Raw genomic sequence first — 72,089 nt, forward strand, 5'->3', positions numbered from 1 at the left:
CTCCCTCTCCCGTTGTGCTGGCTTGATCACACCCTTTGGGACAGGGGCTATAAGGGCTCTCTAGAGCTCTCATCCTGTGGCCTTCAGGTGTTGGTAACATGGCATATCAAACAAACACGTCAACCAACCCCTTTTGCTTGCAGTCATTAGTAAGAACGGCTATGTTTTGTCCTTGGAGTGGTGCATGTTCTTCCTCTTTTTAAAAATAATAATAAAAAAATTGATATATTTTCACCAATTTAGATATTCCAATGCCTTAAAAATAATGTTAATCCTAAAATGTGTTACCTCCAGCATTTTTCGGTCTTCTTCCATTTGAATATATATGATCTTATGAAAAAAAACATTTCTGCAATATGCTGCCTTAGTTGATTTTCTCCTCCTAATTATTGAAAGACTGAAGAAGAAACTTTTCTTGACAGATACATAAAGCCCTGTCTTGAAGTTTGATTTTCACTTTTTAAAGTGGTGCTTCTTAAAGCTTTTGTTTATGATGTTTTCAATAAAAGAAATTTCCTGTGTATTCTTATGCAAGGAAAGCATCTAGATTCATAATGCTTGAAGAAAGCTGGAATATTTTCGGGCTTGAAAGTTCCTGTGAAACAGTCTTTTCAGGTAAGAGGACTGGAAAATAGTCAGTGTTTCCAGATGTACTGAAAATGTCTAATCAGTAGCATGTCATACTACTTACATCTTGATTACTGCACAGCAGGTAGATTTTTGGCAGCCAGCTGGTCTGAGAGTTAAAAAAAAATACTATGGCAAATTATAATGTTAGGATTAAGCAAAAATTATGTTAAAACTAAAAACTACCTATTTCTGTAATCTGTGAAGAAATAACATTGTATAATATCTGTGATTTTAGCTAAAAAGATGTGTGAAAAGATGCAATCATTGGTTGTAGCTTATTTCACAGATATTTTAAAAACTACAATAATTTGCTAAAAAAGATATTATTAAGGAAGGTTGTGGAATGGCACTTCATGTTCTTCCAGAGCACAGAGCTGAACTGAATGCAAACAGCTGTAAATGAAGAAATGTGTAATTTCAAATTCAGACTTCTAAATCCAAGAAGTACTGAAATACAGAACACACTCATGCAATCTTAACTCTGCCTTCATTAACACCAGTCCAATCCAGTTGTAACCTGTGCGCTTACTTTTTCATGGGCAGAACAAATAGGAGATATTTAGCCCTATATTAGAATGAAGTAATACAATATCAAGGCCTCCTTGTAGTAATCAATGAGTTGTTCTTTCTCTCTGTTGTATTCTTTCGTACAAGGTTAGTGTTAAAAGCTTTAAGTTGTAAACATCATCCTCATCCACAAATCTGGGCTTTATTTTTTACTGCAGTTGCACTAATTTCAAACACACAAAAAGGGGATCAGTGTCTCCACTTTGTTTTTCTCTCCCCAGAGACTCAAACACCTCCCCTACATTCTCCCTTATCCTCTTGTTACTTAATCATTTGTGCTCTCCTGAGAAACTTTTCCATGCATAATTCACACCCCTGCCCCTCTTGATTCATTCTTAAAATTCTGTCTAAATTTTTTGTAGACTGGATTTCTTGAGAGTAGAAATGAGACACCTTCCCTTTTCCTCTTTTAGCAGGGCAGGTTTGAGCTGCAAGTGTGCAGATCTACTGAATGGACGCTCACATGATTTTGCATTGCTGCTGATGCTCAGCCTTACACTGCCACGAGCTGGGAGAAGGCAACTCCACTTTCCGCTATGTTCCAACTCATGTGAGCACTGCTTGGCTATGCTCCCCAGGTACTTGGATTGTATAGGTGAACATGAGGAACATTTTGGTGCATTTGCTCTGCAGACACTTAACTGACCAGTGTTGGAGAATAAATCTCATGAATTATTTATTGGTTTTGACACTAGTGAAGTAGTTGTGGCTGTGTATAATAAATAAAAAAAACCCACAACTAAAACCCATTGATGCCAATAACAAATATGATTACATTTTTTGTTCAAATATGTGCAAAGATGTTGATACTTCTGACCTGTAGACCACACCGGGAAAGGTGAAAGAGGAGTGAGAAGATTATATGCTGGGAACATTTTACTCTGATAATTTACATTTGAATCTATAAGTTATGCAACATGTAGGAACCCAGAGTGCCGAGAATATTTCTCTGGCTGTTTTTGTGTTCTTACCCCCCTGAACAACACTGTTTTAGCCTCAAACCTTGGAAAAAATTACCAATGGTCAGACAAGAACTAGAAAATACTGTGGTGTGAATTAGGTGATGGACTACTATGTAAGATTGTCACAGAGTGAAAAATTTAGAGGTTTTGGCCTTCTCTTTATAGTAAATAGATAAGAGTAAAAAATATCAAAATGGAGGATTGTTGTTGTTCTCTAAACCTTCTTCTCCTTCTTCTACTACTCCATGTTCTGCAATAAAAGTAGTTTGGAATGATTGGATAGAGAATTCCGCAGTTCCTAGTCATGTTACTGAATAATTGGTAGGAAAGTGAAAATAATGTATCTTTTTAGTAACTATTGGTTAAAAAATCTTTAAAAGGCTGTGTAAATTTTGATAGAGAGGCCTCACTCCTGCTTTTCTGTGCTCTGTGCTGTACCTGGATCACGCTAGTGGCTCTGTTCCTCTGATAAGACTTAATGGGTGACTATCTGGAAGCATTGAAACTCAAGGAAAAGTCTCGGTTATTCTTTGAAACTCCTTGCAAGGACTTTCAGCAAATTCTCTCCCATCAGGAGGGACTTGATTTACGGCATGGTACAGTGTCACAACAAAGCCAAGGAAGTGAACTTAGGCTCTAGAACTTCAGAGCACATATAGAAATATCAACCTTTGAACAGCAGAGTTCTCAACATTAAATACAAGAAAGCTGGGATTTCTCTACAGTGCTTCTCACACTTGCAATTTTCTTCTTTATCTTTGAAGGGAAAATTCTTCAGTCCTTGTTCTATCAAAACTGCCAGTATTAATTATTAATAGGAATTTTGTTCAATGAATAATGACAGAGATGGCGCCCTTTGTTCTCAACAATTATTTATTTTCAGTCTGTGAAACTCTTCAGTTACATCTTCTTGTAGTTTTGGATCACGTATGCCTTAAATTTCCTCATGTCATTTATCTCTCAACTTTGGTTGTCACACAAAAAATATAACTTTTACCTGCAGTTTTGTCTTCATCTCAGTTTCCTTTTTCTCAGTATTAACTCTCATTAGTCCTTAACTGTCAATTTTAGTTTCTATTATTGCTTTGAGGAAAAGTACCATAATTATCTAGAGCACTGAATATGTATTGACTAGGTTAACATTTGGATTCAGTATTACAGATATGAATATTAAAAAAGACCTCTTCAATTCAAAAAGTTTAAATCACTTCCTAAATATTCTGATCTTATGTTTGAACTTTTTTAAAAGATTCTGGGGAAAGGATTCATAGTTTAACTTATGTTTTTTTCATTGGAGATATAAAATAATCTTATCAGAGTCAAAATTTCTCAACAGAAAAAAAGGACTAGCTGTTTGTCAACAGAAGCATGAAGATAGCATTCAATAATAATTAGTATACAGAAATGATTAATCCTTTATGCATGCTGAAATTGATTTGGCAATTCAAGTTATTAACAAGGAGATAAAGGTTCATCCTTGCACAGTCATGCTCTTTCCTCTCCTCTTACTGCCTTTGCAGAAAAGTCACAGTTCTATTTGTCCCCAGTAGAAAATGGACTGGAGAAATAAGCATTGTAGCTGAAAAATCCTTTTTAAGTTAGCATCAAAAATATCCTTAAGACTGAAGCTTGGTCTGGTAAAAATTTTCAATTCACCACTGGAGAGGTTCTCATTTATCAGCCAGCACCCGCAGAAGCCATTCCCAGGAAGCACTATGGAAGTGGGTATGACTCACTTGTTACAGGTACTTTCCATATAGCAGACTCTTTCTGGGGGTTAAAAGAGGAGAGCGTAGCATAAGCATAGACTATTCTGTGCCTTTTGGCCTGAGAATCTGGGAATACCGCCCAGCACTGTTTAGTTTGCTAACACAGATGTAGAAATATAATCTGGGATCTGATGGTGCTAAATACTATCTGATCTGAACTGTTGATTGCTGCCACAGGAGGTGTCTAACTCCACCCTGGGCACTGTGGTAGGCTGCCTGAATATGACTCAGTGTTCAGAAAAATGTCTGCCTTCTTCATAATTTACCTTTTCTTATTGATTTGATAATTGAATTATGCAGCATTGACTGTAACATTGCAAGGGTAGAATTGCGAGGATGGCAGACCACAGAGTGAGTGGAATTAGAAAAAGTGCCTTTTCAGACGTACAACAGTATGCCTGAGGAAGCTTCCTGAAAAAGGAGGGGTTGGGTGTAGTGTAAGAAGTCTTTTATCTTTTTAATGTTTATGACTCTCTGAAAATAATATTCAAGGAAGTAGCTCTTATGAAAGACATTCTCAGATGCAGCAAATAATGATATTGATGAGAACAAATTAGTTTCATGGTGGAAGTGTTTAAAAATAAAAGTTTCTTTGAACTCAGTAAGAACCAGATTTAATGAAATTTAAATTAAAGTGAATGGAATAGATATGTAAGAGTTAATCATCTGGAATGGCAATAATATGGAATAGAGGCTCTTTTCTTCGAAAGAAACTGGTTGAATGAAATCATCTGTCTTGATGTTTATTGTTCTTTGACTGAGGCATGCAAATGTATATTTGGAAAGCCAAATTCTGATCCAATTAAAGTAAATATCAAGGATTAGGATTTTTTCTGTGTTTTTGATTGTCTCTTCTATAGGAAAGTGAATTGTCTGCCTGCACTTTTGGGGAAATGCATTTTGGGAGCTCAGCAAGGTCCTTTTTTGTTGTTCTAATGCAGCTGTTAATACATTGCTATGATATAATTTTTGTCTTTCTTAATATAATTTCATATTTAGCATGAAAATAGTAATCTAAAGTTAATACCGCTACTTTCTAATTTTGCTAGAGTTTTGCAGGTTGCAACAGAATATAGGTACAATTTCATTTTTTTGTGATTACATATTCTTTATTTGACTCTTGACCAGCCGGAGGTTTGCCTTAAAATCATTAACAATCTGTCCAGACTATGGAAACAAAATTAGGGCAAGTCAGGTCTTGCATTCACTTCAGTGATATATATGCAATACTTGGTTTTGATTTTTCTTTCCTTTTTCTCCTGTAATATTTGTAAATAGCAACCCCTCTCCTACTACAAGCATATTATTGAGGATATCTTCCCTCTAAAAAATTACCTTACTCCATTCCTGGATTAAAGGTTTTCATATTTATTTTAAATTCATTGTTACTGCTGTGGTTAGCTAATTGATGTTGGTAAAACCATGATTTTATCTCATCAATGAACCAAATACACATAAATTATTATTATAGCAATATGGAAAAACTCAAAATCACAGATGATTCTGTTGACGAACCTGGTTTTTGAGTGACATGACTACAAGGCTAGGCTACAGGTTTATCCAGAGCAGTGTCCTGTCCCTGCTCAGTGGACTGTTATCAGCTACAGGATGCAGTTGTGTTTCACCTAGTATAATTCCTTAGCAACTTCTACCAATTCTTCTGAAACAGAAATTTACAATGTCTCAGAATTTAATAGTTTTGATAGGTTTTCATTTCATGCAAACAATTAATTTGATTTTGAAAGAATAGCCTATTCTGTATGACAGCTGGCAGTGAGCACAGAACTCTGCTACCTATATGAAATTCTAGCAGCAGATGCCTGTACTCAAAAGAGGTGGCTGCCACCACGGATTTTCTTTACTTCTGACTCCATTTTTCAGTGCTAACTGGCTTGGGGTGGACAAGTTCACTGAGGGCAGTCAGTCACAGGCTCTCTAAGGCTTCAGCAGTTCACTATTCAGCACTGCTTCAGCAGTTCAAGTGAGAGATCTTGATAAGATCATCCAGGACTTTTTCCTTCATTGATTCCTTAACTGTCTAGGCAGTGTCAACAAGATGCACATTTCAATTTAGTGCCTGTCCCAGGGTATTAGCCACAAGGCACAGACAAATCAGAAGATGCCACAGAAAGGAATACACAATCCCCTTTTTTTCTGTATCTCTAACCACATCCAGTACAGAGGATCTTAAAAGTTGCTCTGCATAGCACCATTACCACAACTTCAGCTCTTGTGTTTGGAGAGGAAAGAGGTAGCACAAAAGCCAGGGGGGACTGCATTAATGTGTACTCACATGCAGCGGTGGAATTAGGCAGTTACACAGGATTGAACAGGTAGTCTCTAAAACAGCTATGTGGAATATTTCACAGCTCAGGATCTCAGCTTTCAATAGCACAACAGCCTTTATGATCAGACTGGCAGCAGTCATGTATTCTGTAGACCTGACACCTAACTTCTACTCACACCAGAAGTCCCTCCCTCCAACTCCTTTTCTCATCCCATAATAAAATCATGCAAATAGAAGAAGTAATTATGATTTACCTGTTTTAACCATAAGGGTTGGTGTTGACCATAGTGAGGAATGAATAAAAAGGTGTCCCCTTAAAACTGTTGAGCCTTACAGTGCTTTTATGCTGGGTCCACAAAAAGACACCCTCTGGACTCTTCTAAACTTGCAGGATCCAAATCAATCTGTTTGTCTTAAGACATCCCTGACAGAAGACCTCCTCAATATTTCCATAATAGGAGCATATCTGCCATGCCACATGCCAGGTGCAATTGTCATTCTTCATTGTTAAGATGACCAAGTTAATCTCCTTGAACTATGTGCAACATTCTCTCATCAAGGGGAAGTCATGAGTTTAACAGATTTTTTCTGCTGCTGGATTACCCTGTTTCTGAAGAGACAGAGGGACAGCTTTCTAAAGGCACAGCTGACACCACCTAAGGTTTTCTGGAAGACTAAGACTGGTGTAATCAGGACAGAGCAGAATGAAACAGGATAACATAAGAGGATTTCAGAAGAGGATTCAGTAATGAGGAACATCAAAAGAAAATAAGGTACGCAAAGAAGAATGGGGTTATTGATGTAAAGAGGTTGAGAAGAGAGGTTGGATAGAAGAGGGACAGCTACATCTTCGAGATTTGATATCTTGTAGTTGATGTTAAAATCAGAACCATGGATTGGTATAATGAAGAGCAAGAAACAGCTTGAGATATCACAGGGACTCTTAACAATTAAAGACCCTTTTATTGGCTCATGTGTTGGAAGACTTCATAGAATCAAACAGAATCACAGCATCATTTAGCTTGGAAGGCACCTCTTGAGATTGTCTAATACCACCCCCTTGCTCAAGTAATGTCAGGTAGAACAGATTGCCCAGGATCACCTCAGTCAGGTTTTGAATATCTCCACAGATGGAGAGCCTACAACCTCTCTATCAACCTATTCCAGCATTTGATCATGGTCACAATAAAAGAATTTTCTGTGTTGAATTTCATGGGATGCATTTTGTGCCACCTCTCTATCAACCTGTTCCAGCATTTGATCACAGTCACAATAAAAGAATTTTCTGTGTTGAATTTCATGGGATGCTAATTGCCTCCTGTTGTATTACTGGGCATCACTGAGAAGAGTCTGGCTCCCTCTTCTCCATTCCCGTCAACCAGATATTTATACATATCGATAACAAATCCCTTCTTCATGATAAACAGTCCAAGCTCTTTCAGTCTCTCCTCATACAAATGATGCTTCAGTCCTTTGATGACATTCGTGGCCCTGTGTTGGACTCCCTCCAGTAAGTCCATGTTTTGCTTGTTCTGGAGAGTCCAGAACTGGACACAGTACTCAGATGTCTTACTAATGGTGAGTAGAGATGAAGGATCATCTCTTGACCTGCTGGCAACTCTTCCTAATTCACTAGCTTTCTTTGCAATGGAGACATGTTGCTGGTTCACGTTCAGCTTGCTGACCATCACTAACCCATGGTCCTTCTCTGCAGAGCTGCCTTCCAGTCAATTACAGCAGTGTACTAGTGCCTGGAATCATTCCTCCCAAGATGCAAGTGCTTACATTTCCCTTTGCTGCATTTCATGAGACTCCTTTCTGCCCAATTACTCACTCTATCTAGGTCCCCTGGAATGGCATGTGGTCTGCTGGTCCCTCCTTCCAGTTTTGTATCACTGCAAATTTCCTGACCTGTATCCTTCCCCATCATCCAAGTCAGTAATGAAGAGTTTAAACAATAGTACCCAGTACTGACTTGCCTCCAAACTTTGTGTCAGTGAAGCCTATTTGAAGCAGATTTTGAGTGGAGCTTTAGTTCCCTCTAAAAGTTGTCTGTGATCCAAATTATAATCAGTAGTTGAGAAACAGCATGGCATGTGTTTCAACAGTGTAATATTGTTGCAAACAAATATAAATTTTACTTCTCTCTCCATGTGATTAAGCATAAGGATATTGAATGTAATTTCATTTTTGTCTCATTCTTCATTGTTTGATTAATATCTATATTTATATTGTGATCAGACTACTTCATTTAAACTAGAAGTTGCTGTTTCTCCTTCTTTCCTTACACTGTGATGTAACTTTCTAAATTATATAAAAAATATTAATTGCCCAAGATCCTTTCAGGATTTATTATGGCAAGTCTGAAATAATCCTGGCAAATGTCATACATAAACAAAAAGATCTATTGAAGAATAAAATAACCAAGACTGTACAATTCCAAAACAGTGAAATCCTATTCTAATAGATTTAAGGGAACCACAAAAGTCATGTTGCCATGACCACCTTGATGAATTATTTTCTCTCCAGCCTAGTGGTAGTGACAGTTCCTGCACTGTAATTCTTAGAAGTTTCTCATGCTTCCACCATTCCTTAGGTTCCTTAACCTCAACCTTCCCTTGCATAACTCCCCAGTTTTTCAGCATACTTCAGAAAATATCCACAGGAGAGAATATATGATGTGAGATTTTCAGGACAAGAGTGTAAGGACAGAGCGAATATCTCATGACCTCTGGTCTGCATGGACATCAGCCAGATGCACAATGATGCGTGACCCCCTCTGCCCCATCCCTGCTCGCATTGGGGGTACCCCTGCACAGGGCAGTATAAGCAGTGAAAAATTTTAAAACAAGCTGAAAACCAGTTATGTGGGGGAACATAAGATCATCAGATTCCCATAGGAAATACAATTGAGATGAAAATACTTGGTTGTTAATTTTTGTATTTAATTACCATGTAATTTTTGCGTGAAATTTTGTCAGAACTGATGTTTACAAGACTGACTCCTGTACTAAAGCAAAATTTGGCGCCTTTACAACTTGTTTTGGAAGACACAGGATGACAGGGTCCAGTGTTCATGCTGCAGGCATTATTGCTGTGACTGCTAAACGTTATATGGTTACTTTTGTAGTAGGGATGGGAATGAGGCCTCCAGTTTCACAATAGACTATTTAATACCCGTCAGCTGAAGAAAATTTCAGTCAGTAGCAACCCTAAATGCAATTGAACTTAATGACCTAGAGGTGAAAGACTCTGTATCTCATTACCTCTTCCCTAAACCTTCCAGTCCCGGAGTGTTTTCTTCAGTCTTTTGAAAAGAAACATCTATTGTACAGACATAACTGCTACTGAGTATCTTAGTCATTTAACTTTAGATTGTTGAGTTTCATTATTGTTTATTCCTTTGTCTCAATCTGAATCATTTTCTATGAATCAGATAAAGCACTATCATTATGATATCATTTATGAAGGCTACATAATTGTAGCTTTTCTCACTAAATCTTTGAAATAGTGCATTTCTTTCCTCACTAAATACTAATTTATTTTCAGATGTGGCTATTACATTATTCTTTTTATTTCTCAAGGAAATCCTTTTTAAGTAGACATCCTCTGTATTTTTCTACAAGTGTCTGAATTGTTCATTAGCTTTAACTGTAAAATGAATTTTCTGGGAGACACTTTACAAAAGTATTTTTGGTATTCAGGCAATTTTTAAAATAAGTTTCTGGTTTTAAAAATTTGAGGAAGATATGTATTTATTTTATACATGACCTGAGCAAAACCCAGAGTTTCCTATAGAAGTTATATTTTCAAAGCATTTATCTAACCTGTCAGTCTCTATCAGTTAGAAATATTTTAGGCACCATTAAACTAAAGCATCAAAGACATGGGAAGCTTGTTTCCCTCCAAGTAATAAGTTTACATCCTGAGAAGTGAAATACAAATCCTTACTACTTCTGAACAAAAATATTTAGGCTCACCCCTTCAAGATTTCAGGTATATTATTTGAGGTGAATTCTTGCAACAGTGAGTGAAAGACATTATTTATTGACTAAACATCCTACTTAGAAGAAACATTTAGGGTAAATGTTTGTGTTTATCCCTCTTCAGGAAAAAAAAAAATCTGTGGTTCTGTATGTTCTTAGCTTCCACAAGATTCACAAACTTCTAAACAAGAAACATGCTCTTTAAAAGACTATTAGCAGTGGGAGGTCACATAGAATAAGATGCCTGGCAGCTGGAGAGCACTCCTACCAATGAACACTGGCACTAGTGGCTCCTTTGAACCAGGAACCATTCTAATGGAATTGTGATATTTCATCAGCATTTCCCTTTTTCTTTTTAAAAGTAAAGGAAAAAAGCAACCAGCCCAGCTGCATTTCAGAAAAAGATAGACATACCCATTTGCATATATGGTCAAGTGAAATTATCTTAAAATCTCTGTATATGTATTTTCTAGATAATCAGGCAAGTAAAAGTCTCCCTTAGAAGTGGAACAAACAGGAAAGAAATAAGCATTTCTAACTTGTACTTTTCCTTTGCTTAATGTATGGATTTTTAATTATGTTAACATCATCATCAACATCATCATTATCATGTCTCTCAAAAGGATTTCATTGACTTGAAACCTCATATCTGTATAAAATCCTGTAGGTACAATTTTTAATAGATATTTAGAATGATCATGTATATAGGATGCAAATGAAAATTCCTTGTCTTTCCCAAAATTTTTTAATGGTTTTGAATATGAATATAGTGGTTCCCCAGGACCTTCTTGCCTCTATATTCAGCAACACCTTCATCCAGGAGATCATTTAATGAACAATAAGAGGTTCAAAGTAGTATTTTCATTTTTCTCCAAAATGAAGTCAGGTAAGAGCATATATTGATAAACTATCTGCAGATAGTTGAATTATGCAAAAGAATTTTATTCCTACTAAGCCACAGGAATGTAATATAGAATTCTTCACAAAATATCTGTAATGCTGAACAACAGTCCCACTAAAATAACTGTACTTTTGTTTGCAATTCTAGCAGAGATGTCAAGAATTTAATGTGCCTTTACCTTAAACTGCCCTCTCATCCATGAAAGTGGGCCCTTGTGAACAGAGCTGAGATTTTTAGCATAGGGAAACTTGTACAGCCATCATCTGTATTGTAGCTACTTTGTTGATTGGTAGAAAACTTTAGTTTCACAAAGGTGTTCATCTGGGCTGTTCCTCAAACATTGCACTACCTTACTTTTTTTCTTAAGCTATTTATATTAGCCTTTAGGTTTATAAAAGTGCTCAACCATTTTTTAAGTTGCAATAAGAATAGCAGGCACCACAAGATGGAAAACAGAAAAGGAAAATATATCCCACACAAAAATATAATTTCTTATAAGTCAATCAATGCAATAAAAATTATAGGAATTTTAGTCCAAGGGTGTTCAATTTGCCATATATTTTAAACATGGAGGCTTGTTAGAGAGTATGGTTGTGGGGAAAAGAGTGAAGGACTATGATTCATAACGTATTCGGAGAATTAAAGTGGTTTCAGACCCTCAGGCATGGGAAGTTCTGATATGGTATTTTTTCCCCTACTCCATGAACATTATTTATTTGATGTTAAAGTACCACGTATAGAAAATTGAAGCAGAATGCAAAATTTCTGTTGTAGACAGCCCAATTTCTACAGAGTTTAGTTCTTTGTAGGTGAATTTGTCTCTCTGTGTACAGACCATGCTTATCTGACAGTCCCATCTTTTTATATTCCCTTGCCCTTTTTTTTTCTCCAAGGAATACAGACAAACCTTCCAAATTTTTATTTGCTTTTTAAAAATTCTTTGAGGATCTGCTTTGCCTTAATTTATACCAGCCAACCTCTAAGTCCTGTGTTGCAGTTAGTAGCATCCAGCTCAAGAGGTAATTGGCTGGACTCTTGCTGGAGCTCAGAAAAATAGTCATGATTTTTCTGAAGGCTCACTGTAGATTGTATAAAAATATATGAAAATCTTGGATAAATCCTCTGTTTGTGATGAAAAGGTGCTTCTTTTGTCAGGATTGATTTGTCAAAGAGTGGGGTTTAGGGTTGGGGTTTTTTTTAGACTGTATTACCTGAATCAAGGAGATAATTCAATATTCAAAATATTTTTAATACAAAATAACTTGCACATATGAACACTTGCAGGGAGTATTAAGAGGAAAGTGGATGAAGACTGGCAATGCTGGGGTTTCAGGCAATAACAGGGATCTGATAAAAGGGGATGGAGTTTAAGGGAAGATTTGAGCATGTAGGTAAAAAAAGAAAGAAAAGTAGTAAGATGAGAGGAAGAGAAAGAAGGAAAAGGGAAAGAGGTGAGAATTTTGTGGGTGATAATTCTTTTTAGCTCTAGCTCCCTTTTCATGAGCATTTTCTTGGGGGAGCAGGGCAGGAATGGTATGGGAACAGGGGAGAATGATGTGTTGTCCCTTTAGACTTTCCTGGTCTCACCTGATATGAGATAAGCCCTCTTTCTCTTCTACCAAGTAAGTTGAATCTCTTTTTCCAAACAAGCATGTACATACTGTTTTCCTCATCTGCAGTGTATTAAGAAATTTCTGGTCTAGATGTTTTGAATGTCCCCTTTTACTCGTGGTTTACTCGTTTATCCTAACACACGTTAGAATACCAGGAGCTGCTGAATAGTGTTAGTACAAATCTTTGTGACATTCCCAGAAGAGAAGTCATTGCTGTTCGTCTATGTAGTCAAAAGACAGAACAAGTGTAGAAACTGATATGTAGTTAAAGCACAGAAAAACATAAGTTCTACAGGTTCTCCATCACTGTGATTAGGCAGATAAATAGCAACATCTAATGAAAGAACCGGAATATCTCTACTCTTCCAGAGCTTTGGTTTTGTATGTGTTCTTTCTGTGTTATTTGTTGAAGAGAAGTAACTCTCTTAAATTTTCTTTCTTTGAAAATATCAATCTTTCATATGAAATACCCATTATTTATTGAATTTTTCATGAACTTTGAGGTGATTGAACATAGAAAATTCACAAAATATTTAGAAAGTCATCTGATTCAAAGGCTCCTGAGATGTCACTCTCAGCTTCCTTCAAGCATCTCTTATGGTTGCCATTTCCATTCTACTTGTTTTTCAATTCTCATATGTGCACACACTTTCAGAATCAAACTAAAACTATTTAAAGTGTTCAACTTTAGAAGTGATTTCTCATCATGTAGATAGCCTGGTGTCCAAGGTGCAAACTCATGTCATCTGAGGAAATGTCTTATTTCTATGATTTAGTCGATTTTTCTGTTAATAACCCTTTCATACGTATTACCTTTGCCATGTGAATAACTTTTGCAGTCTAAAAAGTACACAAAAAATAAATAATGTCTTTTCATTTTACAATGCCGGTATATATATTCATTGCAGTATTTTGGTGTGTCCTGTGCTGCTTTTCTCATATTTGTCTATCATGCCCAGCTGAAGAAGGTAGTTAAATGTAACCATGTTTATAAAAGGAAAAACAACAAACAAGGAGAGGAGGTGGAGGAGGAGGGTAAAAAGAAAGTGAGAAGTAGCAGATATCCCTACTGCAGCCCATGAAGCAGTTAGCTATTTAGTGAAGGAACTGGAGCCTGTGGAGAGCCCATTCTGGAGCAGGTTTATCCTGAAGAACTGAACCCCATGGAGAAAACCTGCAATGAAGCAGGGAAAAAGCATACTGAGGAAGGAGGGATAGAGGGAACTCTCATCTTCCTGGGCTGCTCAGGGGGTGAGAGTAGATGAAACCAGAGTGAAGTAACTGAGCTGAGCCTGGAAGACTAGGGGAGCAAAGATGTTGCTTTAATGTTTGTTTCTCAGTATTCATATACATTTTTATTGGAAATAATTTAATTTTCCCCCAACCACGTCTGTTTTGTCCATGATGCTAATTGGTAAGTGATCTTCCTGTCTTTCACCCTGGTCTATGAGTTCTTGCTCTATTTTTTTCCCCTGTCCTGCTGAGGGGTAGAAGTGAGCAAGTACCTCTTGGAAGTTTGGCTTTTAGTTTAACCCACCAAAATTATGAAAGTTACTTGCAAGTCTGTCTATTGCCAGGGATGAATAGGACATTCCTTGGTTCTGCTGGCCATTTTTCATTTCTCAGTGGTGTTGGTAGGAGCTGGACATACTGTACACTTCTGCATAGTAAATTAAGGGAACCTCAAAAGTGTTGACATTGTGTATGAAGTGCTCATATTATTTTGTAAATTATTTAATTAAAAGTAATTGCTCAGCACTCAGAGAGTATCCCCAGATTGAACTATTCCCGTTTATCTATAAGCCATGTTTTCGAGTTCTTGATGAAGTCTTCTCAGTGATCTACAGCTTCTAAAACAGAAACTAATTTCCAAACTGCTTCTCTGAAGACAATATATTTCATTTAGCTCACTATCTTCCATTGCCTTCCATAAGATGCCATTGCCCCACTTAGTTTTCTCAGTTGTGTTTAGCAGTCTAATAGTCAAAGCTTCTGTAGTATTCTGGTAGTACGGCACACAACTCATGCTTACTTTCCTCTGAGAGTAGAGAAAAATAAAAATATTACTGTAAGAGTTAAAATACCTTGCAAACAGGAAAAAGAAGTGATTTTGGATGCTTTCAGGCTGGTTTCACTATATAAGGAAAAAATATCTCGAAAGTACTTTTTCATTAAATTGTTCACAGAATGTCCATAGCATTCAAAGGACAACTTTAAAACTTTTGACCTTACTCTTTATTGTTACAATATACTGTATAATTATTTTATTGGCATTATTTGATTGGATTTTAGGATACTATTATGCTGCTTTGTTGGCTGTTTCATTGCCTCAAGTAGAATAAACCACAATGCTTGCAGTGGATTTCTGCAGTTTAATTAGTATGCTGCTGTGCTGTTTTTAGTTGCATGCTGCTATGGTACCTTTAATTGAAATCTTTCTCTTATGACTGTGATAATTATATCACCCTGATGCCTTTAATCTGGCACCATTATATAGCATGTGGCTGTGCTGCATTAACTTCTTGATATTAATCATTTGGATTAGCACCAAGGGATAACCCAGAAGTAAGAAACACACTGGCTCCCCAGCTGGAGTATTTTCTGTAAGGCCATGAATACATGCCTATGGCACACTCAAAGATATCAGGATAAGCACCTTTTATGTTACAACTATGTTTTTAAAAACCTTGTAATAATTTATCTACTTAGGTTTTTTTCTAAACTTTCTGTATCCCATGAAAGAAATTTTTTATTAATTCTAAGAAACTTCAGTTTTTCTCCTGAAAGAAAAAATGTTTCCATCTCATGGGCTAGTAGATGAATGCAAATTCCTCTTTAGCAGTCCTTTTGGATATATCACAAAATACCAAATACTTTGTACAAAAGTTGACAGATTCTTTTCATGTTTTCTTCCTATTTATTTTAATGCATTGTCACAATGCTATAGAGAGCATTTCAAAAACAAAAGGAATAAAAAAAAGCACAGACAAACAAAACCCATCAAAAATCATGCTTTTTACGGACCCAGTAGCTGGAGACAGGAATTAATGACATTTGATACAGTATATAATACAATATACAGTTGAGGAAGACCATCTTACTTCTGAAAATTGATGATTCTTTTTATAACTCTATCTTCCTTGATCTATTTAGTGCTAAGCGTTGCAAAAGTTAGCATCTGTGGGAGGTCTGGTAATGAACGAAATCCAGTCATTTAAGGTATATCCTGATAAATCTGAAGGTGATGTTGCTATATTGGAGGATGCAACAGGAAGAAACAGCAGCATTCATATATTTTTGTATCATAGAATGCCTGGAGTTGGAAGAGACCTTGAAGTCCACCTAGTTCCAACTCTCCTGCCATGGGCAGGGAACCTGCCACTAGACCAGGCTGCTCCAAGCCCTGTCCAGCCTGGCCTTGAATAGCCCCAGGAATGAGACATCCATAACTTCTCTGGTCAACCAGTTCCTGTGCCTCACCACCATCACAGTAAGGAATTTCTGTCTAACTTAAACCTGACCTCCTTCAGCTTAGAGCCATCCTCCTTTGTCCTATTACTACATGCCCTTGAAAAATGTTCCTCTCCAGTTTTCTTGCAAAATCTCTTTAGGTACTGGAAGGCTCATATAAAGTCTCCCTGGAGCCTTTTCTACTCCATGCTGAACAGCCCCTACTCTCTCAACCTGCCTTCTAAGGAGAGGTGCTCTAGCTGTCTGACCATCTTCATGGTCCTGCTCTGGACTCACTCTACAGGTCTGTGTCCTTCTTGTGTTGGGGGCCCCAACATGTGGCACTCCAGGTGGGCCCTCACAGTGGCAGAATAGAGGGGAAGAACAACCTCCCCTGACCTGCTGTCACATTAGTTTTGATGTATCCCAGGATGTTTCTGCTGGCAGGCTTTCTGGGCTGCCAGCATGCATTGCCAAGTCATGTTGGTCTTCTCATCTGTGAACACCCCCAAGTCCTTCCCCCCAGGGCTAGCCTCGATCTGTTTTCTGCCCAGACTGTATTTGTGTTTGGGATTGCCCAGACCCAGGTGCAGCACCTTGCACTTGTCCTTGTTGAACTTCATGAGGTTCACACAGGACTACCTCTCAAGCCTGTCAAGGTCTCTCTCCGGATGGCATCCCTTTCCTCCAGCATGTTGGTGACATCAGCAGACTTGCTGAAGATGAACTCGGTCCTAATAAACACGTTAAAAGGTGCCAGTTCCAATACTGACCTCTGAGGAACACCAAGTGCCACTGCTTTCGGCTTGGACATTGAGTTGTTGACTGCAACTCTTTGAGCGTGACCTTCCAGACAATTCTTTATCCACTGAATGGTCCATCTGTCAAATCCATGTCTCTCCAGTTTAGAGACAAGGATGTTGTGCATTTGACTAAGGGATATCTGATTCTTTTTTGCTACTATTGCAAAACTGCAGTGTCTTGACTCTCCAGCTTAAGTTGAATGGTCACACAATTACAGATCAGGAATTCTTTCTTCTGAGAAACACTGTATTTCTGTTTCAGATAGGTAGTTGCACATCATAGTATATATGTCTTACCTACAGGATGGATTGCTTATACTCATAGTGGATATTTAAATTGGGATATTATGCTAAGTGATCTGCTAAGTGGCATTGGTTTTTTATAACACCTGTTTGCATTCGTATTAGTTGCACTAGTTTTCTATTGGTTTCTATAAAGATTTTGGTGTAGTCAAAGTGCCTGAACTAATGCTCCAAACAATCTCTTTTTGCACCTATGAGACGTATCTGTTCACTATTAAATAAATTCAGAACTTGTATGGAATAACACAGCCTTGGAACAATTTTTCAGTTATCTGGACAGAAATTTCCAGTAGTACAAATTGATCCACATCTTGCACTGCAATCCCAGGTCTTTTAGCAGTCACTTGAGAAGCAGGACTTCTCTCTGGAAGTAGCTGTGATTTTAAGATACATATTGTTAAATGAATTGCTAGTCTGTGCCAGCCATGAAATAAGTCATTTAGTAAGTTTTTCAAGAGTTGAAGGAATCAGAACTGTTGAGGTTTTTAAGTACCTCTGCAGAGAAAGACCTGGGGGTCCTGGTGGACAACAAGCTGTCCATGAGCCAGCAGTGTGTACTTGTGGTCAAAAAGGTCAGAGGTTTCCTGAGGAGCATTAGGAAGGGTGTTGCCAGCAGGTCGAGGACAGTGATCCTGCCTGTCTACTCAGTCCTGGTGAGGCCACATCTGGAGTGCTGTGTTCAATCTTGGGCTCTCCAGTTCAAGAGATACATGGAGCTCCTGAAGTGAGTCCTGCAGAGGACTACAAAAATGATGAGGAGCACCTCCCTTATGAAGAAAGAAGACCGAGAGGCGATCATATCAATGTTTACAAGCAACTAAAGGGAAGGTGCCAAGAGGACGGAGCCAGGCTCATTTCAGTGGTGCCAAGCAATAGGATGAGAGGAAGTGGGCAGAAACTGAAACACATGAAGTTCCACTTGAACATGAGGAAGAACTTCTTTACAGTGTGGGTGACTGAGGTTTCCCACGGAGGCTGTAGAGTCTCCTTCTCTGGAAATGTTCAAAAACTGTCTGGACACAATCCTGACATAAAGTGTCATGAGAAAAATAATGCACTTTTAGTTCCTTGCATTGGGTTTTATCAGGTTGCACAATAGAAGCTCCCCTGCACACCTACAAAGGAGCACATAGACTATGGCAGGTTGGGGTAACCCAAATAATAATCTGCTGGGACACCAGGCCATCAAAGGCCCGTTTCCACAAGCCCAGAGGAGCACAGGAGTACATGGCTGGGCAGGGTAGTCCAAATAGCTGGGTCAAAGAGACAAAATCTCTGCCTGATCTCTCCAAGGGCTTCCACAGGGGACTCTCAGCGGCATACATCCTTGGAACACACAGCACCAGCAGTCAGACAGAAGGGTCTATGGGCCACCTCACAGATCAAGGGGTTCACTACCTAGGGGCATTGTACATATTATGGGATGCATGATGGGAAGATCATTTGGGATTTTGGGAGGCCTTATTTTAGGTTGCTTAAAGAAATATCCAAGGCCAGGGAAAGAGACTGATTAAGGTTTGGGGAAGAAAAAAGCAGGAAAATAGGGGGCTAAATGAATAATTAGGGCCAGTCCTGTATGAACAGTTACCTGGTCAAAACACTTGCTTCTCTGTGGCCTCATCACTGCAGTCTGTCCTGTCTTCTCATTTAACTCCATTTCTCTTTTCATGGGTGAAGGGCTGACTGTTCTCTGTGTGAGCGTATGGGGTAAGTGCCAGCAGTTGGAGAGGTGGGTCAGGGGGGTCCATGTGTTTAAGGTTCCAGAGACTGGAGCAGGTGAGTCTCCATTTATCAGTGTGTGATTGTTAGTGAAACCAGAACTGATGAGCAGGATAATTGCCCTGGGAGCTATGTCTGTCTCTGAAAGTAAGGCACCTGGAAGAGTTAGCTCAGTATTAGAGATGTCTTTTGAAATTCCTATTAGTAGGAAAGCTGACATAAGAGAAAAATATGTTTTAGAATATGGCTTCATTATGCCAGCTAAAGACAATCAGTGTAAAAAATGTTTATATTTTTATAAAAAGTCTGATTTAGGTTAACAAATTCTCTCAGCAGTATTGTTCATTCTCACATATTTTCCAAACAAGTTTTCAGTTAAGATTTTTTGACTGCTTAGTTTTACTGTTAAAAGAAGTTAAGAAGTGGCACAACTGAATTTAGACAAATATGACCCTGAGTCTTACACATCAAATCAACAAATGTGAGGGTGTCACCAGTTTATGCTTAGCTGTCTCTTTCCTTATTTCCATCCACTCTATTCAGCACTTTTCTCTAAATTCAGCAGCAACGATATAGTTCATTTCACTTGTTTAAGAGCTAATTATGTAGCTTAGATGTAGGTCTGTATTTTTATAGGTTTTCTAATTTTTTTTTTCTAATTATTTTTTAATTGCTTTCATGTGCTTTGAATAGGGACCTGGTATTAAGACAGTCTGGCTGTTTTAGTGCTAAGTTATATCTGGTCTATGTTTCTGCTAGAAACATTTTATCCTTACAATAGGATCTACTTACAAGGAACTCAGATACTCAGTGAAAAATCCATTACTGTACATTTGAGTTTAAGAAAAGCTAAAATCATTTCATTTATTTTTAAGAAAAAAGAGAGAAGGCCCATTTCTACCAGAGTATAATTCTCACTGACACATTCTTTTTTCCACATGGAGGTGTTCCCCCTGTCCTTTACTTTTAATGACATCAGGTGAGGGTGAAAAGATCTTCAACTGAAAACTCACTGTCAGCTTTTGCTAAAATGTGTAATAGACTTTTAGCCAAACTACTTAAAAGGATCAAAGGTATTTTAATATACTTTAGAAGAAGAAAGGACACATAACATGCACAATAAATTACTTCTATTTTGATGGAAAATATACACTCATATTCATATGTTTGTATGGGTGTACTTATGGCTATAAGGAAAAGTAAATTCATATAAACACAATTTTGTAACATGGGTTTATTTATAAGCATTTTATATTTCACTGTTTGCATGTGTGTATGTCTGTACACATATGTATACATAACATGCTCTGTATTTGATCTAAAGATGATGGTAAGACAACATTTTGTACACTTGCCTAAGTGCTAAAAAGAGGAAATGATTTACATTTGCACTCCAAGCTGCTGCCAGAAAAGCCTTTCTACATCACATATTTCAATCTGCTGTATGCATGTGCCTGCATACACATCTCAAATACACCATATCACTATCACAACACCACTGCTTTTAGAAATTATGATTCCTTTTTCAGAACATATTCCTGACTGAAAAACTCAATTTTTTCATGTATTGCTATCAGATGCACTCTGGAAAACTGGGGAATAAGTACAAAGGCCTACAACCTAAATGCTACTTGTGCAGATTTCTTTAAGATATTGACCAGCTAGGAAAAAAAATATAGATGTGACTAGGAATAAATTTTGTTGTGTGTTGAATTTTTTAAAGATAAAAATACATAGTTAAAAATTTGAACATACTAACAGTTTATATCTTTGCGTGAGATTTACAAAATTTGGAATCAGCTACAGAGAATAAGTCAACAGTAGTTCTGTTTATCTCAATTACAATTAATCTAAATTTACAACAGGTATATTTCTACTCTGAGGTCCTATTTAGCTTGAAAAGACTGTTCAGTCTCTTTCAGAACAATTGCAGTAGAAATCCAATTGTTCTTTCAACTGCCTGTTGTAAAATTCCAGCTACCTAAGCTAAACAAATGCAGCTGAGAGCTGTTAGATGTGTTTACCCAGAGCTTTTCAGAGATCAAAGGGGGGGAAAAAAGCACATCTGTATATTGAATTAAACTTTTTACTTTACTTGAAAATAAATTTTTTTAAAAAGCATTATTCCTTCCTCATGAAGTTTTCCCCAGAGACCCCCACTTTTGAACTGTGCATGTACAATTTAAGGCACTTAGCCTTAGGAGGGGCCACCTCCTGCTGTAGATGAAGAGCTCGACACTAGGACTAACGTTAAATAGAGGCATGTACCTCCTCTTCCTTCGGGTCCTGCTTTTTGTCCTGTAACAGGCATTGGAATCATTGGTCTCCATTCAGATGCACTTTTCTTAAAATGTTACCACCTGTAGGCTACTGTTACATTATTTCTTTGAAGATCCTGAAAACATGAGGGTAGGGTAGTTTTGTTCAATTTAGCTTTACTGGGGGTATGTGGTTTTACAGACAAAAAGAAAGTGCTGGTTTTTTCCCCCTTGAGATGCTGTTATGGCCATGGGCATCGTGATGTCTGATTTTAAAAAGTGAACTTCACAAGAATGCAAAATGCCCCTTCCAGAATAATATGTTTTATGCTTAGTGTGCCATGAGGAAAATGGTGAGCTTAAGGTGGTATTCTGTTTGTGCATGCATTTTTTTCCATCTGTGCTCTACAGGAGAAGGTAACGTGTCACTATGTCCTGATTTGGGAACAACTTTTCTCTCCTCACTGTTTAGGGCATAGACAGAAAGGGTTCAGGTTCCTTAATGACAGTGTCTTCTAGAGTGAAAGCAGTTGAATACAGGCACAAAATAGCAATGTCTCTTGGTTTTAGGATATTGTAATAAACTGTTTGATGCCCAAGCAATGGATGTATGCTTGGTGTTTGTTAACGCCTTATCAAAGCAAGGGCTATAAGAAATGTAGGCTATCTGTGAGCTTGTGATGTACTGATTTGAAAAATTAGGCCGAACATTAAATAATTTACTGTAACTTTGTTGTAGTAAGCTATTTCCAAGTGTAAAAAGAGTAATATGTTACCTAAACAGATTATTGTTATGTGTTTGGGTTAGCAAAAGAAAAACTGGGAAGATCAGAGTGCAAAACCAAGTCATCATTGGTCTTACTGCAAAACAATGGTAAGTACTACTTTATTTTTTAAGGTTAATTTTTTTTTTTTTTTTGTATTTATGTCATATTCTATATTAGTTTTCCTGTGAAATTAGCATTTATTTGTTAAATACACTTAATTCTTGATTGCAGGGGTAATCTTTGCTCACTTTTAGTCTGTTTAGTTGTATCAGTGAAAATCATCATACCAGAAGAAGTACCACAAATGTAAACAAAAATGAATTTCAGAAATCGGGAAATTTTACAGATCTTAATCTGGTTCTGCTCTTTTATGCTATGTGACCAGCTTTTGACAATGCCTTTTATATGCACATTCCGTGGAACCACATTTATGGCTTTGTAATTTAGCCTTTCTAATAGCTAAATTGCAATAACATTCCAAAAGATAGCCTTTTTTTTTTTTTTTTTTTTTTTCCCTGTATGAAGAAACTGTGTAATTTATTATACCTAATTCTGGTGAAGTAAATTGTCTTTTAGGATGAACCCAAAAAGCTCTTGCTGAATGAAACTTAACTGGACTAATCAAAGACCAAGCGATCTAGCATGAATAATGGGTGGGATATATGTTTTCAAACCTATGCCAGAGCTTATTCCTCCTTGAAGCCTCTCTGGGTCTCAGAGCATGCTGGCCTCCATGAACACAATGGGACCCATGACCCTTATTCATCCATAGCCCCCACTGGCACTCAGCAGCAATCTCAGCATTCTGATTGACAATGAAGAGAGACATTGCTTCCCTCTTCCTTCTCAATCTTATGTGCATGTTTCTAAGATGCTATGTTTCTGTCAGAATACCCAGTTTAAGGATCAGAAGGGATTTTCTACCCTGTTGCGATCACAGTGGTGTCCCGGATTAGGGAGTATTTTACCTTTTCAGGAGAACTTCACTGTTTAAAAAAGTTTTACCAAACAATAGTAACTTATGTGGGGAAATGTTCTTTTGCCAGTGCTCTGAAGGGGCAAGGCAATAAATTTAAAGCCATTAGGTCAAACAATTCCTTCAAGTTTAGACATAACACTGAACTAGCTATGTGATTTTTAAGTTAAAGCAGATTTCCTGTGAAACAGCTAGAAATATCAGAAGAGGAGTTTAGGCATGTCTGTACTCATCCATTCCCTTTAAGACCCTGAGTAAGGCTGGAGAACCTATTAGTTTGGTAAATTAAAGTATTCCTCATTCCTTAAAGTTTTCCTGCTGAAATCTTGTGAAAAAATTATTCTTCTGGCTTAGTACTACTACTGAGTAGTACTAAGTATTAAGGTACAGTAAGGAAGAATATATTATTTTCTTGTACAGTCTGTGGAGGAAGTACAAAATTGAAGAAGCAGTGAATAAGAACATGTTTCTTAGAATATGAAACATTTTGTGTGCTTAGGAAAAAACACAACCCTCAGAAGCCCTGTCATGGTCCCTCATAAGCTGTGGCTTGAGAGCAGTAGAAAATGGGTTGAAGTGAACAAACTTCATCTTAGGTGGTTCCCTACATTTCTTCTTTACATTTTCCATTGTACCTGATAAAATAGATGAGCTCCACGAAGTAGTCATCCCCTACTTCAATTAAAATGAATAAATCTGGCAAGTGATGCTTTGAAACCTGTCCCTTTTCATATATATCATTCACTTGAGTATCTTATTGTAAATTTCTAAATCTTATTTGCTTTCAGCAATTAACTTTCCTTTAAATCTTCCTTCCATTTACCTTGACGTTTAATTTACCAAATCTCTCTGTCTTTCTCTTGGTGTCTCTCTCTCTCTCCCCCTTTCTCTCTCTCATATTACTCTTGCTGTTGTTCTGGGGTTTTTTTGTTTATGTTATAAACATATTGCCTGATAAATTTCTATTTGATCATTTCAGGAATGGAGCAGTCTTTCGTGTTTGATTCTAAGGACATTGTGCCTTTGAATCTAGTATATTTTAAAATTCAGTTAAGTTATTGGAAAACAGTCAGACAGGAGATTTCCCCTTGAGTTATTCTGCAAGCTTTTGTGGTTTTCATGTAATTTCTTTTATATGTTCATATTTTTGGGAGGGGTGAGAGTAAAGTTCAGTCTCTTATTCCCCTGGCAAACATTCATAAAACAAAAGAAATACCACCTGATTGCTTGTGTGAAAGAAATTACGAAACACCATATGCCAAATGTTGTTAATAGCAAAAAGTGAAAAGATAGAAAAAATACAAATGCCCACAATATCTCCATTCTGTAATCTTCTTTAGGTATAATAAGTATGTGTTATTTTTAACAATGATGGATATGGAGTTTCTTCTGATAAAATGTGAATTATAAATTGAGTTTGTCTTTAAGAAAGAAAAAACAAAACAAACCTCTTCCTGAAAATATCTTGGCTATTTATAAGTTATACTTTTGGTATGTCTGAAGAGAATTTTGATCCAGAAGTAATTGCTATAAATATTGAAACATATCACATAATATGTGGGTGATATATTACCTTTTTTGCAATAATTAAAAGATTGGCAAAAAATCCACATTTTCTATTCTAATTTCTCACATTATATACTTAATTCTTTCATAAAATGTATATTAATTTCCATATTTCTCTCATTCTATCTTGCATGTAAATACTTTGACCCTACAAATTTCTAATGGTCAAAGATGCCAAGAGTGTGTAGGGAAACACTCCTTTTTAAACAATTCTTTTGTTTTAGGGGCTAGTGACTCACAGGACCTTGATCACCTTACTAAGTTGAGCACTTTTTCAATATCTGACTCTACAAGGTTGAATATTACCTTCATTGTTTCCTTGTCTAAGGGACCAGGTCCACCATAGTCACCAGACTGTGCTGGCAGATCAGGCTTAGCCAGTTACATATCATTGCTAATTAAGAGAATTACTATGTCTCTTAGTGCTGGAGTGAGATTGGTGTTGATGTGTGAACCAGGCTAAGGGTTTAGATGAATTCATGGTGAATTTTGTAATTGGTGTCATAACTGTCTGCTTTATATTCTTTGTGGTTCTGTGCACGTGTCTGTAGCTCACAGGAGTTCCAAAAGGAGTGCCAGTCTATAGGGAGTAAAGCCAAGCCTGAAGATGTCCTTCTTTTCTTTCTTTTTTTTAATTATGTGGAGATGAATATGAAAGAAAGCAAGGTTTGAAAGATATATATATATATGGAATGATATAAGCCTTTCTGCCTCACTGTTTGTAAATATACAAGGAGATTAAAAAAAAGTATATATAAAAGATATATTGAATAAAAATTTCAATGTTGGCTTGCCAAAAACCAAAATATTTTCAATTTTCTATGTTTGTCAAGTATTCTTTACAAATATATTAATGTTGACACTGCCTCCTACCCCTAATTTTAAGTGAAATGTGCAACAAAAGAGAAGCACTTGAAGTCTGGAAATGACAAAGTTGAAGTTACACGTGCAGCATGAACTTGGCTTCCTTGTGTGTACATGTTTTGATAAGGTCCTTTATTATTTGATCACATAGGTATTTGACTTTTGTTCTCCATTTAATTTCAGGTCAAAATCAAACTGTACAAATTCAGATCAATATGAGTTAGGTCTTCACTGAGCAACAATAAGGCAAGTTTTGATGAACCTGAGTGACCTAGAATCCTCTGGAAAAGTGAGAGCCGTCTTGTGAAAGACGTCATGGGTTAAAATTGAGCAGTCTGGGCTTCTGCTTTGCTTGAAATGTTATTACACCTCTCAGTGCCTCTCTCTATTCTATCATTGTAAATATTCATACAAGTATTTCCAGATCTCACAAGAGTGTTCTGAGAATAAATTCATTACTCCTTATGAAGCACACTGATATTACAGTGATGACATAGATAGAAGCCTATAAAGAAAAATAAAAGCTTATTTGCTTCAGGGCTTAGAGGATATGTCGTAAATACAATGTGGAACCACATGTTGAACATAAGGATAAAAAGAAATATCCAGGTGTTGCTTAGCACTTTGTCCCCTGTATTAACCAAAGGCTCAGGGGAGGGAAAGGGTGGGAGAAAAAGCCTGTTTTTCCTACAAGAGTTTTGACAGCAAACTAGTATGTGACGTGCAAAAAGCACAGGAGAAAGGTAACATTGGGATTTTATTAACAGCTCTTCAGTTGTAGTTGTCATGAAACTTATACAAAACTGAATTAAAATTCTTCTTTACCCATATTCCCTTTGAACGGACCTCTTTAGAATACAAGGGATTTTGTGGTGCATAGAGAGGTCTATTTATAGTACCTTATGCCACCAATAATTGATCTGTTCTCATATATATATCTCATATAAACATAAATATCTCAGAAGATAGTTCTGCATTTATTATGAACATTTCTCCTTAGACAGTAAATATTTTCAAGCATCACAAATCCTCACAAAGGCTTTAAGGCTTTGTGATGCTTTATGCTATTTTCTCCCTTTTTGAAAGTAGCTGAAATAAAGAAAATGGCTTACAGATTTAGCTGTGTATATAGTTTGAAAGTAACAACTGAAAAATGATGTTCATAATCTGAATTGCAATGAAACCAATTATCTGTACCATGGTGTTTCACTTGGGAATACTCTGAAAGGTTTAGTATTTCTTAAAAGAAATTAAAAACAGCTGTAAAAATACCATAAAACAAAAATAGCAGCTGCAAAAGAGATTAACATTCCTAAATTTCATTTGAACCTGAGATGTTATTTTTCCAACAGAAACATACATATATACTGATTTTTAAAATCTATTCTTTATGAAACTATATCCTTTTAAGAAAAAGATATGGTTTTTTTTTTTCTTTTCCATTTCACCACTTCTTGATACTACCTATGAATTTCATGAACATTCTTCCCCTCTGCCTAGGAATTTTGTAGTACATTTTCTTCTGTAATTGTCAAAGAAAAGCTACAATTGTTGAATCTTGAAGAATGATTTGAATATAACCTATTAAGAATTAAAGATCTGCCTAATAAACAATTTATAGCAATCCTTGCACTTTTGTTACTTACAGCTGTCAAACAGCTTTCAAATTGAGCCCAAATCACCCTGTGCCTGTTTTAAAATTTTATGTAGCGTCTGTTTTCCAATTAAGCAGCCAGTCATAGATGAAACCTTTCCTAATCTTTTTCATATATATAATAAAACCAAATGTAATTTATAAAACAGAACTGGAGGTGCTGACAGTATAAAACAGTTTATTTTGCAGTCTTGGTCAAAACATATGGCAGCAACTTTTCTAGACTTCTGCCAGATGGCGGGCCTTAATCGATTTTGTCTGTTGTGCCGCATGTTAATTCTCTGTGAAAAGTGTTTCTTCAAACTCAATTAAAAAAATAATGACTTTCATTTTCTTACTGAGCAACTAATGCTAAAACTGTCATTTAGATATGTCTGTTTAAGTTTGAAAAGTTTTTGAAAGCCCCAAGATATTTACACAACAGGTAAAATTGATTCTAATGGCTTTGAAAGCTGTGATTGTTATTTGTCAGCTTATGTATCATTTCATGTGGATCTGAATAAATTTACCTTTTTGATAATATTCCTTATCTTGCATTTCTGTTTTTCTTGTGGCTTTTTTAACTAATGATAGTGTTTCATTCTGAAAATTAGAGTAATTTTGAGCACCAAAAGACCCCAGAGTAAAATCTCAAATCATCAACACTAAACTCATTACTCCAAACTATAAACACATGAAACTAGAAAAAGAGAATAACATCTATCTCTACATCTCAATAAAGATACTGTTTTATGCAACAAACAGCTGTTATAAACTTTAACTACTGGTCTACCCAACACGTTTTGATGTACTTTCTACATCTCCCATATTAAATTATTATAATTTATGTGACCATACTACATTTAATAAATGTTCACAAAGGCCAGTCTCCAAGGTTATTTTAACAGGCAATTTTTGCTATGCTAGAGTATGAAATTTCCTCTCTACCCAATAAACAATGAGGTATTAATTTTTGATAAAGGTGCTTCCTGATGGGCAAACATATTGGACACAAAATCTTTAAATTCTACTAAAATTCTAGCAGTTATAGTTTCTATGTATTTTGGTGAATGTGTTAGTAGTATGGATGCCTTAATAAATACATTTTTTAAAAATTCTGTGAGTTAATGGAAAATATAGTAAATGTTTATACATTTTGGTCTTTTTTTACTGCCATTGTTCTTTTGTTATACATATTATTTGTGACACGGGCTTAGATTTTGAACTAAAATAAGATGTGTGCATAACAGAAATCAAATGAAATGAACTAGTCCCCAGAGAAATATGCAATCCTTTTGTAGAACCTAGCTTTAATGTAGACCAGTACTTAACATATTCACAACTTATAACGTATGAAATGGGTGTATGTTGAAACAAAATATCAACCAGATCTATTCTCTTTACCATGTTTATTTTATGACTACTTTCTTTTGAAATAGAGCAGGGTTATGGTAATATGTGTGTAGACTAAATAGGTTGTGTTTTCTCCAGCAATAATCCCACACAAGTACAAGGCAGAAACACTGTGTTTTTCCAATACAATCCAGCAAGGGCAAATGACAGCCTTAGCTGATGGCTGATATCTTTTATAGTACAGCTGTGACATATTTTATGCATCACAAAGAATGATCAAACAATTCTCTGGAACCTTTCTGTCAAGGAATGTGGCCCCATGTCCCTTATATGCCTTTACTTTAGCCTATAATACAACTAAACACTAAATTAGATATTTGTTACCAACTGGTAATTATTTTTTAATCAGGATGCATTTAGGAATAGAATAAAATCTTTATTTTGTGTAATATTTACAATTTATTGGGTTTTAGTATATGATAATGATTGCTTAGAATATATTTAAGATAAATAGTGCACATACTTAGTAATAAGAATACCACTGTAGGCAATTAAATAATTTTAAATGCACCATATGCTTATATTTTGGAAAATAAAATGGAGTACAGCCTACTAAAAGTTGGATGTCTGGGGATTTTGGAATGTAGTACTTAACAATATCTTAAAAATTCTTACTTATAAAATTATGTTGATATATTTGACTCAAAATCTCTTAGCAATTTAACTGTCCTGCGTTCTTCACTATGTTAAGTATTTTCAAAGCAAGGTTCAAACATAGATTTAACATCTAATGCAATATATATTCTAGAGTGAGGATAGTGCTCTTTGCTGGTGTTCCGGTTTGGCCAAATTTAGAAATATGTCCTCTGAGAGAAGGCACTACCACGCCTCCCTCCCACCAGGTTCGGGGAAAAAAAAAATTTTCATCGAAGGAAAGTGAAGAAGATAAAACTATTTATTTAACAAACACACGGGAAAGGAAAATAATGTTAAATGGTAAAATCTTTCGCTGTAGAGGAAAAACCTGGGAAAGTGTTAGAGTCCTCCCTTTGGTCTCCTCGGAGCTGGGGCTTGGGCCGGGGCCAGGCCCTCTGTGCCCGGTGGAAAGTCCTCCCGATGTGCTCTGATGTTACAGCAATCAAGCAGTCCAGTAGAAAAGGGAGAAAATCCCAGATTCCAGAGAAGGAAAAGTTCAACTCTCAGCCTCTCTCCGGTGAACAAGGAACTGGAAAAACTGGCCAAAAGCTGACTGGAAAAGCTGCAAGCCGGGTGCTTCCTCGCTCCCCCTGCCCCAGCTGGGGAAAAAAAACCTGCTATCTTTTTGTGACCTTGAACAAGCTGCAAACTGCTTTGAGAAAGTTTTGCTCAGGTTTTTCCTTCCCCCTCTCAGGCTCAGTTTAGAGGCATAGAAAGGCCCAAAAATTAATTTCTGGGCATAGGCAGCGATATGGGATACACGTCATAAGGTCACCCCAAGACATTCCACCCCTTATCCCATATTGTTGGCTCGATGCCCAAACTGAGATATTCTAATTCTACATACACATTAATACATATATATATATATACACAGCTATATACGAACAGTGACAGTGACAATCAGCAAGCAGGGGTATACTGGCATTTCACACTACAGGTGGTTTTCACACAACAATCAGATCTCCCTGTGGTACACAACATGTTGTTCCATCTTTCTGCATTACCCACCATGTGCAACCAGGTCCCTGAGCAAAGACAACCCCACGGATGGGTTTGTCTGTACTCGAGGCAGAATTTATCCACACAGTCTTTCCTAACAGACCTCTGACATGCACTACTGGGACCTTATCTCCATCTGTTGTATGCAGGGATTCAGCTTGGGCTGGGCCAGCTCTATTGGTGGAACCTCGGGTGTTAACTAACCAGGTGGCCTTTGCTAGATTCTGTTCCCAATTTCTGAAGGTTCCCCCACCCAGTGCGTTCAAAGTGGTTTTCAACAATCCATTACGCCATTCCACTTTGCCTGCAGCTGGTGCATGGTAAGGAATATGGTACACCCACTCAATGCCATGTTCTCTAGCCCAGGTGTTAATAAGGGTATTCTTAAAATGAGTCCCTTTGTCAGATTCAATTCTCTCAGGGGTGCCATGCCTCCAAAGGACTTGCTTTTCCAGGCCCAGGATGGTGTTCCGGGCAGTAGCGTGAGGCACAGAGTAGGTCTCCAGCCATCCAGTGGTGGCTTCTACCATTGTGAGCACACAGCGCTTGCCTTGGCGGGTTTGAGGCAGTGTGATGTAATCAACCTGCCAGGCCTCCCCATACTTGTATTTGGACCATCGCCCGCCGTACCACAGGGGCTTCACCCGCTTGGCCTGCTTGATCGCAGCACATGTCTCACAGTCATGGATCACCTGGGAGATACTGTCCTTGGTCAGATCCACCCCTCGATCTCGTGCCCACTTACAGGTGGCATCTCTGCCCTGATGGCCTGAGGCATCATGGGCCCATCGAGCTAGAAACAACTCTCCCTTGTGTTTCCAGTCCAAGTCTACCTGTGACACTTCTATCTTTGCAGCCTGACCTACCTGCTTGTTGTTTTGGTGTTCTTCATTAGCCCTACTCTTGGGGTCATGGGCATCTGCACGGCGGACTTTCACAACCAGCTTTCTTACTCGGGCAGCGATGTTTTTCCACTCTTCAGCAGCCCAGATTGGCTTTCCCCTACGCTGCCAATTTGCTTTTTCCCACTTTCCCAGGGGGAAAAAAACCTGCTATCTTTTTGTGACCTTGAACAAGCTGCAAACTGCTTTGAGAAAGTTTTGCTCAGGTTTTTCCTTCCCCCTCTCAGGCTCAGTTTAGATGCATAGAAAGGCCCAAAAATTAATTTCTGGGCATAGGCAGCGATATGGGATACACATCATAAGGTCACCCCAAGACAGCTGGTCACTGAGTTGGTTCCCCACACACAGACTTCTAGTGTCGTTTGAGAGATCTAAGGTATCCAGCAGGATGGATTGTAAAAGTGACAGCTGCCTTGCCTCTTTGGAAGGGAAGGGGGAAGCTGGGGGCATACAATAAGGCATATTAGCAATGACGGCTATTTAGCAACTAATTCAAAACCTGGATGGAAGGCAAGCCATAACACCACATGGCTTTTTTGACAAGGGAAAGAAGTCTGTTGTTCATATTAACTGTGTTTTAAAGTAAACTTCTCTCATGCAATTTGGGTTTAGTCATAATTGGAAAGGGGCAGAAAACAATATTTATAGCCATTAAGCATCAGTTATGAGAGGAATATATCACGATTTACAGTAATAGAGGAATTTGATCCAGGCAGAACTCAGGAGGAGACCTCTCATCGAGGATTTGCTTTTCCATGTTGAGATTTTTGGTTCCAGCACTCAAATGCTTTTGACTTTGCATCTCATTGACATGCTTTGAGCACTACAAGAGATCTGCTAGTAAGACCTTTGCTGTTGAAAGAATAGAAAGCAATAGGAATTGACTCAGCTCAGGAGTATTCCATTAGAAACCAAGATATAACTTTGTAAAGCACTATAATAAACAATAGAATAATAACAGTAAACAGAAAATATGACCAAACTGTGCTCTTATGAGCATCATTCTTTCAACAGGGAGAAAGTAGATAAGATTTAGTCATAGTTTCACATCTATGCAGGATAATCGAGAACGGGTTTTTTTATCAGTTAATGCCTTACACACTCTTCAGCAGGTGACAAGTATATTTTTGTCTCTTATATATTTCAGTGTCTATATACCTTTTTCTGCTTCTCCAAAAGGTGGGGACTGAGTGTCCTTTTCTAACAATACCTTTTATACCTTGCACAGGTAAGTAGCTGCCAGTCAAGCAACATATTCATCTGCAAATTTCTATTTCTTTCTTCATTTTAGAGTGATTTTTCTGTTCATCTTCACATATCTTATTTTGGCCAACAATCTGTAGACAAAACTCTCTTTTTTTCTCAGCAGTAACACTGGGAAAACATAGTTTTTAAGTGGCATGAATAATGAGCTTCATTTTTCTTTGAAACACCTAAAGAAAAGAAAAGGTGCTTTGATTAGTGAGGTTTAGAAAATGGAAGCAGTATTACAAGGGAAAAAATAAAAAGTGGACAAAGAAAAGATAAAAAGAGGAGGAAAGAAATTGTATCTTCTGATTTTTCTTTTCATAATCTCCTTTTAAAATATTGCTCGATGATAATGCTTTTCCTATTGCAGTAATGAAGTGCACTATTTGCCAAAATGACCAAAAAATTCTATTTATGGATAGAGGAAAAAGCCAAACTGAGAACTTTCTTGGGAAATTTCCTGAGTGGAAAGTTATAATTAAATTCTAAGTTCCATTTTTCTACATCTCACAATCTAACATATAAGAGCATAAGAATTGGGAACTACCCTGTCCTACTTAATAGAACCATTCAAGTCCAATAAGAAGAAAGCAGACAGTATCCCAAGAAAGAAAAATGCTCTTCCTATACCATTGTCGGGGTTAGATTCAAACCACTGAGATGTCAACAGTAAGATTGTTATTGACTTCTAAGAATTTCCTTTCTTCTTTGTGGTAAAGGAGATCAGAGAATCCTTACAACACTTGAGGTCCTTTCAGAATTCAGTGAAGGCCATCTAATCTTAGAAGCACACTGTACAGCACAGTAGCTTTGGCAAGAAGACCTTAGCTAATACAAAACATTCAAATTTTACCAAAACCATAAATTATTTTCAATTTAGATCTTTCTGTAACAAGCTTTGATTAGTTCATTTTTTTTTTTTTTAATAGGTGCTGGTTTGGATTTTACAGAATTAGCAACTTAGCGGCCATTCTCACAATCAGCAAGGATAAATTCTTTAAAGAGAAGGTATGGAGAATTTCAGAGTAGGGACCTGTTTTCATTTATTTCCAAACTGTTGGTCTACACCTGTCAAACCTTTTATAGATTACACGGTGCATTAGAAAGAAAAAAATCATGCTGAGGTAATTTTTAAAAACTGAACTAAATTTTCCTCTCCTCTCTTCTCCCTTTAATCATATTTACTTAAGTTTTTCAAGTGCCAATAGCCCTGAAAGCATTTCTAGTGCATCACAGTTCTGAATTGCCATATATTTATTTATGACCTTTATCAACAACAGATGAGAAACTGTACATAAATTGCATGGTGATCATGTGGCATGGGTAATTATCCACTAGAGATTGGGAAGGGAATATCAGACAACTTCTCATCTAAAACAGAATTAGAAAACAGGTTTATAGTGATATACCAAGACGAAGTTGTAAATGTACTTTGGCTAAAATATATACCTGCAGTACTATCTTAATTAATGGAGAATCCTAGGGTTCAGTTAATTTAACAATCAAATACATAGAGGGTTTTTTACACAGAAAATATGTACGAATATTTCTATATTTCATTAATATAGGATTCATAATTCAGCTGGAAAATCTCTCACAGAAGCTGAGCAATCAGCTTCTCTGGGTATGGTATAGTAATGTACTAGCTTGTGTGTATGAGGTCTTATTATAGAGATGTCAGTTTTAGTTTGAAACATAAACATATTTTTATTTATACATTAGTGCTTATAGTGATCAATGACCATCTGTGCAGTATATTAGAATTTAGTTTTGATCAGTAGAAAGCAATTATTCATAAAACTCAAAACAGAAGGCAAAGTTGTGAAAGAAAGGAGAAGAGTTATGTCTTTCTTACAGGGAAGGTAATTTTAATATAGACGAGATTGGCCCAAGTCCTGCAGTTTGGATTGATAGATTATCTAGCAGAACTATCATTTCAATAATCTCAATGACAGTGTAGCAGTGGATACTTGGTACAATATTATAAATTAAATTTACTGCAAATGTCATTGAAGAGAATACGGAAAGAGATCTGTCATTTGTATTTGTAGAAGCTAAGATAGGGAAAAATTTAAGATTCTTTGACAAAACATAAGAAAAATTATCTACGTGATATAGTTATGCTACCAGTTATGTAAAAGATTTCTTTGATCACTACTTTGCTCATTAGGATACTTAAATTGCCCTAATTTTATTTGATCAGAGAGGGATGACGTTCTTTTAAACAGAGATATATTCTTCATTAAATTTCTGGATTTAAGAATATCCAACGTCCATGTTTCAAAACCACTTTTTTTTTCAGAAAGTATGAGCTGCCTCTGTCTAATTACAGTCTACTTATGCAACTGTAAAACTAAACTGTGAATTGGAAAATTAATATTAACCTCCATATACAGTTGTATGTTGGCCTGACAGTGATGTTTGCAACATAGATACCAGGTTGGTGGTATAAAAGTTCTGGAATACAGGGGGCCAAGGAACAATAATAAAAGTATTGTTTCTGATTACAGTTTTTTGTAGCCTCAGTTTATCCCTTTCTTTGCTATTACAAGGTCATAAATAATGTAATCTAAAAGCTTTAAGCAAAATTACAGAAGACTTGAATTTGCAGGCACACTGGAGCTAAATTCTCTCGAAGTTAGAATTTATAAGCTGAGATGAAATTTCTCACCTAGGGGAGTTTATAGTGAATTATATTTTAAACCAGAAGTCTGCCATTAATGTAAAGTGCAATTAATACAAAGAAGCTTAGTTGTTGGGTTTTGTAGTGTTGTTATTTGTTTGGTTTGGGGTATTTTTTTTTTAATGCATGCTGAAATCAAACAAATGGACATAAAAATAGACTATATTGCAATTTAACCCTCATTATGTCATATCTTTATCTGCAAAAAGGTATATACATATTTTTTGATTAAGCAACAAGTGGGAAAATATAAGAGATCCAATTAATATTAATTATGCTAGTTTTAACTTATAATTGAAATGAAAAACGGAGTTGTTCTAACCAACGTCCAATACAAAATTTGCTCCTACAGAGAGGATTTCAAGTGGGTCCCTAGAGACCTCAGTTCTATTTTAAGCCTGCTACTGGCTTACTTTGAGACTCTTGGCAAATCATGTTAAATCATTTTACATAATTTTCTCCACCTAAATAATGACAACTTTCATAAAGTACTTTATGGAAACATACTTCTATGGAGTGTAGATGAATACTGTTGAATTCATGGTCATTATTTGTAATATAAATAATTTATAAAATTATGAAACAATGCTCAACCTCTAGGTTACTACGAGATTGTACTGATCTGCTTAATATCTATATTTTTTGTACCTTCATAATAAACACTTGCATGGATGAACATATGCCCTCCCCTGACTCTTAAGACAATGAAAATAAGAACAAAATTGCACATAACTGTATTTTTCCTTATTTCTGTCCTTTCGTTTCCATTTTCTTCCTGCTTCTTTCCCAGTGTTGCCAGCAGGTCAAGTGAGGCGATCCTTTCCCTCTACTAAGCACTGGTGAGACCACACCTGTAGTGCTAAGTCTAGTTCTGGGCTCCTCAGATCAAAAGAGACATGGATATACCAAAGAGAGCCCAAAAAAGGACCACAAAAATTATTCAGGCACTGGAGCATCTCTCAAAGGTAACTCTGAGAGAGTTGAGGCTCTTCAGTCTGGAAAAGAGCATACTCAGGAGAGATCTTATCCAATGTGTATAAATACCTAAAGGTGTGATGGGGGACAAGGGCCAAGAAGACAGAACAAGGACCAGAGCCAGTGATCAAAAACTGAGACAGGAAGCTTCATTTGAAGGTCAGAAAACACTGTTTTTCCATGAGGGTGACCAACCACTGGCACACTCAGGTGTGTCACACTGGTTACTCAGGGAGATTGTGGTGTCTGTTCTTGATGATATTCAAAAGCCATTCGGATGTGTTCTTTGGTTGTGTGGCATTGCTTGAGGAGGGATTTGGGACAAGATGACTCCTAGAGGTCCCTTCCAATATCAACCATTCTATGATTCTGTGATTTCATGTTTCAGTAATTTGCCATTCAAACACTTCAAAATTTACATTTTTCCTGAGGTATTCCCTTAGACCAAAAGCACATTTTCCCCAATTATTTCATATCCTAAAAATTTGATTACATTTGTATAACAATGACACTTACTAAAGAGATTATATTTTGTGCTGTCTTTAATTCATCAAGGAAAGCTGAATCAAAAGAATTTCTCTTAATTCCAGAATGTGCCTGCACTGCAATGCAAACTGAATGTATTTATTGCATGTATAGTAATTAAGCTCTTGTGGAAAATACCATACCAATGATTTTAAATAATCCAGAGGGAATGTATAATATGAAATTAATCTGCTACTGCTGTAACATATGAAATAGTTAAGAAAAAAACAATGGAAGCAGCAAGGTGCTACTGTCACATTGAGAAAATCAGATATTTTGACTGGTTTTAGCTATCTATCCATCTACCTATCTATTTCTCTATTTATCTTTCCATGTTCTGTTGAATTCCATGTTTCCCTTTTTCTCTTACAGTTATCCCTTCTTGGTGGACAGGAAGTTGATATGACTTTTCTTGTCACCAATGGGTGCATAGTCTAGTTCCATTTGTCTAGAAAACTGAAACTAGTGTGTCAAAAGGGGAGAGAAAATCTGTCATGACCATAAGGATGTATAGGATGTTAATTAAAGACAGCTTGCAATGTCTGCCATCTTTGAGCCAAAACTCATATTTACCACTGAGAAAATGTAGATTATTACTTCTACGCATGACGTTCTTCTCCTTCACATTTCTTTGGAACTATTCCTTAATTCAAATACTTTTGCAAATATATCTGTCAATTATTTTAATTTCCAACACAGTATTTATACAATTACAGTAATAATCAGACTTGCTAACCTTTGGTAGAGTCTACCATCAAGGAAAACACAAAAAAGTAAAAAAATTCTGAATGTCACTAGGATGAACACATTCTTCAAAACACCCCTCATTTGAAAATTATTGAGTGCATGTGACTGAACAATTATGTCATACCCTTGCCTGCCTACATAGCCAAAGCAACATTCAAACACACAGCAAAAACCTGTACCACTTTAGCCTGTACAAAGTAGAGCTCAAGACTAATGCCATATAAGGAGTTTTTTAGAAACTCTTATTTATATGACTGTTTGCAAATGTTGACATTTTTTTCTTAGTTATTAGAGCAAAAATATGCTGTGTTGATTATAGCAAGAATTTGCTTTGTATAAATTGTTGGGGGTTTTTTTTAGCACATTTCAGTATGGTGCATCAAAGCATGAAATGACCATGACTTATGGCAGAGAGCAATTTCCAGCTGAGACAAAGTTATTGGAACTCCTACTGGCTCAGCTGGATGGAGGAAATTTTCTTGGAGGACATTGTGGAGTAAATAAGTGCAGACTCTTAGTGTCCTACTTTTAGTTACAACCACAGTAATATGCAGAACGTATGTGCATACTAAATCTAATCACCAGTAGAGATATGGCTAATGAGTTACATTTCCTGTGATATTCAACCACCATATGGCAGGTACAATATTTATCACGCCATATGCTTGATACCACAGACGAGTACATTCTGTAAACATGATTGTAACACCTTTTCATTGATTCAAGAAGTGGCATTCAAACAGAAACTGTTTCAAGCTTCTGCCAAGATGGAATAGCTGAGAGGAAGTCAGTAAAGTATTACCAGAAGTTCCCCCAGCAGGAATGTTTTTGTCCAAAGAGACCTCAGTATCAAAATAAAGAAAAACTCATCATGGTTAAAATAGCTCACATGATTTCACAATGGTGAATATTATCACTTTTACTTGAAGACTTTATTGTCAGATTAATGTTTCTCTTTTACATCTGCTGTCTTCAGTAGATGTCCGTAAACCACAACAAAAGTATTGATGCCTAACCCATCCAGAGGCACTTACGTGCAGGCATCATACGGAGCTCAATCAAAGTTTCCACGGGGATTCAGTGGCCTAAACACAAACTCCTGGTGCCATTAGCAAGACCAAAAGTTTCCAAGTCATCTGCATGTAGCTGTCACATGACACACAGGACCTGCAGAAGGGTATGCCCTTCTTCAAAAATTTTTTATCTTGCCTGATCAGGCAAGAAATTTTGTCCTTACTTTTTTATACAACTGAGATTACAAGAGTTCTTGGATGTCACAAATATATGAAAATAATTCTAAACTACTGTCTTATGTTCTCTACCCTAACTGCAAGACAATCTGATTTCCTATTTTTTTTCCAGAATGCTAGTACTGACAGATAGTTTAACATATAATTTATTATCTAAATACTGACATAGTGTTGGTTTTGTAAACATTATTCAGATCATACCTAAATATCTGGAAAAAAATATTATTCTGTGTAGACTACATATGAAACATTTCTCCCATGTTAAAAAATCTTTTAAGTGCTGAAAGAACCATCAATTCTCCCATAAAGTTTGGAAAACACTAGTCTTTTTTTTTTATTTACAAAAAGAATAAGATCTGTCTGCAGAGATAATATTGAAGCTGCAAGAATACAATCAAGAAAAATAATATGATGTAAGGAAATCTTGAAAATATAAATCAGCTTTTAAAAAATAAACCAGATTATTTTCAGTAGGAGTAAACATAAAAACAAGAATTCACACATAAAAGTTAGTTATTGTTAAGTTCGTGAAAGACTATGCCTGTTATAAAGGGCAATAATTTTTATGAAAGAAATGAAGTTTTAAAAAAATACATAATTATCAGAAAAAAGAGTTTTTCAAACCAAAAAAAATTAAAATCACTCCTGATTTTAAAAATATGACATGTACAAAGTAACATTTTCTTTCATTACTTATCCAACTGTCCTCTCAAAGAAGTAATATGAAAGCCTTGAGTAGGGATTTCAAAGGAATATATCTCTATTTTTCATTCCTTACATATCCAGAGAAGAACAATGAAATTTTTGCTACCAAAAAACCTAACCAACTGTGTCCAATACACAAGCTGCTTCCCCCTTGTAAATATTTGAATTATGCCTAAAGGTCTTGTTGCAATTATGCATATATACAAAGTCCTCTAAGTATCAGCATTCTTTGTATATAAATTGTCCTTCAATTTTATCTTTAAGTAAAAATTTGGCAATAGAAATGTTTTAGTTGTTAATTTGTGATATTTTTTATTCTTCATCTCCTAGGTGTTTATCACAGGAAATAGCTCTGGAAGCAAGCAGACATTTTTCATGGAAGAAACTATTTACCTTGACAAGGACTACAATAAGGCTTTATTTCTTGTTTGGAGGATGGAATAGTTGGGGATTTTTGTTGTTGTTGAAAAGAAAATAAACCAAACCAAACCAAGGCAAAACATGGTAGGCTAGACAGAAACATGACTTTAAAAACTAATCAACCTGGATTTCTGAAGAGGTTTTTCTAAGTATTGTCGTTAGGTGTATTAACAGGGGATATGCACACAGATAGCAAGTACTTGCCCCACATGGTCTCAGTCCCAGCTACTACTGTAAATAGGCTTTAATTGCTAGAGAATAGAGTACCCAGTAGTGACATGCTGGAAAGGTACTTCAGAAACAGCTACGGAAAAATGGGTTTGAATTTCAATGTTACCTTTGGCAAATTAGGACGTTGTTATTCACATTCAGCCTTCTGAAAACCAGCTGTAGAATCAGGTAGTTTCACTCGGTAGGCACTGCACAAGAGGGTCTTCATAGTCCACTTCTAGGTTTCTACATCTCATCCATCAGAGAGAGCATCAAGATAAGCAACAAAAAGCAAAGTTCTTAGCTGGTGAAAGTGAGCTGATTTAAAGGCTGTCTATAAATAATCAGAAGGTGAAGAATTATATTTAAGCTGAAAAAGGATTAAAAATGAGTGAAGAAAGGTAAGAGAAAAGGGAAATAAAGGAATTAGGTATTAAGAAAGATGGAAAATAATAGAGCATGAAATAAGGTTTAAAATACGGCAGAAGAGAGGCTAAACTGGGAAAAAAAGGCATTCTGTAGAGTTTTTAATGGGAAAGAATCATAGAATTTTAACATAAAACCCCAGAGTTGTTTGGAAAACCTTGAAAAACTATAAATCAAATTAAGAATGGAAAATGGAAAGCAGGAAAATGTCTAAAGGTAAGTTTGGATTTGTTTCATGTTCATGTTGAAATTTCACACTGGTTTTTTCCAATCAGATTTGATACATGGGATTTGACTTTACATTTTTTAAAAAGACATGAGAAGTACAGGAATTATAATTTTTTTTCATGTGGTGATAGCAACCAGTGTGTATATAAGCAAGTGTAAAAAGCCAACAAAAATCCAAAATGACAGCAGCAACAAATCCCAACAACAAGACTAATTACAAGAATGACATAAGTAGACAATAATGAAGGGAAGGATCCAGCAATTCAGTATAGCTTTTAAGACCATTTCATTGGTTCCAATGACATTACAATGGTTTTAGTGGAGTGGCCAAATTTCTTATTATGTGCTGCATTAACTAGCAGTTAAATATGGAGTAAGTTAAGAATGAAGTGGTAAATTTGCTTTTGTTAGTTTAATCCAGACCTTTAACTTCACTGTTTTGCATTTAATAAAATACATTATCAAAAAGAAGCGTGACATCTCCTTATGAAAAATGTTTTATCTACATAAAGGCAAATTAAAGAGCAGGTGGTGGATTTAAAAGAACCTACGTCAACTATCATTCCATACCATGGAAAGAAATATTCTCATTGTTGGTTAGAGACTATCACAAAGAGTCAAATGCAAAGCTAAGTGAATCATTCCTCCTAGAATTCATAATTACTTATCCAGCAAAGGATTTCACTACAGTGCATCTGTGGTGGGATGAAGTCCTCTGATAGGAAAAAAGTGAACACATTTTAAATCTGATTATATGTGAATATTTGAAAATTATATGTACCTTCAAAAACATATTCTTATTAGAAAATCTGTGCAACAGCTTCAATATTTTATCCTCTTGATGAAGGTAAGAAGGTAAACTCATTACTACTAAACAAAATCTCCTGGCACAATATTTCAAGTATGCCATACAAACACGCCTGAAATTCTACAAGGGTGCCCTACAGACGTTATCTATCAAGCTGCACTGACTCCAGGAAAATTGTAATAATTTTTTTCTCCAAACCAGCTATCTGAATTATAATCAGCATAGAAGTTCTAAGGGTTTGCTGTTTGAACAGTACTGGTCTGACAACAGATTACAAAATAATGCTTTACTGGGACAGTAGAAAAGACAAGCAACAACATGCCCATAAGGCAACCTTCATGATCCCTGACAGCATATACAGGATCATAACTGATATCTTGTCTATGGTGGAGTGCCAGGGACACTTGGAGTCCAGGTCATCTTGCCACAACAGTCAACCAGGCAAATATCTTTTGAATCTGAGTAAGAGTTGTACCACCCCTTGGTTCCACCAGTGAGAATGAGATTTGAGAGAATTGTATATGACATGAGTAACATGGGTCACATCCTGCCTACAGTGTCCACCCTGGTCAGGGGCACTGTGTCATCAGGCTGCCCTATGTGGCCAATAGTAGGTAAGAGGCAGGCTGTCAGTGTCTTAAAAAGCAGTGTATATTTGGCAATTATAATAGATCAGTTTGTATTCAAGATGAGCTGAAAGCTAACAATTTCTTACTCCAGGATGTGTTAAAATGCAGAATAACAAAGCCACACAAATCTTTTTATTGTATACTTCTGAGGTAGCCATATGTCCTAATCCCCAGATTTTTAAAGTATCTCATAACCTATAGATACAAAAAGCACAACTAATAGGATTTTCAAAAACACCCAGGTGTCTAGCTCTTATTGATTTAATTGAGGGTGAAGGACAGGAATTAAGTGCTGAGACAGTGATGATAGAATTCCTTTCAGACTGTCTTATATAATTGTCATATCCTGGAGAACAGGGAACTAGCTAATACTTGAAAGAATGAATATTTTAGTTAATTTTATTATGTTACTTAACGTAATGTTGCTCTGCTACCACAGTGGTAAGTATCTCAGAAAATCCTGCTTCAGGGAGCTTCACCATTTTTCCCTTTTCAACAAACATCCAGAGCAGCACAAACCTCATTTTATCATGTCATTTCAGTAATATGTTTTCGCTACCTTCCAAGTTTCATTCCGTATTTTCTGTGATTGGTAGTTACAGTGCTAATACAGACCAATGTTTTACCTCTGTGTCACTGATTTGTATTTAGAATGGTATCCTCACCTTGTGTGTCTGTGAAGCACATGAATCAAGATGGAACTACCATTGTATTTTACAGATGGAGTTGTCTGCCCCCATTAACGATGTACAGGAGAGTGTTTGAACTACAGACCCTAGGGCACAGCAAAACCCATGTCTCATTTCAAGTCAAGCCATAACACAGGGAAGCAGCTGGGAGTGCTTCTTAGAGCATCAAGGAGCACTATATTAGCAAAAGCAGGATGAAAAAGTTATCAAGACATTTTGGAAAGAAGTCTGTAAACTTCCGTATTTTTGTTTGACAATTATAAGGAAATGGCTTTCATGGACGATGAGGTTCCCTCCATAAGTGGCTTTCCGTACCAATTTTCCTCTATTGTGTAGGCAGAGACATCCCTTCAGAAGAGGCAGCCAAGGAAGGTGTGTGAGTCAGGAATATTCTTCACTGCTCATAATTTTTTCCTACTCAGAATCTGAGTGCAGGTCAGTCACTTTGCAATGAAGATAAGGTGATGCATTTGAAAACTAAAAGTAGGACTAACTTGAAGGATTTGTCTTTGTGATTTTAAGGAAAGTATGAACATCCATTTGAACATTAATTTATGCATTTTAAGCAGGTAATGTAACTACCCTTGTCCATTATACAATTTCTAGCCAAAATGCTTGTAAACACCCCCCACCCACCAAAAAAACCCTAACCTCAGAGAAATACCCACCACCTGTACATCTAGTATTCAGAAACTGTTTGGATTACTGAAATATTATCTGTGGGAAAAGGAAGTAACTTGAATATGTACAGAACCATTCTAATCCATCAGAATGTCCATTCCGGTTCCTCCTTACAATGATTATTACTTTCTGGAACTCTCACTGCTGGGTTGGCATTCTTAAGGCTAAGGTATTTTTCTCATTTTAAAACCACATAATCAGGAATAACAAGGAATAATGAATGACTGGACAAATATTCTTTCATTGTTGTTGTTGTCATTATTTGAGTTCAGAGGGGATTTTGCTAACCTTATGAATGGTGCAAGAACACTGTGCCACAGCAAACTTTCCTCTATAAGGTCAATTAGAAGCTCGTCTAAGAATTTTCTTAAGCTCTCACAAATCCTTTAAGTTGCTAAGGGATGCTGCTCTGAAAGTTGCACAGAAGTTACATCCCATTGCCTCAGCAGCTTCCCTCTCAACAGCCATAGTGAATTTCAAGAGAGCAGCTCCATCCTTTGTAGCACCAATTGACAGCTTTGCCAGATGGTATTTGATCATCCAACTCAAAGCCATAAACTTTAAATGATTTTCAGAAGTCATAAGTCCTAGAATATTGAGCTCTTGAGCTGTTACTTTCTCTTGTCCCCTTTCATCCTGACAAAAGGAGCTGTAAATGACACATTCTTACTCTTTCTGGAGATCCCCACTCTGTCAGGCCTTCTCTATTCACATTCTCTTATTCAGGCTTTTTCTGGGGATTTCTTTATTATGAAATAGGCCTGTAAAGACTCAATCCTCCAAAACCCCATAAACTATAATTTTTACAAGTGTTAATAGGTTCACCTATTTTAGTTGTCACCTTAGGAAATTTCTTTGCAAGATTCCTATCTCTTTTCTCCAGCACAGGAGAGGGTAAACCAAGAGACATGAGCAGGAGCAGGGTAAAGTTGTCTCTCTTTACAGCAGGGATTTTAGAACACAGCTGCTCTCCTACTTCAAAAGTTCTCATTTTCTATTGCAGAATGTGGATTTGGCTATTGATCAACAGATTGAAATTAATAAATGTTATGGTGGTATCACAAATTCATTGAAATGCATTATGTTACTTATCCAGAAGAAAAATCCTACCATAAGGCTCTAACATTCTGTCAAAAACTGAGTGAAGAGATCAAAGGAGCCTTGATGTGGTGGCAGTTATTGTTAATATCCACTCTAGACCTCCTATATTCTTTCAAATGCTTTACTGAATGAAAGCCTTTTCTCACAATAGAAGGATATTTCTGGGCTTGTCCTCTATCTCCCATTTTTCATGCCAGATTTGTGCAAATGAGTGCAGGACAACCTCAGAAAAGTAGCAGGGTTTTCCCCTTTATAGCCTTATGCCTGCATGGCCAATCAAATGTGTGCAAGCATGTGATCTTGCTTCCACAGAAACAGTATCTTCTGAACCTTGAACTGGACTTCTCACTAGGACCACTGAAGTCATTCCTTTTATAGCTCTCAAAGGGGCCATATTCCATTTGTACCTCTTGGTAAATTACATGGTCTTTCTTGTGAAATTATGTCAGTTTGGGGGATCTGTTTTGACACAAAGTGTAACATATCTGTCTAGCTTAAACCCCCCCTCAAGATATTTCAACTGTGAAAGTGTTGAACTCCTCAGGGTCCTGGTCATTCTGGAAATTCGAATAGAAAACTATGCCAACTTCCAAACCTATGTCCAGTGAGGTTTAGTCCTTCCTTTAATTCTCCTTATGAGAATTATCTTCCTGTTTCTATTTTAACAAGTCATACTGTTTAGTGAAATAGTAAAACAGACATGTTGCAGAAATCCACCCTTTTCTTCCAAATCCTGCATATCTCTTTCAAAGTGTTTGCTTTTGATTCATGAGACTGAATCAGGTTTTGGACATTTTTCCATTGAAATCTTGCACTGAATCCATGTCCCTCCACAAAAATAGCAGTAATAATAGTAATAATAATGATAACAATAATAATAGCAATAATAATAAACACCCCCCCTCCCCCCAAAAAAACCCCCAAAAAACCCAAACCAAAACCACAAAACAACCCCAGTTAAAATAAAATAAAAAAAACAATTCATGTTAAACTGTAAAAGCCTGGAAGCTTACTGTGGTCAAGAAGCCAAGAAACAAACTGTATTTTCCTGAACGAAAGCATATCTTATGATCCTTTTTGACAGGACACTTTGTGGCCAATATTACTTAAGAAATCACATGATCAACAGCTCATTATGCTCTGGTAACGTGGCAGTCCCCATTGAGTTCCTGCATGCAATAAAATTTTGGATGGTGAGTCTGTTAGATTTACTATACACACTAATCCAGACCACCTCTTTGGATTTCCAAGAAGCAGGGCACTATTTTTGTCATCACCATCAGCCTAACCAAAGCAGGACACTTCTGCACTTTCCCTTCATACTAAGATAGCTGCTGAGCCCTTTATATTTTCTATTCATATGGTCTACAGATTAGGGTAATTTTGTACTAGGTTGTCAATTTATTTCTCAGTTCTTGATGGAACAAATTTACCTAATTAAGTCAAAGCTCTCAGATCATCTGCAAACCAATGGATGAAAAACATTAGCCTAATTCTGCAGCAGTAGTGGAAGTTCGAAACCTGCCAGCAAATATCCTCCTGTATTGTACCAGAACTTTATGGTGAGGAGTATAGTCAAATGTACATGATACAAAGTCTGCATGTAATCAGCCAGGGCTTGCAAGGTCGCCTAGAAAAGAATATGCTCTGAAGGAAAATAATTATGTGAATTACGTAAAATGAAAAAAAATCCCTACAAACTGCCTGAAAGAACTGTAAATAAATTTCTTGGATCTTTTTCATAACTTTTCTCCAGACTAGCTGGCTACCTGTTACCTTAACTTATGTTTTATTTTTCAGGTTCATTTCAGCTTTAATGATCCCTTTTTAAGCCTTTTTATAGAAAATATATATTCTGAGTATTAAGAACCACCTACTTCAATTGTTCTGTGGGATGAAGGTAAACATACTGAAGGCTTCTTTTGTTCCATTTTGTAATTTATGCCTTGCTCTGATTCTGACACTGCTCCTTACTGTTGTTTTGCTTAATCTTGTTCTTTTTCAAATCTTAAACCTGGCTTTATCCAAACACTGATTTTCTGAGTTCCTCCATCACATCCCTTCCTCAGCCCTGCCCTCAAGCATATCTTTCCCTTATCTGTTTCCAGATCATCACAATTTGGATTCATTCCCTGGATCTCCAGGGTTTTCCAGTCAGAGCTGAGAACCTCTTCAGCTAATTAATGCATGGTCCAGCTATACCTAAGTATGGTAAGGCAATGCTATGTTTTTTTTCTTCATGAACCGTATAAATTATGATTGCTGACCCAAACTTCTTCTCTATAATTTTAGATCTGTCTGACAAAACTCCAGCTCTATATTAAACAGCAGTCTTTCCAGTGTGTTTCATACTGTAAGTATGTGTTCCCAGACTGTCAAATTTCAGATCTTTGGTCTGTCTGCACAGCAGCTAGAGAATTTGGTGATTGCAACACAGTGATACACCTGAATCAGCTTTACACAAGGGACTACAAAAAACAATAGCAAAAGCATGGACTTCAACACCTGAAGGTAAAAGTCCTTGAGAAATCCCTTTATATTTACTTGAGGGACTGAGTCATGCTGTCTCTTCTGGGCAATTAGAGCCCAAACTAGCCAGATTGAAGCCAGAGAAGGTAGCTGTTTAACTTTTGCCTTAAAGTCCCAAAGTGGGCATAGCCTAGCAAAGAATTATATATTGTTATTAAATCAAAGTCATAGTTGATAAACATGAGTGCTTCCTTATGACAGTAAAAAATACACTGAAAGTAAAAATAATAAATGTATTCCAAGATGCTAAGTAGATGCATCTAAGGTCACATAAAACTAAATTATATTCTATTATATGAGAAATAATATGTGGTCATTGAATTAATGAATATTGTAACAAACCCCTGTAAAGAGAAAGGATTACTCATGCAGGCTTCACTGCCATTTCCTAACATGGGTTCTTAACTATATAACTTTAAGGTTTTCTGGAAGCAAAGGCTAGGGGAAATCTCTCTTTCCAGTAAAATTTCTAATAGCTGTAAACTTCAGACATTATACAGTCATAGGCTCATAGAATCATCGAATAGTTTGGCTTGGAAGGGACATTTAAATTTCATCTATTTCAACCCCTCTTCCATGGGTAGCAACATCTTCAACTAGATCAGATTGCTCAGAGCCCCATCAAACCTGATATTGACTATTTCCAGGAATGGGGCATCTATCACCTCTTCAGGCAACCTGTTCCAGTGTTTTGTCAACCTCATTGTAAAAAATCTCTTCCTTTTACCAAGTTTGAATGATGTCAAGAGATGCTGTGTATGAAGGGCCTTTTTTCACTCTTCATTTCACCAGTTTCCCAAAGGCTTGTCATGGGAACCATACTTCACATGTCCTTATTCATGAATGAAGTAACTCATGTACATGTAAATATAATCCTCCACAGATTAGTGATAGAGCCTATCTAGGGGTTTTTCAGGCCACTATTTTCCCTGTTTTCCACATTGTGTTCACACATTACCCTGTTTAGCAACCAAAGGTCATTAAATATAAGGAAAGAACATCATCCCAACCCTGCTGAACAAAACAAGCATCTGTCAAGCCATATTCTACTTCTTGAAACCATTGTTAGCTGGGGAATTTTATGCACTTGAGCAATTCAAAATTTCATTGAGATTGATCCTCTGCTATTATAGAAAAACTTTCAAGAATTCCTTCCAATCACGGCTCTTCAGCCTGACTTTGCATCTCTACCGAGCTCCTGAGAGCATTCAACTCTGATTAATGTTAGCAAATCAAAGCTTGAGATGTCCCATATTTTAACCCCAGATAAACTACAGTATATGAAAATGGAACACCACCAGTGTCCTCACAAACCAACAACAAAAGTGTTCATCTCACCTAAGAAGAGGCACTTCCAGGGAATATTCTCAGCTATTATTTAGACAAGTTTCTGATTAAACAGGCAAAAAAATGCAATAGTAGAAAGGTTGTCTGTGCTTACCAAAAATAAGGTTTCCAGTTCAGCTATCAATTCATTTCTTCTGCATTTCTAAACAGCTACTACATTGCAATAAATTTCAAAGGCCATTAACTGGGCTGAGTTTCAAGCAGTTTTAGAAACACAAAACTGAGCTATTAGATTCCTCTTTCAGATCCCCCCTAAACACCCAGTCTTAACCTCAAAATTTTTCATATTGACTCAATCTGGAACACATGGATAAATTTTTAATGTCTTTGAAAAAATATTAATATGAAATTAAGATTCCCATAGTGATAGACAGGCTACCCAAACTTCATTCCTTGAAGAAACAATGAGAACAATTCTACATAACTAGAGGGTGGATACACACTAAATGATCCTAATACATGTCTTTGCAACAGTGACATACTGGTAAGAAATATTTGGTATTTTTTAGCACATGATTTCTTGGCTGAATTAACCTGTAATGGTGGTGACCAGCTATCTTGGGTGCTTTGGTGTTGAGCCTTCAATCAAAGTTTATAAATAAGGGTGATAGCAGCCACTGATTAGGAAAAAAAAGGAGCGTGAACCGAGTTTCTCTAGCAACATCACTGGCTTATGAATAGTGCTTCACCAAGTGGAGCAATTCCCTCACTCTTCACATTGCCCACATTACTGGAGATGAGTGTTTCAAACACATCATGGGGAAGACAGATGGCAGAGGATCTTGGTGGTGTTATTTAACTTTTATAAAAGTTTGGGGGTTTTTTTACAAGTTTATCTTTGGCAAGCAATTAAATTAGACTGTGCATCATATAGCACTTAGTAAAATGGATTTGATCCCTGGAGTATAAAGCTATGCAGTTATGTATTGCTATATTTGAGCTTTTTTACAAAGGGCTATACAGACCATTTTGCTGGTCAGCTATAGAATTTCACAGCGGTTTTTTAGACCCTGCACTCACAATTACAGAAGTTCCTCACACACTCAGATGCATTGCTTTATGCCAAATATAGCATTCACTGCAGTGACTCATAAATACTTTAAGGTCTCTAATGTAGTTAGTTCTATCTGTTATCCCTACAGAAAATATGAACAAGTCTGCAGGGGGAGTAAGGAATGTAAAAGAAAATATTTTATAATTTACTTTATTTAAAAATAGATATAATATTTTTCTATTAAAAATAAAATTTAATTTTAATATGTTTGTTTCGGTTTTGTTTATTTCAATCTACTAATCACAGGAATATGAAAATACATGGGCAGGAGTAACAAATCCCTTCTTGACAGGCTGTGCATTTAATAAAGAGTATGAAATTTGAGGTTGACTCTCTTGTCTCTTCCTCACCTCTGATGATTGTTTTAGTTTCTTTGTCCTCTCAGAAGACACTTTCTCTTCATTACATATTTGGTTTTCCATAGACTTTTCATTTTAATTAATTTGTGAACAGCATCAGTCATAGATCTGTTTATGGAGACACCTTAATAGTTTCAAAAAATCAAACAGTTTTTCTTACCTGGGCATTATGTAGGTATTTATCTGCAGTGCCTGGTGTGTGCATATCAACATGTGTGAACATGTATAGTGCTGTGCATGTTATGATTCTTCAAACTTTATTCATAAACATGTTTTTTCCTCACAAATAGACAAGATACTGTATTTTCCTTTCTCTTTGTCAGATCCATATAGTTACAGTAGGACAACTTCAGAGCATCTGATACTTTTTGCTATATTGGCCAGTAAAGTTCTCAAATTAATATCTATTCAAAATTTAAGATATTGTACAGTCATTATTTACATGTGACACTGTAGACTAGACACACTTAATACTTCTTAGGCATTCACTGAAGTTATGAATTCAGTAAATTCAGACATTACCTTCTCAAAACGTCCTTTGATTTAAATGTCTTAAATTCTCAGTTCTGCATTTTAGTCCTAGTATGGTGCAGGCTCCTAAAATTTACTTTTACTCAAATTCAGATGCTTAACATTGTCACAAACACTCTGGCTAAACATTTAAGTAGACTGATCACTTTGAATTTCACTTTTAAAACGTGCTTAGGTCCTGATTCCTGTAACATGTCCAAAGACTCTACCATGTTGCTGAGCAAGATGATGCAAATCCTGATTTTCAGATAAGACTATGTAAGATTTGTGAACAAGTTTGTCTGTGTCTAGTCTCTAGTCGCTTAGATATGCTCGCAGTGTGCTTAATGTAGGATGAGAGTGTTCAAGCCAATGACTTGTTAATGCAAAATACTTCTGTAGTAGTGAGAACAAGGCCTGGATTCCCCCCACTCAGGCAGGGTTCTCTTGCAGTTGCAGTATTCGTGCTGCTTCTTGCTAACACACTTTCTGTCTGAATCTTACATCATTTACACAGTGACTGACTGAAACAGAAGAGTCAAGCAGTGTAGCACAGTCCAGAACTAAATTTATTTTGGTGTTTAGCATATGCATTTGCAGAACATTAAGATACCATTTGAAACCCCTCAGAATGAAAAGCAAAACTCAGCTTTCCCACTTTCTTGGGCCAATAATCTAGACACTACATTAGTATGCAAGAGGAGGGCAAAACATTCTTTTTGGCTTCATCTGAAGACAGAAACAGTAGTCTGCTTGTCTGAAAAGAAAAAAATTAGTGCTGAAGTTCATGAAGTTTACCTATAAATATAGTTTATGCTAGTGTGTATCATAGATAGATACCAAATGCTGAGAAAAAGAAAGCTTCTTAGATATGTATTTTTCTTTAGTGATTTTTTAAACTCAATCATCTCATTAATTTTCAACATTCTCAGAGCACTGCTGTGACAATTCCATACACTGAACAATGTCTATGCCCAAATAATTTAAACTTCTGAATTTAACTTTGAACTTATAACTCTTGGGTACCATAATAGTGCCAAGGTGCTCTTCCAGTTGCATGCCATGACATAGAGAATACTGAAATAATTCTCTGTTGACAGCTGATAACAGAACATATTTCAACACAGCATCATTGCTTTCTATTTCAGTAGCATTTGTTTGTTTGTGTCATCATTTATTTTTGTCTTTACAATTAACTATTACAATTGAAAAAAACATGATTAACATCACAAAGTAATTCTGAAATTTTCTTTGGTTCATTGTCAAAAAAGCAGTACATATTTCCTCTATTTTGTTCGCTTCAACCCCCACTGGGCTTTACACTGATAATGGCTTTGCCCAGTAGTGCCTAAAAACTGAAAAGAGAGCAATCCATGCATTACATATTTTTAAAAGGCCAAAGTGTTTTCATCAGCAAATCAAAAGAAAAGGCAGAAGAGAGAGAATGAGAGAAGGAGAGAAAGTGGTAAACACTTAAGCAGACTATGATTTAACAGGAAGATTTACAAGACCAGATAATTTTCTTATGAGATTCAGCAGAAGGATCTGAATTCCTTCTGAAAACACGAGATTGTTTCAAAAATACTCTCCACTAGGTAACCATCTGACCTCACTAAGCAAGGTACAGGGGCTGGGATAGGGTGGTGGAAAGAGCCTTTATTCTCTATTTCTAAAGCTATTCAGAACATGGGGATTTTTTCATGAAAGCTCTTAGATACTATGGCACAGGTTCTTATTAAGAGATTATTATCTGGACCACCGATTTTGAAATTTCTAATCTTACAATTCTTTTGTTAAAATGGAGAGAATTAGTTGTACGAATGGAACATTAAAACAAGTTAGTCATTTTATATTTGGCATTTACTTTGTAAACAGACTCAGAGAAAATGACTGAAAATCTATCAAGACTATTTCTTGCATTTCTTTACATGTTGTTTGAATATACAAACTCAAAAAAACATAGAAACATTGCCCTTGGCCTAATATGTTTGACTTTGGCAAGTGCAGCTGGATATAGTAGGTTTCATTGGGAAACTGGGAAATTCTTCTTCTTGAATTACTAAATTTCTATATCAAAACCTTCAAGCCCTGAAACTTTAAGATTTAAATTGTTCATTGTTATGTAAAGAGAATGTTGTAGCTGTTTCAAGAATGACTCTTACCTACCTAAGATTTAATGAAAGGAGAAATGACTCACTTGCAGAGAGCAGGAAATATTTCAGTGTCAAGTTGTTGTCATCTTTTCAACATCATTTATTTTGATCTCAAATTTTAAACAGTAAGTCACTGCAGAAATGAATAAATGGGTGGGAGGCCAGCTGAGCTGTTCAAAAGTGCATGAGAAAGTTACTTGAAAACCTACATTTATTGCATCAAGAGAAACTGAGGTATTTATTGTATCAAGACAAATGGAGAGTGCCTGATAAATAAGTGGTCAATTTGTACAAGGATTTTTTTAAGGCTCAATTCATATTTTTTTATTTTCTGAAATGAGGCACATTTTGTTCTCATTCTAAAAGTATTTTTTGTTTGTAAAAAATTTATGCATAAATTTCTCTGGGATTAAAATTGAAAAAGAGAAGAATCTTCTGGACTGTAAAAATTAGTCATAACTATCTGAAGAGCATCATTTTCTCAGCAGTAGGTCACAGAATCATAGAATTTGGCTGGGCTTTCATTCATGTGTTTCTCCCAGGAGAGCTGAATTAATCTTGCTAAAACTACTACTGTTTCATGAAAATCTTAACATACATGCATGGAGATTTTTTTTTAGGTAATTACAGTAAACATCAAGGTTCATAAATTACAAAGAAATTGCCTGACACTCCTTGGTTATTTCAAAACAGAAGGAAGGAGTGAAAGATTTATCTTTTGTATGTGGCAAACATGGAAGTATGTGTTTGTGAAGAAGGCTAAGCTGCATCAGCACTTGTGATGATGCAGTCTAAACTCTTTCCATAAGATAGCACATTCAGCTTTTAAAGACACATATTATGCAGGACCCAATAATGTCGTTAAATCTGAAGGTTAATAGCAAAATTATATTGCAGAAAATCATCAATGTTTATTGTGTTCTTACAGACATTCTTTCATGGGAGAAAACCAGTGAAGCACACGTCCTCGTTTTAAACAGCATTTCCATTATGATGCTGAGAAATACTTAACTGTTTCTGAGAGTTCAAATCACCAGTGTAATTTGCCAGATCTGCAAAATATCTTGTGGTAAAAATTCTTAATGCTGATGTCTCAATAAAATCTAGGTCAATTTCAAATAAGCAAATCTTAAGAGAAATGAACCCAATTAATGTTGTTAACAATTAGTGTACTCTGTAATGATAGATATATATGAGAAACTCCTGAAAAATTTTTTCTTAGCAAGTAAGACACCAGCAAACATACAGGAGGATACTTCTGAAAGGTACTAGTACTTTCTATACAATAGAAATGGATTAATCAAAACCAACACTTTATTCTATTGGATGTTCATTTTCACAAAAAATGAAATTATTTATCCCATTCTAGAAAATTTAAGATGTAGTTTTACATTGAATTTATTTAAGACCATGTCTTTCTAGAGTTCAAATTACTTTCGCCTAGTCCATCTACTTAAACATCTGATTTTTTTGCACTTCTGATATTCTCACGATTATGAAGCTGTTGGCAGCTTAGATAATATACAATGTGGCAAGTGATTTCTGACATGGGGCAACAGCGCAGAAGTATAGAATCCAGTGTAGTTCAGAACCCACCAGACTGTGACATAATTGCAAGAGATCCGATTCTTATTGTGAATATTTGATGCTTTTTACTGTTTTAGTTGAGTCACTGAATTCTATCTGGGTTGTTCTTCCTTGATCATCATTGCTCTATTTTGTTTTTCCTGTCATCAAAACCACATGCACACACATACACAAGACCATTACAAAAGGGGTAGTCATCACAGTTAGGATTTCTTTCCCAATTCAGTGAGACCAGGTCTCCTAAGTTAGATAGGCTTCATCAGTTAGTGCTCTTGCTGGTCTCATTCATGCATGTATTTTTAATGTAAAATCTAAAATTGATATGTACATCAGGAAGGGATAATTATTCCTTTTTTTGATACTAATAAAGCACATGTCTACTGATGCAGTAAATGTACAGTTATTTTGTGAGAGGATTGTATTTGAAGCTTTTGACCTACTGTACTCAAGGTCTATTGTTAGACAAAATTTCTTTCTCTTTACCATAAAAGGAAGCTGGGAAATAAGCCTGTCATTTTGGCCTTCATTATTTCCAACTGTTTAAGCAAGTCCAGTCACATAACAGGAATGTAAATCTTGGGAAAAGAATGAAGTGGTAGTAATTAATGAGCTTGAAGTTTCTTTAACTCAGAAAAAAATGCAGTCATCAGTAGGGACTATATTCCCTTACACTGCTTGTCTGAATAGTTGTATTTTAAATATTTAACATATATTTAACCTATTGGTTTTCAGTATTAACTCAAAAAAAAAAAAAAGCTTTTTTTTGGCATTAAGAATGCACAGGAGAATCTCTTGGCAGAGAAACTGGCAGCCATGGATGACATGCTAACCAAATTAAATGCCAATATTGAATCAATCCATTTGTTAAACCAAGAGGTAAAAATAGTGAGAAGGAGAGCAGAGAGCAGAGACTTTTAATAAAAGCAGATAGTCACAATCTATTTACATGACTATATTAGAAAGCTATTAAATATTTGTGAATATATATAAGTAAAAAAATTGTATATGTTGAGTCAAAAGGCAGTGTCTGATGTTGATGTAATTTTTCTATTCCCTGGAAATGGTTCACAAAAGAATCAAAAGAAATGACATAGAATGTATGACTTAACTACAAAGTACTCTTTGTATTTTGCTATAGCAATGAATTTCAAGTACTGCAGCCAGCCTCACTGTTAAAGTTATCATTTCTTCTTACAAACTTTTAAATACCATATTCCCAGCTGTTGGGATCAAAAGAATATCTTGCATTTCTAATCTTAATATTTTATATTTAAAAACACATTGATTCCCCTTAGACTACTTAAATGAATAACAAAGAGTATCCTCTATCATCTCTTACCATTGCAGTCCATGTCAGCTTTAAACACTCACTAGTATAACAGAGCTTTTAGAACAAAATTTGGAAATACACAGGAAAAGAAAAAAATATAAAATATAATCCTAGAAAAAACACTTTTTTTTGGTTTTTTGTATGGAGCCACTATTTTTCTTTGTCTAAAAAAAAGATGATAGAAGCAACAACTGATAGTGACTGATCATGAAAAGAAACCCCAGGAGCATAGACACACTATAAAAAGATCTAGGAGGAAGTCATTATGCTGTTGAGGGAATAAGAAATTTAAGTCAGAGAGTTGTGAAATGTTCTCATTATAGGTCATCTCAGTAATTATCTGACATCTACAGATGGAGTCACTTCTTAATCAAAAGAATGAATCATTACTGATATTGATTCAGACCAAGATTTTGAAATAATGAGTCCAGTAAGTCAAGTATAAATTTAGAGGTAATTTCAGCAACTTCTTTGCAAAAGTTTCAGACTAAATAATAATGAAATATCTTATTACATTGCATAATAATGATAAGAAAATGGCCAGAAGAGTGTGAACTAAACTACCCCACCATAATTGCATGTTAAGACTCAAACAAAAGAAGAAAAAAAGAGGTCGCTAATATTTACCATCCCATGAACACTGTAGCTTTATTATTATCTACAAGAACAGAAGATTGTTTTCTCTTGAGTACTATACTGGTAGCTGACACTGCTATTAGATTTAAGGATCTGCAAGTATTTACTTTAGAAATCTTTTTTTCAGCAGTTCATGATATGACTGTGAAAAGCACCTTGAATAGCATGCAATGTCTCAAGAACTATAAAAAGTTCTAAGAATGCACTTAAATATCTAGAATAAAAGTAAAAAAAAGCAAAGAGGGAACTGCAATTATTGACAGTGCACATTTTGAGACAAACACTTTATTGCAAAAATCAGTTCCTTGGAAGATGTTGATTTACTACAATAAGAGCAGCAATGACAAACCCGTTGTTAAATAGGCGGGAAGGGAGAGACAGCTTCTTGTCCCCAGAGACAGTCACTTCAGGGCAGTGTTGCATTCTACTTAGAGGTTGCAGTTGCCCATCATGTCATTGTTCTGTGAATACACAGAAAACTCTTTCTTGTCTATGTGACACATTTCATGAACACAGTACCGACATTGGCTGAAATTTGTTCTTATCTGGGAGACCAGTCCAAAGCCTGGAATGTAGGTAGGTAGTAGGTCATCAAATCTAGTCCCTCACAAGGGTGTCTATCATTGTCAGTCATCACAGCGAACACATGAATTCTAGTTATGAGTCCCCTAAGACTAAGAAGTTCAAGTTATGTCATAAATTTTTCCCCACACATATGGAGGCCCACTCAGGGCTAGTTTCAAGTGCAATTAGGACATAATTACTCCCTTTCTAATCTTTGTTATTCTACCATCAACTGTCAATGGATGGATCCCTTTTTCATTTTCTAAAGCTTTTTTTGTCATGTAAGCTGCACTTTTATATCACTTAAGCTGGCCACAGGCAGATTTAATTTTAGGACTGACTTCTTTATTACATGTGGCATTTTGACTGAGGCCAACCTAACTTGGCCTTTACTGAAACTTGCTCCCATTGCTTTGATTCATGGCATTATTGCCCCACTACTATCATGTCAGACTTGCCAGGCACTGTTCTAAAAGAATAGAGACACTCAATCCTGAGGATCCTAATACTAGATACCATTTTTCTAGAAGCTAGAAAAGTACTTATTTGGACAATATGTATATCTTGTCTAGGTTGGACCATTTTGTAATTATGGGTGCATTTTCTGCTAACATAAATTGATCTCTTTACCACAATATTTTACCACAAAAAGAAGTCATGTGTTCTTTCAGAAAAATCTTGCTTGAGTAAGTCAACAGCTCTTTTAGTCACAGCACAGAAGAAAGACACACGCACTTCTCCAAATTAGATCCTATTTGCTCTTGTGTGCAAAGACAACATACTTTTAAAAACAGTTTAGCATGTAACTACCAACTTTCCAGAGAAAACTATGTGAAATCTATGGCGAAAGCTATATTGTGATCAACAATCGTAAGTAACAAGATAAAATATAAGTAGGATATACAAGCACCTGTGCATGTTTCTAGATAAAAACTTTCTAATATTCAGAAAGATGGCAAAAGAAGTGGTAAGACTGAAATAAAAAGGTGTCATATCTGTTGTGTATTTTTTGTATCATGTTTAGTCTGTCTGAAGGAAAACAAGCATATTGTTTTTAAGTTAGTTGAGATATTCATGCATGGAATATTTTTAAAATACATCATTCATAAAATATGGCAAGAAGTTTGAAATTATAGTGACCCACTAAGTTTGAAAGAATATATGAATTCAAAGCAGAACAGGTTCCTCCTAACTCTGACAGGGAAAAGATACTGCTTTGATTTTCTTCTTGAGATCTCAGGAAAGGAAGCACATTAAGGGTATGGAAAACAGAGGAGGTTTCAAGGTTACCAAAACCCTGGTGTGGAAGCAGAGTAGTGCTGCTGCAGTCACATCCCTGCTGGGTGAACTTGGGAGGACTAGACTTCTAAGAGCAAGGAATGAGATCCCACCTTGAACAAAGCAGAGGGAGAAGTCATCATGTCAGAGAGGGCAAAGACAAAACCTGCATGGGCAGGCAATGCTGTCAGTCTCACTCCACCCTGCTGCACGAGCATCACTATTGAAACTTGGGACATGGCATTCAGGATGTGATGTCTCCTACTACAAAGCAAATACTGAGAGGCTCATTCAGAAATGCAGAAGGGCAAGACACAGGTGTATTGCTTTCCAGCCTGCCAGAAATGAGAAGTGCCCCAGAGAATCTTAAAAACTCTCCAGACAAATAGTTTCAGTCAGGTATGCTTGGAATTTGTACTTTCCCATTCTCCTTATAAATCTGTTTCCAGTGTCAGGATCATATGCGCTTTAAGGTTCATGTGTTCTACGTGGATCTAGCATGCTGAGAGTGCATAAGAAAAATTATGTACCTCCAGACAGGAAACACTCACAAAAAAGAGTATATGGTGTGTAACCTCTTTGTAGATTTAGAAAAATATTTTCTAAATCAAAATTTGCAGCCTTGAACTTTCCTCCTTTTAACATTTCCTTTTCTCCATTTTATTCATTATTTTCTTAGTGTATGCAGTTCTATTCTGTCTGCAGGGATTTCAGCTGACATTTGTGTTGGGTATAGGAGTCAGGGTGTTTGCAGCAGAGGGGTTCAGGGGTGGCCTCTGTGATGGGAACTCAGGGTTTGTTCTGCGCTGGACATTCAGCCAGCTCCAATCCACCCACCACAGGGCTCAGCTAAACCCCTCAGCCGAGATGGTGGCACCTGTGAGAACACATATTTAAGAAAGAGCAAAAATGCCACAAAGGCACAAGAAAAGGGGGAAGAAAAACAGTAAGAAACAGAAGAGGGAAAACCAAAGTGAGAAAAGGAGGAGGAGACAATGGACATTCATAGCGGTGCAGATATTCATGCTGCAGGCCACAGATGACCCCACGCCAGAACAAGTGTTAATTCCCGAAGAATTGCTGCTGGTAGAGACCCCATGATAGACCAAAGGAAAAGTGAAACCAAAGGATCAATAGGGATGTTATGGACTGACTGCAGCTCCCTCTTTCCCACACCCCCTATGACACTTACTATAAGATAGAGGAGTCTGGAGAAGTTGATGCTGGGAAAGTGGAAGGAAAGATATGGTTCTCATGTTTGGTTTTGGCTTATGTTTCTCCCTACACAAATTCATTTTAATTAGCAACAAATTAGTTTTCCACAGATCAAGTCTGGTTTGCCCACAACAGTATTTGGCAAGTTATCTCCCTGTCTTTGTCTCTTCCCATGAGTTTTCTTACTCATTTTTTTTTCCTATTTTTCTCCTCTCCATTCCTCTAAGAGGGGGAGTAAGAAATGTGTGGGAGTCTCTCTCTTAGCCAGATTGGTTAAGACTCCCAGATTGGCCTCTTATTACATTGTTGGCTTTTGTATATCGTATTAAAATAGTCATTGTCACAAAGACAGAAAAGTGGTGATGTAGCCCAATATTTAAAATACTTAGTGAAACAAAGAGGCAGATTCTACCCTTCCTTATACCTCATGTCGTCATGACTGCAACATTGACCTGGGATCAGATTTGTCATAAAGACAAGACAGAGTCCTGTGTCACAACTGTGGTTTTTTCATGACTAAAGCATTAGGTAAAATGGTCAGTCTTCGCAGCTTTACCTCCTTGATGCCCAAGGGCTAATGTAACCTCTGTTTCACAGCCAAATTCCCTGTTGTGTTTTAACCCCAGCCAGCAACTAAGTACCATATAGCCGCTCTCTCACTTCCCCTCAACTTTCCCCCATGGAGAGGAAGATTGAAAAGAAAAGATAAACCTCGTAGGTTGAGACAAGAACAATTTAATAATTTAAACAAAATAATAATAACATTTTAATAATAAACATAATTATTTTATCTTTACGTAGATTTGAGTATTTACTGTCATCTTTCACGTACCTAGAAATGCAAAAGTCTAGTTTGAAGACTATTTGAAAATTACCTGCTCTATCTTTAAAATTAACTCTTCTGCAAATGTTCCTAGGGTCCTAGCCTTTTCACAGAAAACCAGAGTGAAATAGATCTCTTTTTGGTTCACTTCTGAACATTCTGACTTTACTCTTTATGATAAAAGACCATAATGATAACAGCAAACTGAAGAGTAAGTATCTTCTTTTGTCTTCTGACTCTGTTCTCTTGATTGTTTTGGGTATTTTTTTGAATAATATTTTTGTGACCGTGAATTTGGTGCTCTTTTTCCTCTTTAAGAACAGCCTCCTCTTTTATGAGTAGTCTTATATATTTGAGGTTTCATGGTACCAGGAAACAGCACGTGAATTACAATGCAAAGATGCACAAGCAATGATGCTTCCAGACTCTGTCTGGAATTTATATATTTCTAATTCAGTTATTTAATTTCTGGATGTTTGGACTCTACAGAAATACAAGAAAGGAACATTTATGTGTAAGTTTTCTTGACAAAAGTAGATGGCATTATTCATGTGTTTAAATATAGAAGTCACCCTTGGTACTAAAAGGTTATTGTGATCTTATTTGCTTGTATGAAGAGGGGGGAAAAAAAAAGAAGACAGAATATTTCTTAAGTTTGGACATTTGGATTATTTGTCAAAAAATCTTCTTTTTAATGATTGTGCATCAAGTTATGGTAACAGTGTAACTGTGGCGATATTATGATAAGTTCTGGTGTAAGATTGTCAGAAGTTATTTCTGCAGCCAGTAACAATCATGCCCAAGGCATTGACCAATATGGTAAAAGAATGTAGAAGGTATAAAATGTATAAAGTGCATCCTTAGGGGAGAAGACTTGTGAGCTTTTTCAAAGTGATATTTCCAGAAGAGATGATGCAGGTTTTGCAAGAAAGTGTTAAGATATCTCAAGAAAATAACTGTTTTGATTTTAGCAATAAAGCATAAATCTGTGACTTTGTGCAATCATTTTAGTGTGACTGGTGAGAAAAGAATCTAGGAAAAATAGCAAGTATCAGTCTGATATGACAGTCAACACAGTATAGCTTTCTGGTTATATTTTGTCTAGGTATAGTTTAGTTATTCATACTAAAATCCTTATTGGAAGGTAACGATGCACATCTGCAACTCGTATGTCAGAAAGGTAGGTGTCTACAAAGTGCAAAGAGACTTGTGATAATGGTCAGATAGTGTTGCTTAAGTGGTGAACTAAATTACGCTGTGGAATTTGGCTGATGTGGTTGCCAGGCTACTCTTCATCATACAGGAAAAAAAAATGGCAGTCAGTGAAAGTCCCAAATGGCTGGAAAAAAGCAAAAGGTCACACCTATTTTTAAAAAGGGTACAAAGGTGGACCCTGGCTGAGCAACCATCCTGCCTTACTTCTACATCTGGTAAGATCCTGAAAGTGATGTCAAAACATATGAGTGACAGGAAGGTGATTTGAAAGAGCCAACATTGCTGCACCATGGGCACTATGTGCCAGAATAATCTGGTGGCCTTCTAATACGGAGTGACTCCATCTCTGGACAAGGTATGAGATACAGATGTTGTCTATCTGGACTTCTGTAAGTGAATATCAATACAGTCTGGGGGTTGACTTGATTGTGAGCAGCCCTGCAGAGAAGTACTTGGTGATATTGGTGGGTGAAAAATTGAATGTAAGTTGGCAATGTGCTCTTGCAGCCCAGAAAACCAAACATATCCTGGGCTGCACCAAAAAAAGTCGTGGCCAGTAGGCTGAGTGAGGTGATTCTTCCATCTCTCATGAGACCCCACCTGGAGCATTGCAACAAGTTCTGGGGCCCACAAAGAAAGGCATGGACCTGTTAGAGTGGGTCCTGATAAGGTCGATGAAAAGTATCAGGGGGCTGGAGTACCTCTGCTGTGAAGACTCTGAGAGAGTTGGGGTTGTTCAGCCTGGGGGAGAGAAGGCTTCAGGGACACCTTATTGTGGCCTTCCAATATGTAAAGAGGGCTTATGAGAAAGCCAGAGGGAGATTTTATACCAAGGCCTGTAGTGACAGGACACGGAGCAATGGTTTTATACTGAAAGAGGTTAGGTTTGCCCTCTGATGAGGGTAGTAAAACACTGGAACAGGTTACCATGATAAAAGAATTAAAGAACTTATCAATGCATTAAAATCAGGAGTGCTAGGAGTCTGAGCAACCTGATCTAGTGAAAGATATTCCTGCCTACAGCAGAGGGATTGGACTAGACAGATGATCTTTAAAGTTCCCTTTCAACCCATTCTATGATTGCCTGATTTTATAAATCCATGCCTCTTAGGGTATTCAATTGCCAGAAATCTTTCAAAAATTTCAAAAAGTCTGGAACAGTTGTTGTTTTTAGGTTATATGCAACCAGACAGCTCAGTCTTTGAGAAAGAAACTTGTGGGTTCCATGGAGCTATGTTATTTCTGTCCAAAAGGCACCGAAGCAATGATGAACCTTGGAAGCACCAATGTTTTCAGAAGTGATTGCTGTATTTCCATATGAAGATCTAGTGTTTAGGATGAGTTATGGTGTCCAAAAATCTAGTATTTGATGATCCTTCAGCCAGAATTTGGGAGGGAGGGGAATTCAGAGAGCAGGATTCCTCACATTTTTGGCAGTGGCCTTACAGAAACTACTGCAACAGAAAGGTGTATCAGATACAGCAGCAGTAGTAATTTCAGGATGAAGGGTAAGTTCTTGCATTTTTGAATCAAACCAAACTGATAATCCATTATGATAGGTTAATAAAAAGATCGATCATTTTGACCTATCAGGTTTTAGGAATTACTCAGGGTGAAGTCCAGCATCACTGTCAAATTGATATTTGCTCATCTGTCCCTTCCTTACATTCATTTTACTTAAGTATTGGAGTTTTTTTTAATGTACTTTTAACTTCATTTTGTTGTGTGTAACAGTAGGGGTATATGCAATAATTTCAGAAATATTTTTAAAGTAGAAATATTAGTGTTTAAAATAAAATAAAAAAGCTATTAGCTAATACATCATAAATCCACAAACTATTACGTTGTCTCTTCTTCATGGCCATTTAATTTTGCATGCACATAACCAGTGTTTTACTAACAGTACCAAGGGTTCCATATGTAAGTCATTATTCACAGTATGTTTCCTGTTATTTTGCATACCATTATTCTTGGTGAAAATAGTGTTTTGGCCTCAGGAGAAACATTGCAATTGAATGCACAGCAATATGGTTTTGGTATGGGGCCATGGGACTGCAACTTAATTTTTTTTTCTTTCCTTTAAAAAACCTCAGCAATCAAGACAACAGAGCCAGGGCACAAAAATGCAAAGAGGTGGTAAAAAAGGACATATTTTCAATGTTTATTTGCAAATAAAATGTGTTAAGGGAAATGAGAGAAGGAACTGCTCCTTTCTGACCAACATGGTTACATTGACATTCTATAAATGTTTCTGGAAATGGGATTACATAGCTTTAATATAAGTATTTATTTTTGGAAATAAGTGGGCTGAGCAAAAATTATTGCTATTAAGTTGATTGAAATGTTGAGGATTAGCACAGAGAATAAAAATTAAAATAGTTTAAACTATATGCTGTATTTTTTGCCAACAGACTATGTCATGTCATTGCAAAGGCGTGATTCATCGTATTCTATTCCAGTTTCCTCATGTAGCAAAATGAATCATAATTATCACTAATGACAATGTTAAATCTAGTAATTTCAGTGACTGCTAATAGAAAGTATCCAACCCACAGAAATCTATACCGCTACCTATTAAAGGTTATATATACTAGGATCATCTAGAATATGATCAAACAAGCAAAGTTTCATATTAAATTGAACTGGAAAAAAATGTGCCATTACGTCTTAAAACAAGAAAATGAAGAAATTAAATTCTTCATCATGCAGTACTTCCATTGTAAGAGCTCAAAGTCTATTCTGTGGGACACTGAGTGTCCCAATTCATATAAAATTTGAATCTCCAAGCATTCCCATGCTCAGAACTTAAGCACATCACCATATTGTTACTTACTTTTTGGAAGCCACTCTCTTTTAGACAAGTACCAATTATCTGCAGTGAAATTAGTGGGAGTTATTCACCTGTGTCAGTATTCAGTCTGAATAGAATGCAAATGCTTACCAATCATATACATGCTTAAAATGCCTTTCTGCTAATGTTCCTAAGTATACTAAATAAGGTTTTCATCTCCTTTCATTCCACTAGCAAATGACCAACCACCTTTTGGTAAGGCAGCTTGAGTTTGCTGAGTCATTTAATCATGAGATCCTGCTTCGAATAATAGATAGTAACAGTTACATTGTTATGGATGAGGTCAACTCTTCACTAGAAAATATGCCAAAAGCAGCATTAATTGTAGGTAGATCTCAGGAAACCATTTGACACGAAAAAAGTTTGCGTGCAATTGATTAGGAAGCATAAGCTCTATCTCCTATTACCAATCTTCCAAACAATTCCTTTCTTCTGTGGTTTCTTCAGTAAAATACTGTATTTATTTTGTGCTTGATGTGGAAAAGATCGCTGTGTTATGTCCCCCAAAAATCTACATATTGGACTTTAGACCATTTTCAAATTCGCTACAGAGCTTACGACATATTGTTGTATGACACTCTTAATTAAACATATCCATCTCAGAAGTTGCTTCATGTAGTGATTGTAAAGTTTACCGGAGTTTAACAGAAAAGATTGGAAATTGCAATAGAATGATAGAACCGTGGAATCATTAAGGTTGAAAAAGACTTCCAAGATCCTTGAGTCCAACTTTTAACCCAGTGCCACTGTGTTCACCTCTAAATCATATTCCCAAGGGCCACATCCACAAACCATTTGAATGCTTCCAGGATGTCATGGTTTAGCACAGTCAAAGAAGGCTCCATCAGCCACGGAAGTGATTCTCTTGCAAAGAGGTGCTTACAGCTTCCTCTATGACCTAACAGAACCAATCAATTGGCTAGTTTGAATGTTGGCAACTTTTTTAAGCCACTTAAGAAGCTTGACACGCCTCTGTGATCCACACTTAAGAACAAACAAACCCTGGGAAAGGCTCTCTGGCTTCTGGCTTTTGGACAGGTAACTGGGGGCCCTGTACGGCCTGGTGGGGCTGGGCCAGGCCCTGCTCGGCCCGGGCCAGCTGGGAGAGAGCCATCCTGGAGCTGTGTGGCCCTGTTCCACCTGCAGCCCTTCAGTGCCGGCCAGCCCCTGCAGCCCTGCTCCGTGCAGGCAGTGTGGTCCAGCTCCTCCACCTCCAGTGTGGCTGAAGATTTATCTGAGGCTGCCCGGCCTGGCAAAGATCATGTCAACAACAGCGATAAGCGAATTCCAGCTGCAAGGCCCGGGTGAGATTAACCCTTCTAGTGCGGTAAGATTCTCCAGAATAGATGAAGCCTGCAGACATCAATCCTCTCCCAAGCCAGAGGAAGAGGAAAGGTGGAGGCACATGAAGAAAACACCGTAGAGACACCAAAGTCAGTAAAGAAGGAAGAGCTGAAACCCTGAGGGATGAGAAAGAGGAGATGCTTCAAGCCTAGAAGCTGAAATTCTGTTGTAAAGCTATGGTGATGGACTATGATATCAGAGTACCTGTTGTAATTTCATGAAAGCACGGGGGGTGGAGCGTTCAAACTGCAACTGTGAGCAAAAATATCTGTGCTGAAACAAGCAAATGACTGTAATTGTGAGCAAAAGTACCTGTGCTGAAATAAGCAAATGTTGAAGTAGCTGTAATTTGATGAGAAGCTTGAACTGAGAGAGATGAAAAACGATGAGGACCCTTGCTCCCGGGGAGGGAGAAGACCTCTATACAGTAGACGAAGGTGCTCCCAGAGATAGCTGAAGAGAACCTTTCCTTCTGAAAAGCTCAACCTTAAAATGGTACCCCATTAGCTCAAGATTAGACCCTCGAAAACAGTTGTGGGGAAAGCTGTAAGACAAGGGAAGGGACTTTCACATGCATGCAGAGAACCAACCCAGGTGGCTGTCTTGCTGTGACATTGAAGCCATGAGAGAACTGTTTCTTGTGGAGATGTCTCCATAGCATGAGCAAGAGAGACTCCTCTCCCTAAGTGAACTGAAAAAAAGAGTATCATAGAGGTGGTAAACTGACTGGAAATCTCAAGGGTTGTTTTTTTTTACGTTGTCAGTGGGTGAAGGGAGAAAGGTGGGGGGAAGAGAAGTGTTCTGAAGGTTTAGCCTGACTTTTTTCCTTTCTTTTAGGCCTGTTAATAAACTTCTCTATATTCTTTTAAGTTTTGTGCCTGCTTCGCTTTCTCCTAATTCTTATCTCACAGAAGGAAAATAAGTAATGGAAATTTTGAACCAAACCACTACACAGCAATGGTGATTCTACTACTTCCCTGGGCAGCCTGTTTGAATGCGTGACCAACATTTCAGTGAGGAAGTTTTTCCTAATATTCAATCTAAACCTCTGCTGGTGCGGTTTGATGCCATTTCCTCTCATCCCATCACTTTTTTATGGGGATAAGAGACCAACGACCCACACATCACTACAATCTCCTTTCAGGTAGCTGTAGACAGTGATAAGATCCCACTGGGTCTCCTTCTCTCCAGGCTACCAATCCTGGCTCATTTGGCTGGGGCTAAGGTACAAAAACTGCTTGAACCCTGAAGACCTTCTGAGAGAATTGCGTACTTTTTCATATGTTTCCATAGGAATATGTTGTATCAACAACGTATCCTATATTAGATATACCCAGTATATCTAATTCATGTTTATTTTCAGTGTACATCTCAAGACATTGAAAACTTGCACAGGCAAAACCACAATTTCAAACTCAAAGTCAGTGTCAACAATCTGACCTGCAGCTGTAATCAGGATATATGTCTTTGAGCTCTATACAAAGAGAAGCAAGGGCAGAAGGATATCAACTTTCTTGAGACTTTTTCTTCTAATCACAACTTTTTCACATGCATCCTGCAATAAAATACCCCAAAAAGTTTCCTCAAAGGGCAAAATGGAACTTATATTAAGAAGGAATTTTGAACAACCAAGGATAAACAAATAAATCAGACTGGATAAAAATGTTGGAGAACTTTCTGCACAGCTAGAGGAAAGCACAGATTATTGGAAAGTAAAAGTGAATGAACTTAGATGTGAAATATACCACACTCATTTAACTTAAACAAAAAATAGGAAATGGTTTGGCAAAGGCTGTAAAACCAAGAAGAAAGTTTTGTTCTGCTTCGTTCTTTTCTTATTTTACTGGTTTTTCATTTCTAGTTAATCCATTTGGTATTAAGTTCTTAAATTATTGCCTTGTACCTTTTTAATATCAAGGAATAAAAGAATGTTAGAGAGTTTTTTCACATCCCATATCATACGCCTGAAGTATTTGTTCAAGAAATATCTAAAAAAGCTTTGAAATAACTAAAATGAATCCCATATGGTTTGTTTAAATATACTAAAAAAGAGCTTTTTTTCCCCAATCTAAGAGAACATCTGTACTTTATAATAGTTTTGTGTGTGTGTGATACCAGGCTGGTTTTCATACAAAATTGTTAGTCCAGCATTATATTGTATATTCTTTAACTGTAGTAGTGCATTTCAAATTATTTTGTTGAAATTAGCCTTAAATTGATGGCTTTCTTTTTGTTCTTTTTATGTTTGTGTTTAATTTTTTCCAATAATTCTTGAAGATCAGTGTGCATTAATAGCTGCAGGGCATAAAGAGACTAGAGGAAATTAGCTGTCACCCACAGCCAGTGATTCTGTGTTCTTATAAACATAAAGGGCTAAATTGTCTTTTATGTTGACCATGCATGCAGATCTTGTCATATTCATTAAAAATTAGACATCATGCACATACAGTGCTATTGTTGATAGAGATGTTTGAATTAATATGCTTTTAAAACAAAGACTAAACTCCTTTTGGTTTTATCCTATTCAACTTTGGATTTTATTATTAAAATATGCAGTTGTATATGAACTTAAATATTTAGCTTTATTTTATTCACATATTTACCATATTTCTGCAAATATTTTAGTGCTCTGTGTTCACAGTATGAATTAGGTAATTTATAAACTGTTAGAGGCTGGTTTTAATAAACTTTCCATTAAATTTATTTACTATGGGTTTATTTCTTACAGTTTGAGTTTTGGCCTTAAATTGACAATCAAATGTCAATTAAGTGCTTACTAGTACAGACATATTAATAAGTTACTGTAATCAGCTGTAATTGCCTTAAGCATTCAAGTGCTATATGATTATTTTGCTTTGTATCAAATTTAGCACGATTATATCTTTGTCTACACATCACTAGCGGGATGGCACAATGTAATACAGAATTTCCTCCAGCTCTGCTGTCTTCTGTTGATATTGTCACTTTACTTTGTGTCATTCCTCCCCTAGTGTTTTCTTTGCCCAGCAGCTGATTACTTTGCTGGTAGTTGGTCCTTTAGAAACATCTTGTCCAAATTATCGTCCTCGTTGTCTTGTGTCAGTCTAGAAAACATCTTTTACACCTCAAGGCATTAAAACATGCTTTCATTGATCAAACATTCTTATCATAGCACAAGAAACCTATATTAGCTGGATTAAGAAAAGAAAAAAAAGGAAATACCTCACACAGTCCTCAGTACTGACCTCTTTGTTCCACCGTCCATCTTTCACAGTGAGATTTGACTACAGATCTTACTTAAATCTAGGTGAAGCTTTAGTTTTTATAACTATAGAACAATTGCCAGGTCTCATAAATGATTAAGGCACTCTGTTTCATACAGATCTCTGCAATATTCTTGATTATTTCCTGCCTTGAGTTTTTGTCAGTCAACACTCAAGCAACACAGACATGCATTTATAGAAATATTTTGGGACAACAGAGTGGTTTGGGGATTATGTAGCAATGCATATACTCACACCATTATGCTTATTGTACACTTCTTTTCTAAATTACATGAGGCATCTGCTTGCTCTTAACACTTTAACAGATTATAGAATAATATTTAATTAAAAATTGTAACAATTTGTGCAAATTATACCATAAAAATGTGTATATATATATATATTTACATAAGTGACTAACACATCTACAAAGCACAGGTGGTCTGTTGCTCAACTAGCCCTTTTAGCTTCTAGATTCTCAGTAGGGTTTAATCAATGTTCATCATCCCTACAAGTAATACTTGAAGCAGCTGTTGACTTTTACTCAGTAGCATGGAGGTCACCAGATAACTTAAGGAACTCCCCACCTGACATCCATACTCTTTTCTAGAGGCAGAAGTTGACTGACTGACTGTCTTCATCAAAGCCAAGTTACAGAACCTTATTTGGCTCTATCAGTTGCCTTTGCAAAAGCTATTGTACAGGAATTAGATACATTTACATACACTTACATCAGAATGGGATATCTTAACCTGAAATACTTAACATAACAATAAACCAAACCCCCTATTTTTCATTCTATAAAGTAATTTTCAACTAAATAGTAGCTCCCCATGCAGTTAAGGACTGACTTATTTCATAGCTCATACCCGGCAGAAAGGCAGCCTATTACATTTTTCCCCTTCTGAGGGTAGCATCCTGTCTGACTGTTCATTACTGGCTGGCTCTGCCTCCTTTTCACGCACTTAACATTGTCTTCTAAATCTACAGAAAGGTATGGTTCAGGTTTTTTAGTGTTGTTTATGTCAGGAGTTGGAAGAAATTTGGGTACTAATATTATTTTACTGTATAAAAGGCTACCTAACCCTTGACCTAAATCCCATACTTCGTAGGGGAAAGGTGAGTGGGTAGGTAAAAATATTCCTTCAGGTCTGCAAGTAACAAATACTAGTAGCATAACAGAGTTCTAACAACTACAAAGTCATTAAAGTACTGACAATATTTTTGTGTGATTCAGACTGAGTTCCTACTGTCTTTTCATGACTAACCTTTGAGACATACAAGTTCTATCATTATAAAATGACCCATTTGCATCAAAGAATCAATACACAATATGAGGCATTGATGCAAATAAGGCACCATTTCAGTATTTACATCTGTTTTGTAATGAGTTTTTGAGTTTAGGATCATTTTGATATATTAATAACTTTTAATTGTTAAAATGGAAAGGGCAACATCATTCTAATTAAATTAATACCTAATGAATGGTATTAATCAATAAATCAATTTATGTTTGGCAGTTCAGAGAAGAGTATTAGAAAAAATTTTGATAAGGTAACCAACCTGCAAAAAAACAGACACCAACTTTTAATTAATAGATTATTGCGAAGAAATAAGTCTTAAATCATAGAATGGTTTGGGTTGGAAGGCACTTTTTAGATCATCTAGCTCCAAAACTCCTTCCATAGGCAAGGATGTCACCCATTAGCTAACTTTGCTCAGGGCCCCAGCCAGCTTAGACTTTAGTACTTCCAAGAATTGGACGATTTCAAAATATGTCAAAAAATTATTTTCTGAGGAATCTTTTAGAAAATATGAAAACAGTGATGTAAACAAACACAAAGTATGAGTACAACTATGTGTATGATTAGAAAATTACAGTTTTAGTAAGACATGTTCTGTTGCAGTATTGGAAGGTATTTTCACTGGGAACTGAAGACATTTTAAATCTGCAGTGAGTCTAAGGTATTCAAAATAGTGAAAAGCAACCGGCCCTGTACTGTGTGAAACTGCTATAATTAAGCTCTGGCATACCTCGAACCTAGGTAGGAGTATTGTCAACAAAAGTACTAAGATGCAAATTCTCTAAATATGGAATCCATTCAATATCCACTGGTGGTAAACAAATACTAAGAATTTCTCTTTTTTTTTTCAGAAAAAATGTGTCCCAAATTAATACTTTTCTTTGTGTCTGGGAAAGTTGGAATTAGCAAACAGGTAAAAACCAAAGGTCTGCTTCTGAGAGATCCTCTCTACCACTGAATCTTTACTCATATAGGGCTTGGCCACTCAGGGACATGATCATGACAGGAACAGAAATAAATATCCACTAATATTTTAAAACTGCAGAAGTCAGCTTTTTTTTCCAAAAATATTTGGTGAGGCATTCGTTATCTGAAGTCTTTGACCAGCTGATGGATTGCTCTCAACTCCCAGGTATTTATTTGTAAAACATGTTCTGGAAATTCTTATGATCCTAGTTTATAAATAGTTCTAACTGATATTTTACACTGCCAAAAATAAAATCATAGAAAAGTGAAAAAAGTCTCAAGGTAATAATCATGAGATATATTATCTCTCATGATATAATCATGGGAGTGTGAGGAACTCTGTTATTGCTAATATTTAGTAGGTCCTCTCTAAGGTTTCAAATTTGTCATATCTATTAAAACGGGACTTTATTTTTACCTCCTGTTTTCTCTCTGAGTCATAAAGACTCACTCATCATAAACATCTACTATTTTGGCTACACAGTACTTTGATTTTTCATCTGTAAAAACATGACAGCATTGAACTGCTTGGATATCAGTCAAACAGTTCTAATGTTTCTGATGCTAAAAATTATAGGAAATTTTCTATTGTAACATCTTTTTTTTATTTACCACATCGACATTTTATTTGATAGAATGGCACTATCAAATCATGGTTTTAGATATTATTGTCTCTAGAAAAATCTTCCAAAATTTCAAAAATTTACAAACTTCTGAAAAATTAGTATGCATGGTGTCACAGGTGAAAAAATATTGAATGCTAACGGGTGGCAGGCAGTTGGACATATGGGAACAGGGAGGAGGAAGATAATGCCCCAAAACAAACTTTGGCACTTTTACTGAAGCTTGTCATTCATTAGCTGCAATTGGTAGGCGGTGACTGCAAACTTTGAAAACAGTTCATCTTGCAAGATGAAGCAAAAACAGCATGTCCTAAATCCTCCAATCAATAAAGAGACAGGAGACAGATCTATCTGTTAGAAGACTGATCATGCATTGCACTTCTACATGTAGACTATTTAGCCTAGAAAACCCATGGCTTAGGGGTCAAAAAATGGGTGAAGAAAAGGGAGAACTGGTTGCAGCAAACAGGAAGGGAGACTGGAACATGCAGGTGGAATCTCTTGCAGGAGAAAAACTCATGGAGTTGAGTAAGATCCTGGATTTCAGAGAGACGCATGGAGATGGACATCATGGGACACCAAAAGGTCTTTAGTGGTGACATCTAAGATTGGAATGGTGAGAAGCTTCAGAGCACAAACTGATGCAATCAGCACCTATCTCTCTGTGGGGATGGGAAGTCAAGACCTTGGGAATATAATTGAGACAGAGTGCATTATCAAGCATGTAAGACTAACAAATCGTATAACAGCTCTAATCAATTTAGTTCTTAAATAAACCCCAGTAACTCCAGCAAGAAAGGAAATGTTCACCTACGGCAATAGTAACT

General features: G+C 36.5%; 2 long non-coding RNA genes across 2 annotated transcripts in view; both read left to right on the forward strand.

Annotated features, from left to right (window-relative positions):
- Positions 1-1,838, forward strand: part of LOC116452991 — a 59,755-nt gene extending 57,917 nt beyond the window's left edge. The window contains exons 2-3 of the long non-coding RNA XR_004243647.1: positions 536-615; positions 1,614-1,838. This is a non-coding gene — a long non-coding RNA (uncharacterized LOC116452991). The remainder of the gene's footprint in view (positions 1-535; positions 616-1,613) is intronic.
- Positions 1,839-17,803: 15,965 nt separating this feature from the next.
- LOC116452999 lies at positions 17,804-27,597 on the forward strand. Its single transcript, XR_004243648.1, has 2 exons — positions 17,804-22,122; positions 25,605-27,597. It is a non-coding gene; the product is annotated as an uncharacterized LOC116452999 (long non-coding RNA).
- Positions 27,598-72,089: the final 44,492 nt, after the last annotated feature.

This window comes from Corvus moneduloides, chromosome 1 (genome assembly GCF_009650955.1).
Source record: "Corvus moneduloides isolate bCorMon1 chromosome 1, bCorMon1.pri, whole genome shotgun sequence".
Classification (NCBI taxonomy): domain Eukaryota; kingdom Metazoa; phylum Chordata; class Aves; order Passeriformes; family Corvidae; genus Corvus; species Corvus moneduloides.